Source organism: Ananas comosus, linkage group 6, assembly GCF_001540865.1.
Source record: "Ananas comosus cultivar F153 linkage group 6, ASM154086v1, whole genome shotgun sequence".
NCBI classification, from domain to species: Eukaryota; Viridiplantae; Streptophyta; class Magnoliopsida; order Poales; family Bromeliaceae; genus Ananas; species Ananas comosus.
Window position 1 is genome coordinate 13,213,674 of NC_033626.1, and position 69,991 is coordinate 13,283,664.

Genomic DNA, 69,991 nt, shown 5'->3' on the forward strand with positions numbered 1-69,991 from the left:
ATATAATCCACCAGCACGCAGCCAATTCAGGGAGCCTATGCCTCGTACTCTGTAATCCTTTCTTAACCGTCCACCTATTCCAGATATGAAGTACATCGTCTCCCAGTTCTGTCGCTTGAATACTCTCTACACCCATCACCATGATAAACTTAGTAAGGACACATTGAACGAGCAGATGGTTCACAGTCTCGTCGTATGACCTGCACAGCACGCATGCTGTATCACCAGTCCAACCTCTCTTCGCAAGGTTGTCAGATGTTAATAGCTTCTTCTTGAGGACTAACCAACAGAACACTTTAATCTTAAGGGGTATACATAGGTTCCAAATTCTGGAGCATAACTATTTCAAAAGCAGAAAAAATTATAATTAGTAGAAAATAACCTACAGCAAGGATCTTTCCCAATACAAGACCGCTCATTTTTTATTCACATTTTCAACTTTTCATAGAAGTAGTTCTTAGTTTATAAATTGTAAACAAAGCCTTGTGTTCTTACTCTGTAATCTTCAATTTCATCAAATTAATAAAATTCTTACTGGTCGGCTCATAGTCCAGCCAATTTTCTATATGTTCCAATCTCAAATATTTTTAGAAAATTTCAAACAAATAAGAATCCGGTTGAGTAGATTCTTTCTCAGCCTGTTATTTGAAGCGAAAGGTCAAATCTTCTGAGGATTATAATCACAGCCGAATCACAATCTATTTTGAGTTTGACTTGTTAACCAGCTCTACTGCTTTTCAGCTTGCGAACAATTATGTAATAAAAAAAAGAATTAATTTCATACATATTTCTGTTAATATAGTGAATAATAAATATATCTTAACAAAGTTCAACTTTCATATGTTATTTTTACAAACGTCCTATTATTTTCAAATATATATTCCTCCGATTTGTTACTGTTACAAAACCGTTAGAGTACTATTAATATTTTTAATTTTGTCATCACAAATATATTTCTCCAAAAGCTATAATAGTATAATATAAAAAAATAAAAATAACAAAAACTAATCAGGATTAAGTATTTAATCTATGGTTAACTAAATTTTTCTAACGGATTCTAACGATATAGACATATTTAAAAATATCAGAACTTTTACAGAAACAATAGAGTACGGCTGCTATGCTATTGATAGCACTAAAGACTTGATGCTATCAAGTTTACCGTTAGATTAACCCTTTGATTATTTTTACCCGCTACCCACTCAACCCTAGGGGGCCCATATCATTCTAACCGCACATTTTTTAATTTAAAGACTAAAAAACTAATAGCACGAATAACTTGGTGCTATTAATAGTATTACAGCCTAGTTCGAAACAATATAAAAATTAAACTTTATAGAAATATATTTATTATTTACTATATTTATAAAAATTTGTATGGAATTAATTCTAAAAAATAAAAATAAACCAATGTGATCATATATAGTCCTCGTTTAAAACACTACTACATTCTTCGAAATTTCCCTCATCAAAAGGCATCCCACAGATGAGGCGACGACTTGGGCTTTAGCATTCAATGCATCATCTTTAATGCAAGCAGTTTGCATTGATAGGGGCCACAAAAAAATCTTTAGGGCCTATATTAATTATCATCTTGCGTAGAAATTTATGTAAGTTATTTATTATTATCTCAAACAGATTTAGCAGTTTGAAATAGTTGTTGAATTCAGTTATAAATTATTTTAAAAAAAATTTACAAATAAAATTATCTATAAATAATGCAATAAAACAATATAAATTAAATAAACTGCTCGGTAAACTATCAATTTTGATAGCATTAATAAAATGGATAATCTCCTTTATTTTAATTCTTTTATATATGTTTGAGTTACCAATTGAATTACATTGAAATGTAAAATAATGTGATATGCTAATTTATTTTAGTTATTAAAATTTTGCTGCCTAATTTATCTACTTTTCATGTTTTTAAATTTATATAAAATAATAGAAAGTATAAAGTAATAATTACAATAATTTTGAATGTATAAAAAATAATTGAGCGGGGGCCTTTTCATAAATTAAACTTTGGCACGATGATTTGTGTCCACTAAAAACGCCGAGACTCATTGGGTCAAGTCAACAAAGGCGTCCCCCCTCTAATAATAATAATACAGTGAGGCGGGACCCACGCGGAAATATGGATAAATTATGAGGAGGATATGACAAACCCGTGGCTTACGTTTTGTAAACTTGTTTACATACTTACATTACTTCGTGGTCTTTTCCACAGTAATGTACGCGTAAAACATCATGGAAATGATGATACAGGACTGAAACCAAGGACCCAGAAAAAGATGCTCAAATTTTTATCTGTTAATTTCCTCCCCTTGGATAATCGTTATATTTGTTAGGTGCATATCATTTACCTTTCTATTTTTAAAATAAAAATGCAGCTCCGAGAAATTTAGAGAGATGTCGAACTAAATTATTTGTCTCAAATCTGAATGTTTGAACCATTTTTTTTTTTTTCTTTCAAATGCGAAAACCGTGTTTAAATTTCGATATATTTATGAGATAGCTATTTCAGATAATAATTTTTACGCTATATAATGTACGGCCGTTAAATAAGTCCAAATCAAGGCTAATTTGATCCAATTTACAAAAGAGAGTATATCCAAGGATATATATATATATTTTTTAAAAAAAGCGACTAATATATCCAAATTTACAATAATAATTAACAATAGTAATGGACCTACCAGTATGATTCTTCTAACGCGGTTGTCGGAGATGGACCCCATTCTAAGATGCACCCAGTGCATTCGCACATTTATGCACGGTCCATTCATTGGTGAAAATTAAGAATCAAAGATATAGTAAAAGATGCATACACTGGCGGTGCACAATTGTAGAGATGCACGTAGTGTACACAAGACGTGACCCGGAAGGGACGCACTGATTGGTTACACGTCACCGTTCATTTGCCTATATATGTACACTTTGTTTCCTTTTGCAAAGGAGACATCACACCTTCAACTTAAGTTTCCACTCGTTTCTCTTTTTTTTTCGCCTCTCTCTTTTTCGCCATGTATCAATCCAAGCCAAATTATCCGCCGCCGCACGCGACGGGTTTTCCGATGAGCACCAACAGCGAATACTACGCACCGTCGATGGTGCCCAGTGCTCTCGAAATCCATACCCCGCCGGAATCCGTGGCGTGGTCCACCGGCCTATGCGACTGCTGCGACGACGTCGGCAACTGTATAATATTACATACACCATACATACCAGCCCCCTTCTTTTTCAAATTTATAATTCGCAACAAATACAAAACTAATATACACGATCGAGCTTATTTATGTTTGCTGTTTTTGAAATTTGTTTAGGTTGTATGACTTGCTTCTGTCCGTGTGTTACCTTTGGCAAGATCGCGGAGATCGTCGATAAAGGATCCAGTTGTAAGTTCACAAGTTACAGCTACAAATATGTCCATTTCTTTCTCTTTCTTTTTGATTTTGGAGAATTATATGATTATGCGATGATGATGATGATGATGATGACGACGACGAAAAATTTGGAATTGAAGCATGCGGGACAAGCGGGGCGCTGTACACGCTGATAATGTGCGTGACGGGGTGCCAGTGCTTGTACTCGTGCTTCTACCGGTCGAAGATGAGGGCCCTGTACTCCCTGCAGAAGAGGCCCTGCGGCGACTGCTGCGTCCACTGCTTCTGCGAGCAGTGCGCCCTCTGCCAGGAATACCGAGAGCTCAAGCGCCGCGGCTTCGACATGGAAATTGGTTAGATCTGTCGATCTCCCTCTCTAAACTTATTCTGAAAGACGCGCTAACAATATCTACTTCTATTGTAATTTAGAATACCAATGAAACTTCTAGTACCTCTTGTTTAGAATTCGGTGCCCAGATAGGGCCGTATATATATATATATATATGATCGAAAAGTACTCCGAATTCGTAACACCTATCCAGGGCTTCGAGTTTGGATCCAAACAAAGCAATAAATAACTTATAACGAGGCTTGACTTTTATTTGGTAATTGGTGTATTCTGAGCTGTGAGTTTTGACTCAAATTAAAAAAAGCACTAGCAAACTACATGCCTTTACGTGTGAAGTGATCATCGCTTGACTTTCTCACACTTTCCAAATCCGAGAGATAGGAAGCGATATAACACAAAGTTATGATTCCACCATACCTGTAGAATCTACACAATAGGTTCTAAAAACTTCATTATTGTTTTAGTAGCTCTTGATGGAATTTGATTAATTTGGTGCTTTTTTTTTTTTTTTTTTTTGCCCCTTCAGGATGGCTGGCAAACATGGAGAAGCAAGGGTACGCAGCACCAACCATGCCGATGCCGCCACCGACGCAGCAAGGCATGACCCGATAAACATGATTTAATCCCCAAATAATTAACATCTCTGCGAGTGTATTGAATGTATTAATCATGTATTAGCCATAACAGTAAGCTTAGTTTCAATAAGGTTTGAGCCAAATTTGAAATATTTCTACTTGATAAATACATTCCAAAGATGTTCATGAGAACAGATTGTATAAGTTAATAATATATTTGTAGGGGGTTATTATTTTTCCATCACCCACCAGTTTAATAATCAAGCTAAACATGGCACAAGTTATACATCCGTTTCGCATAAGTTTGGAAAATCAAGCAAACAAGTCATAGCTTAATTTCATGCTTATTCATCGTCACGTAATTTCATGCTTATTCATCGTCATGTATCCGGAATCAGCATCGGATTGCGAATTTAAATTAACGCCTCAATGTCTCCAAGACATACTGGGCATAAAGATCCCTGCAAGCAGAAGCAGCAGAATATAATTAGTGTTAATTATTGAAATAAAATTAAAATTATATTATGAACTCACATGGAGTACTGGATGGCCTGAAAGGCAGCTTCTGCCGGCAAGAAGTCATTGACTGCCACCTCTTTGTTCTCATTCTTTTTATCTGAAATTGGTTAAGATTTGTTGATTAAGTATATAATTATCATCATGGTATCAAATTACGTACGTTAAAAGAAGTAAAATTTCTAAAAGTTGCATACAATCTTCAAAGAAGCGCCGAATCTCTGCGAGGCGATGAGGAGAAAGCTCCTTAAGATCATTGTAATGACGGTATTCAGGATCATCAGCACACACTGCAATGATTTTATCATCTCTCTCCCCCTATTACAAGGTCAACGGCACAATTAATACACGCATGCATTCGTGAACATGAACAATATATACAATTACACATTTTTGTTCAGAGTACTAGAAAAACACCTTACCTGATCAATCAAGGGCATAAGTCCGATGGCTCTGGCTCGAAGAAAACAACCAGAAATGACTGGTTCCTGAGCGTGATAGCATGGAAGAACAGATAGATACCCATTACAGTCAATATTAAGACTTTACACATACATAGCTTCGGCATGCTTAAGATTGTAGGTGTCAAAAAGTGATAAAAAGTTTCTCACCAACCTGCATCAGGACCAGAACATCCATCGGATCGCTATCTTCACAAAGCGTCCGAGGTATGAAACCATAATTATGAGGATAGACGACTGATGAGTACAAGACCCGATCAACCTGGATTCATCGACAAAGTTACATTTCTTAGAAATAACATGAATTTTGCCTGTTAAAAGTGATTTGAGTTCTGATGATACGTATACAACAGGGTGTCCTAATGCAACTTTCTTACTATATGGGGAAAAAGGAAATATTTTGACAACTTAGTAAGGTGGGGGACAGCATGCAATTATTGTTGTATCCTTTGGAATGCAGTAATATGGGAAAGCTTCCTAAAAACTAAAAACTGAACAAAATATAGGGGCTTATATGATCACTAAAGGAAATATTTAAGAGAGTCTACTTTTGAGTTCTAAGCGGCGTGATAAAACTTGTGCATACCTTTATTAACCCGGTTTTCTTGTCGAGTTCATATTTCACTTTGCTTCCTTTTGTTATCTCCACAACCTACATGGGACAAGAAGGAAAGATGAAGTAAATATAACCCTGAAACATTGCTTTTGTTCATTGTAAGCGAAAAGGGCAACTTACAGTAAGAGAAGCACACAAATGTAATGAAGTGCATGCCTGTTCTACTTAGTGATACTTTATGTTTTAAACTAATTTACGATGCATGTGAAGGCAAAAACTGCAATTTACATTCTATGAAGTCCTCATCATTGAAACAGTCGACCGATGCAAATCATACTTCGGCATAGGAAACATTATTAAGTGATTCGGCTAAATTACCGTTCAGCATGTTCTGATATTAAAGTATGTCAATTGCATCTAAATTTTGTTAAATTAGGCTAATTCGCCTCCAGCTTTGAAACTGTAAAACATAAATTTACATTTAGGAACAATAACCATTCATGATGATCGGAAAATTAAGTTCGCTGAAAAAAAGGGGAAATCTTGTTTGGAAAGGGAAGCAATATCACGATGTCAGAGAATATGAATACCCGGAGTGCTAAACGATTAAACGAAAAAAAAGAAAAGAAACTTACAACATTGAAAACAGTAGGAGCTCCGGGACCTGCAATTGTTGTAGCTCACAACTTGTAAGCTGATACCAAGCCACTAAAAATGACCAGTCGCGAGATTGTGTTAAACAAAGTACCTATTTCGAGGTCATGCCAAGGATGTGCAGCTACTGATCTCCTCGACATAGATGACAGAATTCTTTCGTTCAGCCGAGGAACAGACCGATTGCCAATTTCAGCAGTCCCACTTTCGTCGCTCATTTTCTAACACGAGAATCACGTAGCGAAAAATTCATATGTACTTTTATCCAAAAGACTACTTGCTAAACTAAGTCGACAATTAAGAAGCACGGATCTTTGCTAAACAATCGCAATCTTTTGCTATGAGTTCTACAAATACGTATGCCGCATCAATGGCGAAATCAATTTCAAAAGGGACAATAGAGGATAAGAAGAAACAACAGTGATATTGATATCTTAAAGTGGATTCAAGGAATTTTAGTTTCGACATAGTAAAAGCCACTCTGATAATAACAACGAGCGATCACCGGCGTGTTCTATTGGGCTCGACAACGAGTGACCACAAGTGATAGATTGCGTCGATAGGTTAGATTAACCGGAACCTAGCTACAAAAGATGATCGATCAGAATAGCTCCGATCGCAGTCGATTTCGATCAAAGTGTAACATAAAAACTGGATTTTGGATCATTCCGAAGGACATAGAATGTAAAAGTTCCTCAAAACACTGCGTTTCTCGCACAAGGCTGATGAATAAATACTATATTAACTAAAAAAAAACCAAGAAGCGAGTACTGAGAATTTTGCAGTGGAATTAATAAGATCGAAAGCAATTGAAAGATAAAATGAAAACGATTGGGAAAAGAATTCTCACCGAGGACGGAGTTCGAAAAGGTAAGAAGTCGGGGCAAAAGAAAAAGTGGGTAGAGAGCTTCTTCAAGCTGACGAGTGACGAAAGCCCTGCGGCCCACAGTCGCAGGTCGCGTGCGCTAAACTGGATTATTGGCGAGTGGCTCACAGAAGTCTTTAATAAAACAGTCCCACCGTATCATTTATAATCTACTAATTGTATTTTTTTTAAAATAAATATAATAAAAATATTTTTTAAAATTTATAATAGAATAAAATAAAATTTAAGAATATAATTTGATTGGTTAGAGATATCACACTAATAATAATATAACTATCATATATTAGACTTTTTTTTGCTCAATGGATATGTTCCTATGCGGAAAGGTAAATGATCTACACCTTTGCATGTATAGCGCACTGCATTATTAGCTATTATGGTCGATTTCTATTTGCTCCGTTAAATACGATATTCAGCAGTTGGCTTATCTACCGAAAAAAATATAGAATGTAACAATTATATTATTGATGTGGTATTTTTAGCCTATTAGAAATTTTTTTTGAAATTTATCTATTTCAGCATAATTCAAAAATATACTATTATTATTATTATTATTATATTTTTAAAAAATATATATATAATAGACTGAGATAGTTGACGAGGTATAAGTGTGTCATGACGTAGACCTCCTCCACCAACCGGAACCGAATATGCTCTCCCTCATAATCCGTAAACCCCTTGCGCGCCCATAGTTTAAGCATCTCCGCCTCTACTGTACGCTGGGCCTATATGATTAACGATTTTCTACTTTACAGTAAATTGGGCCGAACGTGCACCAAATTATCGGGCCAGCCCAAATGGTTGAATGTAAAAAAGCAAGTGAGCCCAATAGGATCATCATTCGAAGCCGAGGCTCCGAGCTCCATCATCAACCATGGCGATGGCGACGAAGACGAAGCCCGCGATCCAAACCCTAGTCTCCTCCCCTTCCGTCTTCTTCTTCCTCCTCCTCCAACGACGTGGCCTCGCCGTGTGGTCGATGAAGAAGGACCCGGCCCTCGAGGCGGCGCTCTTCCGCAACCGCCGCTGGATCGTCAACAACCAGATCAAGCACCTCCTCCTCCGCCTCCCCTCCCGCGTCGCCCCCGTCCGATCCCTCCAGCGCATGTACAAAACCCTAGACCAGCGCGGCCGCGCCCTCAACTGGCTCCGCAAGTACCCCTCCTGCTTCGACACCTTCCCCGACCCCGGCGGCGGCGGCGGCGGCGGCGATGGCGAGCTCTTCTTCGGCTTCACCAAGCGCATGGCGGCGCTCGTCGCCGAGGAGGAGGCGGCGCTCGACGCGTCCGAGCCCGCCATGGCGCGGCGCCTCGCCAAGCTCCTCATGCTCGCCCGCGACCGCCGCATCCGCGTCGCGAAGCTCGGCGAGCTCAAGCGCGCCCTCGGCCTCCCCGACGACTACCTCCTCCGCCTCCTCCCAAACCACCCCGACCTCTTCCGCCTCGTCAACCCCTACGGCCCCTGCAGCGCCATGGAGATCGAGCTCGCCCGCTGGGCCCCCGACCTCGCCGTATCCGCCGTCGAGGCCGCCGCCGCCGCTAGCGGGGCGGAGGCGCCGCCGCCGCGCTTCGTGTGCTCGCTCCCCCACAGCTGGGTCCGATCGCGCGCGCGCTTCGACGAGTTCAACGAGGGCACCCCCTACGTGTCGCCCTACGCCGAGGATTGGGCGGCATCGCCCGCCATGGCGGATAGTGAGAAGCGCGCGGTCGGAGTCGTCCACGAGCTTCTCTCTCTAACACTGTATAAGAAGCTCTCCATTGTTAAGCTGGAGCACTTCAAGGCGGCGGCAGCTTGCGAATTTGGAGAAGAGGAGGAAGAGAGGGGAGATTGTTTCAAAGCAGGTGAAAGAAGAGGAGGATTGTGACCAAGTGTCGGCGTTGGATACTGTGGAAAAGAGGGAGGAGAGGAAGAGGTTTTATAAAGTTCTCTTCGATGAGAATTGAGAACCGGTGATCAAATTGTGGGGACGAAACGAAGGTACGGTTTTGAATTTGATCATTGAAGTTTCAGCTGAATTTCACCGATTTGCGACGGAGCATCAACCTTGGCTTAAATCAATGTTTAATGGAATCAGAGAAATCAATCTGAACTGTTCACTCTTGGAGCAGATCATGCGCGCCCATGACATTATGCATCTAAACATCCAGAGTGGTTCAACTATGTGATTCGCCTTAGAATTTGCACTCCAAATCTCGCTAGGTGCAGAGTAGGATGATCTATATCAAGTCCTATGGATGCAACATATGACATACAGTATCAGTTTTTGGATGAATTGGGAGAATCCCTCTTTTGGTGAATATCATTATCTATTGCTGGAATTTATAAAAGTGTTGGTTTGGTGAAGAATCAATCTGTAATCAGACAAATTATGTAGGTATGTCCAACATATTTAACCTATTCAATATCTGCTTGTTCTTTTTCTAATTAGGTAATATATGAACGAGTCGTTGATTTGTATAACTCTTGCTTGTAGGGTTCAAGAAGCATGCGGCAAATGGGCTGCTAAAGACTTTAAGCAGAGTGAGTCCGCACTTTGCCGAAAGGTATCACTCACTCAATTCGCATACATTTTGCTTCTTAGGTTTACTCTGCTGGCGTCAGCTACATGCACTTCCGATTACACGTCTTTTTTATTTCTGTTGAATTATGTTTATCAGATTTCGGCACTAACTGAGAGTTTCTTATAGTATTTCTATCTGCTTTGATGCACGAAGTAAATATGACTATTTATGTGACTAGATATAAATGTTTAGTACCTAAACGTCAGTTAGTTAACCATTCTCTCCTATTGTGCCTTCTAAAACGGATCTGATCACCTGAAATCTTATTTTCATCTTTACATGATTGCATCGCAATGTTTGGAATCTCTTAATTCTGTTTTCTTGACCTTAGTCTGTAGTAGAATATTGGTTGTTACTCATGCTGATTTCTTTTTCTCTTCAAACTGTATAACTTTAAAAATACATTTCAGGAAAAAAAAAAAAAACATTTCCTCCTAGTATAAGTTACTTCTTATTCTGGTTGGTATCTTGAACCAGTTAAAGAGGCTGATTCACACACTGCAGATTGTTTCAGAGACATAGATAGGTCTTGTTCATTTATCAGCTGCAGAGTTCAATCTTTCTAAAAAAGCCGATGCACGACAACTACGGGTGGAACTGGGCCAGGTTTGGTTGGATAATACTATGTGCAAGCTCGGCCCAAAAAAAAATATTAGGCTTTGGGTTGGGCTTTTGCCTTTTTTAAAAAAATAAAGGCCCGGCCCAACTCCAGCCCAATGCCGAATATTCATCGGACTTTGTGGAGGCCCATTTTATGCATTTATTATATAATGCATAAATGCTTTTATTGTATAAAATTAAAATAAAATACTTATTTTTATTGGGATTTGATCACATCAAAAAATTTGTATCTAACACCAAATATAATACCATTAATGTCTACCAATAATTATCCACTTATGTAGGATAGGAATTTCTCACGTAAGAATAGAAGTATAAAACATTTAATTAATTAGGGCATATGTGATTTTTTAAACGAGCATTATGGTATTTTAAAATTTTACCTTTATCCTTAAGTTATGTACATAGAATGTCTAATTAATTTTTAAAAAAATTTTAAAATAATATATATTTAGTAAGTGTTATGTAGATAACTAATTAGTTCTATATAATAATATGTACAATATATTTATTTATAGATATGTAGAATTAATTAATTATATATAATAATACTATTTAATATATCCTAATATGGAATTAAATATTTTGTTAATGTATAATATATCCTCATATATATAAATATATATATCATTAATAACAATATATACTATATATGATATACTACATCATTTTTCCCTTATATATATATATATATATATAGAGTCCGGCTACTATACTATTGATAGTACCAAGCCCTTGGTACTATTAAGTTTTCTACCGTTAGATCTAACAGCTTATCATTTCCACCGCGTTAGATTATACTAGTAACAACCACCCTCAACCCTAGGGGACCACTACAATTTAACCGGGGACCACTATCATCCTAACCGCACATCCTTTCATCCAACGGCCGAAAACTCAATAGTACCAAGGGTTTGGTACTATTGATAGTATAATAGCATAATTTATATATATATTATATATATATTATATATATATATATATATATATATATATATATATATATATATATAGTCTGGGCTACTATACTTTTATGAGTATTGGCTCCTTATACTCATAAGTTTCGGCCTTTAGATTTATTCCATGAATCATTTCTACCTGTTAGATCATACTATTCAACCAACTACCCACTCAACCCTAAGGGATCACTATCATTCTAAGTGGGGACCACCATCATCCTAACCACACATCTCATCAATCAACGGTTAAAAATTTATGAGTACAAGGGGTTCTATACTCATAAGAGTATAGTAGCCCTAGCCTATATATATATATATATATATATAATTAAATATTTTATTTTGATAATTAATATATCCTGATTTTTGGTCGGGCTCGGGCAGGGCTTGGATATCTCCAAATAGGCCTAAAATATTTCGGTCCTAAATTTTTAACCTCGGCTGAACTAAAGTTATATTTTTAATATCCAAAGCCCGGCCCAAACATGACTCATCAGGCCAGGCCTTGTTTAGGCCCGGGCCCAGTTCCACCCCTAACGACAACCAATTATGTGGTCTAGGTCAATATTGATGTGAAGTACATCTACCCTATGCCATGAATTGAAGGTGAAGGTTTTTGCTGAAGCTTCTGTCTTAGATAGGTTTCTCCTGAAGCTTAAGTCCAGTGTTAACTATTTATTATATCTAGAAATGAATGTTTCAGCTTAAGAATGAGGGATAAAAGGAAAATGAGTGAGTTAAATTCTTGTAAGAATAGGGGAGTTCGTGTATCATAGATGTCAATGAACAATTGAAAATTCGCATCACTATTGGGCTTTCTTCTTTTTTTTTTGTAGTTTGGACCAGTAAATCTCGGTATGATTTCTATCCTATTAAAAATATTACGAAATTGACAGTAATGTTAATAATGTATGGTGTTACATGAAAAATAAATAAAAATAAAACGATTAACTGGGATCAGGTAGGCACAAAAAAAAAAAGAAGCTGTTTCATACCATTTTTTAGCTGTTTGGTAGGAATGACCATTTATACCATCATTTTTTTTCATGTTAAATTGAAGTGAAAAGCGTTAAGTAGTTAGAAAATTTTAAATTAATTTCATAAAAAGATACACGAAGAAAACGTACTCGTTTTATTGAGATCGGACCTCTTCAATCCAAACCAAACGAAATAAACGAAAAACAAATCAAAGCGAACTGGTAAACAGATGCACACACACGACCAAACCATATACATATAAGGGCAATTTGCGTAAATATCGTAACACCGGGCACCGGAGATTTGGGACACAATTTAAAGCATCTTTTAACGAGTCATGCCCTGCTGCATGCCCGGTGGGTTGACCGCTCCTCCGCCTCCCCTCCGTTCCATGTTGAGATTCCACCCTGTATTATCAAAGTTTTGATCTACTATTAGTATTTGGTTTAGATAGAGCAAAACTAAACCATTCTAAATTGATTAAGGATTTCATAAACACATTACAATTTATACCACCGTTCCAAAAGCTTAAGTCTTTCAATTTATATTTGATAAAATAAAGCATGAGAGCTCAAAAAACCGTCGACTGTTTATGATCCAAAATGTGTTCGTTTGCCTTGCCTAGCTTTGCTCAAACATAGAGAGGCATGAGAGAGGGAGAGAGACCTAAGGCGACGTCGAAACCGCGGTTTGTGAGCTCCCTGTGCTGCTGGCACAATGCGCAGGGCTCGCAGCAGAAGTGGATGCAGCAGTCGCAGCAGGGAGATTCCGGCAGGTTGTACTCCGCCCGCAGCTTCGACCGGTACATACAAGAGTATATCCATTGGCAACCCGTCAGGGACATTATCAGTGCGTAAAGCGCTCCGCTCGTTCCGCATGCTTCATTTAATATAAGAAAAAAAAGAAAAAGAAAAAAAAAAACCATTAACCTTAAGAACTTGATATCTACTAGCTATATCCTTGCATTGAGGAAGCACTTACAGGTGGAGCCTCTATCCACGATCTCTGCAATGCGGCCAAACGTGATGCAGGGGCACCAGCAAGTCAAGCAACCTGTAATAACAACACGTACGAAAATAAATCAAAAAATCATGTTAAAATACAGGATCATTTCACAAAGTTCAAGAAAGAAGAGGCGAAGAGGAGAAGAAATTACAGTTGCCAAAATCTTCGAAGCAATCGCAGAGGCCGGTCGACCACTCCCCGACGGCGCCCTGCACTGGGGGGGCGCTGACGCCGACCGGAGTTCCGGTCACGGGCTCGTCCTCGACCTTCTTTGCCGGGTAAGACATTGTTAAGTATATTAGGCTATATAGTCAGTTAGGGATAAACGAGAGAGAGAGATAGATAGATAAGAGAGATTGAGTCGATGAGTTTGGGTCGGAATTGCTGTATTTATAGGAGTAGTAGTTTGAGATGGAACGCGGAATTAGCCGCACATGGGTGGCTGGAGAGAAGAATTAAGTATTGTTCAATTGATGGGTCCTAGCTTGTTGTGACTAAAATATTTGGCTGTTTGGTTTGGTACAAGTAGGTTGGTGGAGCTCAAGTTTCATCACTTTCACCTAGAGGCCATTTGTTTTGATATAAGTAGGGGATGGAACTTAAGTTTCATTACTTTCAATATTTGTTTTGGTGTAAATAAAAAATATAGCGTCAAGTTACGTTAGACCTCCACTTCATCTATTCTCGATTTCTCTTTCGAAAATACCCAACTCGACTTCTGACATACTCAACTTTTTCTGAAAAATTTATTAAATAGTAAAATCTAAACTCCATTTTCTTTATAATAGGTTAGAATTATCTTATTTATAATAAATTAAAATTATCTTTAAATAATAATAAAAAGCTTAATTATTTAATAAATTAAATTTTATAGGAGTAAGTTTACCATTATATTCAGGAGATAACGGGATCCACTTATTTATATCAAAATAAATAATAGAACTCAAAAAACTAATTTCATCAACACCAAATAAATCAAAACAAACAGAAGAAGTAATTGAATTTAAATTTCAGATGGTACGAGTTACGTCAAAACAAACAATAGAAAATGATTACACTTCAGGAAAACTCAAACACCACTATGCTTGAGTTACGTTGGATCTACAGATTCGTCAATCCAAACGCCCTAGTGTAAGTCAAAAAAATAATATAACTTAAGTTACGTTAGATCTCCATTTCACCTATTCTCGACTTTTTTCTCTAAAGTGTCGAACTCAAATTCTACCACACTCAAGCTTTTTTAAAAATTTAATTAAATACTAAAACCTAAACCCTACTTTTCTCTACAATGAATTAGAATTACCTCCTTTACAATGAGTTAGGATTATCTTCAAATAATAATGTAGAATTTAATTATTTAATGTGTTGAATTTTGTGGGAGTAAATTTACAATTATACTTAGGAGGCAATGAAATTCATTTACTTACAGCAAAACAAACAAGAGAACTCAAAAAATTAGTTACACTAGCATTAAGTTACACCAAAATAAATAAAAATTATTTAAATTTAATTTTCAGAATAAATAAATTATATCAAAATAAATAATAAAAAAATTATACTTCAGAAAAATTTTAATATTATTGTACTTAAATTACGTTGGATCTTAAAATACATGAATCAGAAAGGGACTTGATGTAAGTGTCGGCGTTTGGGGATGGGGCGATGATATCTTAGAAAGGGACTTGGTGGTACATGATTGTAAGTAGCTGTGGAGCATATGCGAAAATTAAGATCGTTATTGTCGACATTATTAATTGGGTTATTTACTATGTTGGTCCCAAAGCGTGACATGCTTCTTTTTTTTTTTTTTTAATATAGTTGTCAAAATTTTTTTTATTATTTATTTCAATTAAAGTTTTTATCAATTCAAATGCGGAGGCATTCCATGCTTAGGCTTCGTTTGCGATTGCTATTAGAGTATATTACATATCGTAAAAAAGTTTGATGAATAAATATTTTATTTGTTGTTGTAAAAATATTATGAAAGGATGATAACACTCAATACTAAATATTGTGTCTTACAGTTAATCATGCAGTGAACTAAGCAAAAAATATTACGTTAGTGCCAACCAATATTTGTCATGTAAATGCCTCGTCAGCGTCAAACCTCACCACGTCCTAAATTCTATTAAAGCTAATGATTTTTTTAAGGACGTGGATTTAGTTAAAACATATATTAAACTAGAGATTTGATCCTAAGAACAAAGGTTTAAAACTAAAATAAAAATTGTGTAGAATTAAGTAGGGGAACTAGTTTTGCAATTAACTTTCACGTTTTTTTTTTCATTCTCTTTTTTAGGTGACACCAACACACTTTTAAACTGACGAGAATCTCTTTTATTAAAAACGACCTTTGGTGATTTTTTTTTTTTCCGTAACAATTTTTCTATACAGAAAAAACTAACAATCTAATCAAATATTATCACTCTGAATCAAAATTTACTAATATTTTTTTATATTTTCCCTTAAATATAATTTTCTGTCGAATTCTTGATGTGATCTCTCATCTTGTTACGTTATATAATAAAATTTGTTTGGTGTTAGACCCAGAAAAATCATTCTTGTATACTAAAAAGGTAGAAGAAGATCTTACGCCTTTCATTTTAAGATGGATATAAATTTAAATAATTTTTAATAAAAATAAAAAATTAATATGTCAAATAATATATTAATAATTTTAAGATAGAGGTTGCGTAACGATCGTAAAGGACAAAAGCGCAGGCCTCGCTTAATTCGATTTGACTACGTAAACCTTAGTTGCCAACACGTTGGTCAAATTTGGACCACAGATATAAACTAATAAATTTATAATTCCGAATACTTAAATTTTTTGTTTTTCTATTACGATTTTAATTGCTTGTTGTGGGTTCGATCTTTCAAACAAAAATCTAATTATAACCTCTTTCTCCTTCAAGTCTTTTTTTTTTTTTTCTTAGTAGATTTGGCAAATATATTTTACAACCAAACCCATTTTGTAATTAATGCTTTCTTTTAAATTTTCAAATATTGTTTAAAATTTAAAAATAGTTTGTATATGCTTATTCTACAATAATTATAAGTTCAAACGACAGTTTAATTACTTTTGTCCTGATTATTATTAGCTTAATATGTACTTAATGGGCGACGCCGCGAATTTTAGTTTAATTTTTAGATCTTTGATTAAGAGGCAAACGATGAGGTTATAATTTGATACATATATGGCAATTCGGTTTTTTCATTTTCAACGTAGATATATAATCAATAAATAAGCAACCAATGCATACTAGAAACAAAAATATATGTTAGATGCAAACCATTAACCCTGCATTAATTATTAAAACGATCCGCTTGAGGTCTAATCAATCCGAGTCGATCATTTTGGACGCTAGAGCGAAGTTCAAAACACTCCGGCCCATTGTCGACAAACGTCACGCTTTCTCGTTGGATGGAATTCTCGCTTTTCCAGAAATACTATGCAAGCTGATTAATTAGCCTATCCACCAAAAAATATACAGTGTGATCTTTTTTTTTTTTTGAGAACTTTTCTAACTCTATATCGTCTCATATTGCTTAAATAAACTTTTACTCTCATGCGATTTTTCTCATAAAAAAAAACAAAGATATATGTACAACAGTAAGTAAGTGGCCTTTTCTTTTTCTTTTTTTTTTGTAACTATTATCCGGCTACATGCAAGTGAGGTAGACTAAGTCTAATTCCCATATGAAAGAGAGAGAGAGAGAGAAAATTTCAAACTTATTTAGACCAATATTATATGAAAGAAGATAAAATGGAATATCCAATACAGCTAAGGGTTAGGGAGGTGGTGAATAATTGAAGGAAAATTGAATACACGTAAATGTGTTGGCATGGTCAATTATATGTGCTAATTGGAAACAAGTTGTATTAATTGTTGTAATAATTTTCTTTTCTAATAGCGCGTCACTACGTGGTGTTAAAATTAATATAGGTAATCTAGTTCATTAAATATCTTTCAAATATTTGCATCCACGTTACTATCATACTTAGTTTTAAATATCAACTAAATTGGTTGCACCAAGGATAAAGTAAACCTTATTTCATAATAAATTTTTGAGAAGTTGGTAACGTGATATTTGTTTTTGATAAGTCAAGATTCGAATGTTACATTCTTAATTAATTATATGAACCCTTACCATGATCATACCCACTTCGGAATGTAGGATTTTTGGAGTTTACGAAACGTACAAATTAAGCTACGTCAAAACAGGGAGAAAAAGAGAGTTTGGGAGGTACTTATGCAAACCTTTGCTTATTTATTTTGGAAGTAAAGTTCAAATTAACCTCCAATTAATCTCGAAATCAGAAAATCATTAAGCTCGTATAACCCGTATAGTAAACATAAAATTCTACAAAAGTTTCGAAATAATGAATTTCATTTTAGTTCAAATTTTACTCTCATCTATATATTCTGAAAACGCATCGTGATCATATCATTTATTTATAGAGCCTTGTGCTCTGCACCGGTCCCTTTTATAAGTCAGCATCCATACTCAAACGATCCATGCTGTGGATGGATAGTGATTGCAACGATGAAATTAATTCGCGGCACCTTTAATCACCCATCCAGGGACGAAGCTAGGATTCAATCTTGAGGGGGGCAAAATATATTTAAATAGAAAATTTAGTAATAAATAATAAACAAAATTTTTCCTATTTAAATTTTTTTTATTAAAAATTATTAATTAAATAAATAATGTATAAGTATGAACTTTATTTTTTTTTATTTTCAGATGTTTAACTTCTAATTATTTTATTTATATTATTACATTAAAATAACTTAGAAATTTTACTAAACTAACACTAATTTTTTAGTTTTTTAGTAAATAAAATTATCATAGCTATTAAATTTAGTACAATTTTTGATTTAGTCAAATAAAAGAGGTTATCTAAGATAAATAAAAGTTTTAAAAAATTATTAAATAAAATTTTTAGAGTAGAGAAATATATTATAAAAGACTCTATAAGCAAGAAGTTTTTATTATATTTTCATCCATAAAAAGAGTATACAGATTAGGAGAAAGAGAGAGAGAGTTATGTCGGCACCATACTATTAAGTAAATATTGAAAAACTAGGGGAGGCAAAGCTATTCATGGTCCACAAAAAAAAAAAACTTTGAAGAACCATTAAGCAAATATTAAAAAGTTGAGGGAGGCCATGGCCACCTTGGGCCTACACATAGCTTCGTCCCTGCACCCATCAATTGTCAAATTGGTTTTGCTTTTAAAGTAATTTCATTTTATTTACTCCAAAAACCATTAGATTTGAATTAGAATATCTAAGATCTTTTAACGTGATAAAAGGTTGAAATATGCGTTCCCCGATAATTATAAGTTTTCGGTTAAAATTTGTACATCTCCTGCAGCAAGAAACTATTCAGAATATCTTAAATTTTTTTTTAAAAAAAAAGAAGAGAAATAATTCTTCTTTAAAAAAGTTTTACTTCGATGGCACTTTTATAGTGACTACACCAACTATACTATCTTCGGTAATTGAGAGAGAGAGAGAGAGCCAAGAAATTTCTGTTCCTGTCACGCAAGCTGCATATACACAATGCAAAACCAAAAATGTCTCTAATTTTGGATTTACGAACCAATTAATTATAGTGGTGCAGCTTATGGGCCTGATGGGCCCTGTCTATTTAGCATTATGTTGGGTCTGGGCCGAGCCCATGACATAATAATAATAATAACAATAATAATAATAATAATAATAATAATAATAATAATGATAATGATAATCCTGGTGGTTCACTTCCAACAATTTTTGTCACACAAATAGGAATTGTTCTGTGCTAATTTGCATAAATAATTATCTAATTTTGCATTTTTACAAAAATAGATTATTTTGAATTTTGCAGATTAGATTAAATTTTTATAAACTAATCAAAATCTCTCATTTCACTCTCGTTCATCTTTCTCCTTTTTTATCTCCCTTTTTCTCGTCTTCCCTTTTTCTCTTTTTCCTTCCACTTTCTCTTCCTCCTTCATCTCCACTTCCTCACGTCGACATCACGCTCCTCTTTCCTATCTCACTCACACCTTTGTTGACATCGACAGCAGTAAAAACAACACAGGCTCAGATATGGCACAGATAACGAAGGTGAGGCTGTGGTAGAAGGTATGGTCGTGAATGAAAACGACGACGAGGATGCCGTAGGATTTGAGAATGACGGAAATAGAGAGAGAGAGAGAGAGAGAGAGATATCGCATCCGGGTGGAAGCGGCTGCTGCAGCAGGGAGTGAGGGAAAAGACAGGGCAGCGGAAAAAAAAGGTACAAAGTATGGAAAAAAAAAAAAAAAGAAGAAGAAAAACTCAACAATTTCACCCAACTCAATGGTAAGATAGCTAATTCCAATCTTTCATATTGAAAACTCTAACAAGCGAGATAAAACAGCTTATTATCTGAAAGCTGAGAGCACAACCATCGCCACAACATAGTAATTAACAAACATAACCATCTTTATGTAGAAAATTTAAGCATTCAGGTTAACTAAACCACCGTAACGGCGATCTTCATTCCGGCGTTGCAGTGGCCGGCGGAGCCGCAGATGAAGCGGTGAGTGCCTTTTCGGAGCCTGATGCGGTCGTTTCCCGACTTGAACACTCTAGCTCCCGCCGGAACCGTGCAGCTTTTGTAGGCCGCGGCGTTTACCGCGACCACGTTGTGTATGTTTGGATTGTACTTGAAAACTGCGAGTTGATAGAAAAGCAGCAACCATTCAGTTAGTCATGTTGTTTAGTCAATGGATCCTAAGTTTCAATACTATATATTAAATACAAGAACTACATGATCAACAAAGGAGCGAAACAAAGCATTGAGCATCAGAAGCAGAAGTTAGGCCAAACAGGCATTCAGAAGCTTAGCCACTTACCGAGCACATCCCCTGCCTTGAAGGTCTTTCCGTTGGTCCAGCCAACGGTATTGAACGGCCAACGGGCCATTAATGAGGATGCAAAGCAGAAGCAAAACCCCAAGAGCTACAATGTGATTTGCACTGCCCCTTCCCTGAGCCATTTTCTCCGCTATAGCCAGTTACAAAAGGTGTGGGGAAAGTAAGGCTTGAATTGTAAGCTAAGGCATGTACATGGACTCCTTTTATAAGTGGAGGAGCCAAATAATTGATGGCCTTGTGCACAACACTGTTTGGTCAAAAGTAGTGGATTAATTTAGTGAAAGTTACTACCACCTCAACCACCCATACAAGGCCACTGCATGCTTTGGAATTTGGATTAAGGATTAGATCGATCACTTAATTTATTCTATCTTTTTTTTATGGTGGAAATTGGTGTAAAGATAAAGATTAGTCATTGGAGGAGGAAAAGAGTAGTTGAATAAAGAATCAAAAGAAGTGCTGTTGTTTTATAATCAGGCACTTAGCCTGAAAAGTTGGTCCAAAGATCTAAGGATCTTACTTTGCTTAATTTAATCTTTCGTGCTGAACATTACATAATATAATATTTTTCAAACAGCTACACTCAAATAGCATTTGCAACCTGTTACGAATGAACCACACTAATCTTGTCCGTCAATTTTGTTTGTAAGCATGTAAACATAACAAAATTTCGACCAGCGAAACTTGGGCCACAGATTCAGGAGAGGGAACAAGAGATATTACATGCATGCTAACCACCGCTGAAATTACGTTCCGCGATTTACGGAGTTTGGAAGATAAAGTTGTAAGAGATTAGTGCATAAGACGAATTCTCTCTTAATTAGCTTTGTCGAAGGCCTTGGAGTGAGGGGTCACAATGGAGCGCTTATGGTGGATGTTTTGAAAAACATAAATGAAATAGAATGAAAAATGAGCTAATTTGTAATCTTATTTACTGGTTTTGATATAAAAAGACCCTCAAATTTCTGAAACTGGGACTCACGTTCACTGAATAAACGCTATTGGAGATTATCTAATATTGTTGGATAAAAAAAAAATTAGAATAAAGGCATATAAACACATACTTTTTTATTTATAACAGTATTCACAGAAATTATATTATAACTTATTCTAGTGGACTATTTGGAAGGCCAGAAACAACCTTATCTTTCGGCACATTCAGTTTGACCCAGTATTTGCGGTGCACAGGCTCCAGCAACTGATTGACTATTGGAAGGATTTTCTTTGACCCTGTTTTAGCAATAAGCAAGCTCTTGCAACTGATTTTTCTTTTTTTTCCCCTCTTGAGGTCTTGGTTGTCTCACTCCTGTAGTCTAATTCATATTTTTAATAAATGAAGTAAGTAGCGTACTACCTATTCTCAAAAAAACTTATTATGATCTAAACAACATAATATAAACACATTAAATATTTTTTTCATCATACCTTTTTTATTTGCTGTAATAATTCTCTGCAATCTCATCATTCGGAGGCATAGTTGGATTAGACGTTACTCTTTAATCGGGCTACAGGTTCAGTGCAGGTTAAAAAAAAGGGAAAACTTCAAAACCCCCCCTGTGGTTTCGTGCATTCTCACTTTGCTACCCTGTGGTTTAAAACGTATCAATTTACCCCCCTGTGGTTTTATTTTTATCTTTTCGGAAGCTTTTTCGTTAATATTTCGTTAAATTATATACAAAAAACTTCAGATAACCATCTATATTTATCGAATAGTCACTTTAGTATCCTTTAATTTTAACTTTGTCACTGATTTTAAAAAATAATAATAATAAAATTGATAATAAAAAGATAAAAACGAAACCACAGGGGGGCAAATTGATACGTTTTAAACCACAGGGTAGCAAAGTGAGAATGCACGAAACCACAGGGGGGTTTTTGAAGTTTTCCCAATATAAGATTCATTTACTTTTCTAGTCTCTTTACAAAAAAAATTTCCTATCTAATCTCTTTTTGAAAAATATTCCAAATCTAGCCTCATTTTTATAGATTAGAAAAAAAAAATGGTAAGATAATAATTTTTATATAGATTAATATGTTAAGTGGGTGAAGATTATTTTTTTTTTCTCTTCTTTTAAATTAAGTGAATGTAAAGTGATTTTATATATGAGCACTTAATAAAAATTTTATTTATTAATAATAATAAATAATAATATTTCTAAATTATAAATTTTTATTAGTACTACTAGTACTTAATTTAATTATACAAGTCAATATAATTTAAAAGTGTTCATATATAAAATCACATTACATTCACTTAATTTAAAAAAAAAGAAAAATAAAATAATCTCCACCCAATTAATATATTAATCTTTATACAAATTATTAACTTATCATTTTTTTTCTAATTTATAAAATTAGTTTCATGAGTACAATTTGTTCTATTATTGGCTCAATCAGTATAGACAATGTCTAACCATGTACCACTCTGAACTATGTAATTTTTGGCTGATTAAGCCGTTGCTATCACGTATTTACTTATTAGAGATTTTAGAGTCCTGCATCTTTTATAGGTATTTTCTCCGTACAAAAAGGGTGATTGTGAGTTTAGTTATCTACGACTGCTTGTTAATTAGATCAAATTTTCCCGAAAACTCTTTTTCTTTTTTTTAGAAAAAGATAATATACTATCCATTTTATTTTTTTTTTAAAAAAAATAAACTTAGCTGAAAATATGAATCAATTAGGATTCGAATTTGGGATCCTCAATACCAACCATCAAGCTTTTTACTATTTACGCTAGGAATAGTCGATCTCACGAACTTACTATTAACTGTATAAGCCTACGGCCTATGGTCTTCATAAAAAAAAAAAAAAAAATCATCAACCGCCTCTACATCCCAATGCATATGTAGAGAGAGAGAGAGAGAGAGAGAGAGGGGGGGAGGAGAGTTTTGAGTTTGTGCTTTTACAAACACAGAAATATACGTGCTTGTAATTTTTTAGCCGTTAAATCGCCGCAAAATTTATATAGTACTATTAATAATATGTCCTGTAAAAGCAGCAAATAGGCCTTACATACTTCATAACATTGGGATTTCAAACCCGTGATTCAACAAGGCTGCGGGTCCCAGTATGCTTTATTAGTCACCTGAAGAACAATTTCAAGTGTATTGTTTTTTTTTTTTTTTAAGAGATAAATAGGATGCTATTCACTTAATTCATTTTATTTATAAATAAATTTAGTTGGAAATGTGAATGAACTAAAATTCGAATTTGGAACCTCGGATACCAACCATTAAAAAATATATATATTTATTATAATAAAATTATTGAACTTTTTTTTTTATTGAACTATTTTAATTGAAACATTATATCAAATCTCATATATTTTAACTAACGGTGGGATGAAATGGTAGCTCTCGAAGAAGAAATTTTAAAATACGGTGGTGACACCGCATCATCCATCCTTAACTAATCAAATTTGCTCCTGTAGTGACATAGTAATTGATTCATCTGTCATGGTATTTCTCTCACTTTTTTTTTTCTTATCCATTCGGCACTGAATTTAAATAATATTTAATAAAATTTAGTTCAGATAAAATTAACTAATTTTTGCGAAAATATATATTTTTTGTTTGAATTAAATAGAAGTAATACTGAATTCTCTTCTGTTTTACTATTTGGTAATAAGTCATAAATTATTTTAATATAATTAATCTTTTCATTGCGTCCTCCAATATTATACATACAATAAAAAAGAAAATGCAACCGATTGGTTTGTTGATAAAGTGTAACTAATAATAAAAAAAATTCTCGCTAAATCTGATTTAAAGTTGTAAGATTTGTATAAGAGTGCGTTTGATTCGCGCTATCTTTTAAAGATTCCTAGTAATTCAATGGGAATAAAAAAATATGACGGTATTTGGCTAAACGCACTAAGTAATCTAGTTCGTAATATTGGATTCACTTGGAAATAAAATCCACTCCAAAATACTAATCTCATTCCCTTGAGGGAAGGTGGATATCCTCATATTAATAGATTGGGGTAATTATAATATGTCTAATCTATTTCTTTCTTTCTACCCGCCGGCTAATTGATATTATTTTTTTTTACACTCTAACCTTGTATCTTTCTCTAAATTTATTTTTCTCTCCAAAATTCAACTTTTTTTTCTCTCTCTAAACTAAGCTTTCTCTCTCTCTCTTTCTAAAATTTCAACTCTCTCACTCCCTCTAATTTCGACTATATTTTTCTTTTTATTTTTTTAATTATGCTCTCTCTCTCTAACTTATACTCTCTCTCCTTTTTTTCTAAAAAAATATTGAAACTTTTGGTAACATTATTTAAAAATAAATAAATAAATAAATAAATAAATAAATTATATATTTTTTGTAATATTAAATAACATGGCTAATAAATATTATCGTGCGAACCAAACACAGAAATTTCACATTCTTAGTAATAGATAAATAGGAATAAGATTCTCGGATGTCTTTTATTCCTAGTAATCTTTCATAATGCGAACCAAACGCACCCTAAGAGTCATTTGCATTGTAAAAAATTTACTAAATTCCTTCAAATGAATTAAGTTTCTATCAACTATTGTATTAAACAACATATTTAAAAAATTAGAATTCTAATTTTTTAGAATTTCAGAAATTGTAATAGTCAAACAGAAATAAATTCTACCTCACCAGTAATATAATGTAATCGTCACTTTCACCTTCATCAAATGCACAGTAAGTCAGTAACTAAATCGAAACACCGATATTATCACTTAGATACGATTTAGCAGCTAAATTAATTATTATACGATAATAAACAAAAATATTCCATCAAAATAAATGTAAAAAAATTATAATTTATTTATGGATAATTAAAGTATAGTTAACCCTCCTTGTTAATGATAATAACAATAATAATAACACCATTCTACCGAAAAAGTCTCTAACCTCTCTTTCCAGTTTGGAGTCAAATCCAACGGAGGGGCGATCTCTTCCCCCGTCAACGCCATTTCAAAAATTAATTTTTTTTTCTCGATGCTTCTACTTCCCCGACTCCTCCCCGCGTAACCCTAAATCCCCAATCCTCACCGCTCCGATAATCACGCGATCGATCCAACGTAGCTTGCGATCCCCCTTGACTCGAATCTCGGCCTCGAGCGATGACTGGGTTCGTTGCTCTCTCTCTCTCTCTCTCTCTCTCTCTCTCTCAATGATCGTCGCCTCTTTGGTGGTGGATTGTTTCGATCTTATCGTGCTTGGATTTGTCTATTTGGGGCTTTAGTGCTTCAATGAGCTTCGGAGATCTTTATGAGGTCGATATTGGTGTTGATGAAATGGTTTAAATGTGTAAAGGTTGTTCTTTTATGTTATTTGCTTTGACGATAATGAAAAGGCGCTTGCTTTGGTCTCGCGTCGTAGTAATTGTGCTCGATTCTCTGTTTATATACTGCGGTTGAATTTGTAGTGTTCGGGGTGACTTTGTTTTTTGAACTTGAGAACAAAGAACTAGTAAAAATTCCATCTTTTCTCTATACCATTTTATGCGTAGGTTTACTTGTGCCATTATATGGTCAAACATTGTTTAGTTGTGTTTAGTTTTTTCACTTGTTGATTTAAGTATTTGGTGAGGAATACGTGTAAGTGAATAAATATCGCAGAAAAAGGTAGTTTAGTGACAATGGTGCACAGGTTTGTTCGAAAATTGATTTAGGTTATAGGAGACGAGGAACTTTATTTACCAGGCTTTCTGAATCACCATGCTTGAACTCATCTTCTTAACTTAATAGGTAATCATTTTTACTGATCTGTTACTATTTATCACAAGAAAAATTGTGATCTTCTGTGGCACGCCTCGCCATGCTAGCAGTACACAGTCAGTTGTCGATTGTTTGTTCTGCTTTAGGTGCCTTTGATTTCTATATTGTATTGTTAGTGCTCTAAAATTATTGAATAACCTGCTTACTACTTTGATGTGAATATGTGGTGCTGATTATATATTTATGCATTTTATGCAGACCATCATGGCTGATTGACAGCAGAAGAATTGCTTCGAAGATAAAAAATGCTTCTGAGCCAGTGGATCCGAATCGATACAAATTGATCAGCAACCCGACTAAAGCTTGTCCTCAATGCAAGCACATTATTGATAATAGTGATGTAAGATATCATTTTGCAAACTTTGTTTTTTTCCTCTGTGGATAGAAAATGTGCTGATCTACGGTCAAAGTTAGTGTGCATTGAAGTTTAAATGGTATATTCATCAGTAAAATATTTCTTTATTTCTAGTGTAGTGTATTTAGATTGGTCTTGGGCTCTTGGCGACGTGGTAAGGTTGCTCCATCCAAGGTGTTATTGGTTTTAAACTATTCAGATTGTTTTTTTGTTTTGTTCTGGGATGGAGGTATGTACATTTTACACATCCCTAGAGGTCGCATTAGCAGTAGCTTCTTGCTTCATGCTACTTTTTGTTTGTCCGTTATTGAGTATAAGTCATGCTAACACTGTTGCATAGAAAGTATTTTGTATATTGCAGGTTTTTTTTGTGCACTTAGTCAGCAAGAGGCTATTGAAATGACAGAATTTCCTTCTTTGTAGTGTATGGCTAGTTTGACGTCCCTAATATCTCAAAAGGGCTCTAAGTTGAAATGTCTCGTCAGCTAAAGTGCGTATATAACAATTATGTCATGAGGTGTAACATAAGCATTTTTAATATTCTTGGTTGAAAAGAGATTAAGAGGCTGGGCTCACTATTTTCCAATCACCATAAGCAGGAAGTGTGAGTGGAGAAAGAGTTGCCTGTTAACTGTGACTTGCTGATGTTAGTTATTGTGTTTCAGGTTGTCCACGAGTGGCCTGGCTTACCTAAAGGTGTGAAATTTGATCCATCTGATCAAGAGCTGCTCTATCATTTGATTGCGAAAGTTGGGAATGGGAACGCAAAATCTCATCCCTTCATTAATGAATTCATCCCCACTGTTGAGGAAGTCGAGGGCATCTGCTATACGCATCCTCGCAGACTACCAGGTAGTGCAAGAAAAAGGCTTTTTTTCTTCTTTTTTTTTTTTCTACTTTTGTACTCTACTTTCTTTCACCAGATCGACTTTTCATTGCGAAAATTTTCTTTTATTAGGAGTTAAGCAGGATGGAAGTGTATCTCATTTTTTCCATAGAACTTTCAAAGCATATAATACCGGGACAAGGAAGCGTCGAAAGATAAACAGCGATGAACTTGGTGATGTCCGCTGGCACAAGACCGGCAAGACAAAACCGGTAATTATTGATGGAAAACACGTCGGCTGTAAGAAAATAATGGTACTTTATATGAGCACTGTGAAGGGGGGGAAGGCTGAAAAGACCAATTGGGTGATGCACCAACACCACCTTGGTATTGAGGAGGATGAGAAGGACGGCGAATATGTCGTCTCAAAGTTATTCTATCAGCAGCAGTCAAAACCAGGCGAGAGGAGTGCTCAGGACTTGAGAGCTTTAGATACTTTGGAAGCAGTTGTTAATGAAGTAGAGCCCATGGGTATTCCAGCCTTGCTTCCTGAAGGGCACGATGATGGTAGACAAGATATTGTTCACAGCCCTGTACACGACTCTAATCAGGGTATTCCAGACTTGCTCCCCGAAGAGCATGATGATAATACACAAGATATTGTTCGCGGTCCAGTGGACGACTCTAATCAGGTATTATTTGGCCTTCATATTGGCTTTGGATTCAGCTTCTTATAGCTGCTAAAACCGTTAGATTCATTTGGTTGAGCTGTCATTGTGCCTACTGACTCTAGAGGACTGTAAAACCTAATATTTGCCAAGTCCTTACGAAAGAAATATTGGAGGGCATATATGAAAGCTTAGATTTATTCTAGATGCATCTGTAAAAATCAATTTTCTTTTCCTATTTTTAAGAAAAGTTGTAATGCTATGTAAAAAATACAGGTTAGTGTATATCAGGGAGCGCAAGAAGAGCACGGACAAACTGAAAAGCCTGATGACCAAGATAATAATCCACCGGAAGAAGCAAAATGGTGGGAGGGCGAGTCGCAATTTTTATTAGATTCTCAGCAGCTGGCAGAGGGCATTGCAATTTGTGACGAGTTTTTGCTGAGTCAGACTTCGTGTGGTGGTGATGAGCCTAAAAAGAGCAGACCTCACTTATCTGATTATGCCCACATGGCGGTAGAGGACTTGAAGAAGGATCTAGAAGAATGCCAAAAGCTGAGCAACTTAGAAAATCTGGGGAACTTAGACCACACGAATGTCGAGCTTGATACACCTTCAGACTTTCGACTAAGCCAGCTTGTATGATCCTCAGACTTGTTCTGCAAAAACTTAGTTTGGTAGCATTCCCTGCTGATTTTTATGCAATTCTAACTTTGTTATCTCTTCCTGCAGGAGTTTGGATCGCAAGACACTTTCTGATATGGGCCGGAAGCAAAGTTGCTGATTGATCATTGTAGCTTCTGGAAGAAGCAGCTCTTACTTTTTGGAATTAATTTCAGAAATTAACTGGCTTGTGTGCTTTGTGAAAGCAATGCAGTGATTGATTTTGTAAGAGCACCTCTCAATGTATTTTGTCTTATGTCCTACGAATTGTAGAATATCTGAAGATCGTGTATTTAATATATACTTATGAGCACGTTTTGTGAAGAAAAACCTTAATACGAAGGCAAAGGTAATGTAAAACATATGTGCTTTGTTTTTACGGAATTCGTATTATTCGTTCTATGTCTGGGTGACATCTATAGCTTATTATTCATTACATGTTGTGGTATTACGTCTGAATGACATTTAGCTTCTCATTCATTAACGCGTTCTTGTATTAGATGGAGTCAGAGTCGGGAGTTCGCCACATACCGCGAGGTGAGGTCGCAAGCTTCAGTGAGCTCGGAGTTCACGACTTCGCCTCCCACCCGCCCGATGTCGAGATCAAGATATGGTTGGACACTGCAGAACCAAACACATGCTCTAACCTTTTTCTTCTTTTGTTAACTTTGAATCAGAAAGTATGCCGCCATTCGTTCCAAATGTAAAGCACGCCTTCTTCGACCTTCTCGCACGGCCCTTCTCAACCTGATTGTGCTTATTTTGGATATAGATCTCTAAGGTAGCTGCAGCCTTTTAGTTTGTGTCTCACCAACTTCTGCTAATTAAAGTGGAAGCTTTAATCCGGAACTTTTGGCTTAACCCTGCAATACTTCAAATTCTGTTTAACTAAGATAAGTTTTCACTACAGGTTTCATATCTTAGTAAGTGCTCTCGAAAAATGTCCATGTAGTAGGACATGTACTGTACATGACTTAAAAGGGGTAGCAATAAAAGGGAGAAAAGATGTGTCATAAAATGACCAACGTGAGAATCGAATTCAAGATCTCTTCGGAAGGAGGTGGAGTTAGAACAGACTCCGACTTTCAAAGATGGAAAATCGGTCTAGTTAAAAATAGTTCGGAATTGCTTTAATAAAATACAGTTTCCTATGGAGCTAGTAAGTGGTGGCAGAGATTTAATGGTTGATTTGGGGTTAACGTTCGAGCATGCTTTTCAAAACGACCATCTTCTTATGTTTCTCTTTAATCTCCATTTAACCAAGCATCTAAACATTGCGAGGTAAAGAAAAAAGAGAAAACTCTTGAGTCTAAACAGAAAATAATAGAATCTTGACACAAATTTCCGTTCGAAAATCAGGTCCAAATATTATTATTATATTTCGGGAAAACTAATGAGAATGTTCCTCCTTTGTTTATTTATTTTGGGAGAAACTTGAAAGCAAATAGCTCGTAACGAGTATCTAAAAGTTGAACGCGGTTCGTGGAGGACCGTTAACTTGCCCTGTAACGTTAGAATTTCGGAACAACTTGTATTTATTCAAACTCACATATTTTATAATTATCTTATGCGCAACGGGGTGAACAAGTATTTTTTTCTCAACATATAATTATATCAAATACATGTATTAATTGAACCTTTCTTATGTAAAATGAAGAAAAAAGAACCCACCCGAGGGTTCGTTGGGTCGTAATTGATTATGAATCTATAAATACAACAAGACAGAAACGATCAATTGACTGTAAAACGTTACCTTATTATTGTATCGGTTATTGATGAGCTCAATTCACGTCTTTCTAAAAACTCTATATAGTTTTGTATTATTACGTACATTATAAAGATAATACATAATTTAATTTAATTAGATTTTTTTTTTTTTTTTGCTTCCTCTCGATTTGTTGTTTCCTATGATTGATTTGTATGTGGTAAGGTTTCGCTACTAAGACCCTATAAATTTCTANTATAAAACCGGGTCGGGTTCAGGTCGATTGGCTCCTTGGTCGGTTATTGCGTCCGCATACACATCTCAGCTACCGACCGAGCGCACCCGATTCCCGACGCGCGTGTCACGCACGTGCCTATCGAGGTAAATCCTTCCTCAGCTCCGAGCTCGCCCAAAACTTTAAACTCGGCCCCACCCCCTCATTCCCCGATTCTTCGCGTATAAATATACAACATCGAAAAGGGTAAAGGAGATGGAATCGACGCTTGTGAGGAGCTTCGTCCGAAACCTTCCTATCCTCACACGCACGCTTCCTCCGCCTCCGCCGCCGCCGCCGCATGGCCTGCGCCTCCAACTTCGTCGTTTCGATCGGAGAGCGCCATCGTTGATCTGAGGAAACCCTAGAGCGAGAGCGAGGAGGGAGAGAGGAGCCATGGGTTTCCCTTGGGGCTTCTCCGGGAACAACCTCGTCAAGCGGCTTTGTAAGTCCCTCCTGAAGAAGAAATTGGGGGATTTGATCCTCGGCGACATCGATCTCGACCAGCTCGATGTGCAGATCTCTAAAGGCACCTTCCACCTCTCCGATCTCGCGCTCAACGCCGAGTTCATCAATTGGAAGGTGCGTTTCTTGGTGTATTCTCGCTCTTTTTGCCGTTTTCTAGGGTTCTTGTGATTGATTCTTTGTTACGGGTTTCGGATTGGAGTTGGAGGGTTTTGATTGTTAGACAGTAGGTAGAATTAGAAGCATCATCTCGCTCTAGGTTATGTTCCAGGGAAAGATTCTTCTTGAAAGGAGTATAACTTGTATAATTGATTTGTTGCAATGAGAAAAGGATCAACTTAGGCCATCTTCATTAGAATTTTGAAGGAAAGTTGGATTTGGGAGCTCCTGTCTATCAAGAACGAAGACGTATATAATGATGTCATTAGGTTCACTCTAGAATTTGAATTTGATTGCAAGAAGGTGGCAAATATTTGTTGAGCTGTTTATTATTGATTTAATGGACTCTCCCTTTTTGTCTTTATACGCTCGTTGATTGGGTAAACGTTATCGAAGAGATATTTGTGAGAGAAAAATGTTGTTTCCCAGCAGTTTTCTAAATGATTACCAGGTACAGATACTGTTAAAGCAATTGGGAAACATTGCCTCCGGTTGAGTCAAATCTCTTGCTTATTTCACTAACCTTCTACCCCATAAACATGAATCATCTGCTTCCTATGAAGTCAAGTTGTAATCGTAACTGTGATAAATTTAAGCTCTCAACATCTCTAGAATTTAATAAAAGTTGACTTCTTTTTGAGAGGCATTACAAGGATGTCTACAATTGAGGTAGCGCCAGACATAAGCGGTTTTGAATTTTGATCATCTTAAGAAATAGAAGGAAGTACATCGAAGAGTTTCATATTGCACTATTGAACTTTGAACCAAGTTTATGTAGAAGAAAATCCATGGGGAACAGATGTATTAAACTCTATCTATGTTAGTCTAGTATCATGTTTAAGCTTATTTTGTTTATCTCTTCTTTTTTTTTTTTCCAGTTGGTTGGATCTGGTATCATGATAAAAGAAGGATCAATGAAATCCCTATCAATAAGAATTCCTTTGAAGTTAAAGAGTTGTGAGATAGAAGTGGAAGAGCTTGAACTTGTTCTTGCTCCATGTGCTCTAAGTGAAATTCCTCCTTCAGATGCTGATTGTTTGATGTCTGGGAATGATGGTCAAGAGCATAAAGTGATCGATGCCCAAAAGATAGGTCAAGAAACACCCAACTACATTTCTAGTGCTATTCCTCGTGATGTTGACGAAGGAGTCAAGAAAATTGCCAATGTTGTTAAATGGTTTCTTACAAGCTTTCATATCAGGATAAAGGATATTTGTGTAGTTTTTGATCCCCAGACCAATTTGGAAGTAGACAAATCAGTCTGTAATAGATCCTTGGTTCTTCGAATTAAAGAAACAAATTTTGGAACTTGTCTCTCTGAAGATGCGGTGGTTAAGTTAAATAACTTCATAAAGTTTGAAGAAGCAGTCATTGAGTTTCTTCAGATGGATGATGTTGATAGGCAGCTTCACAGTGATTTAGAAGCGAGCACAATTGAAAAATGTTCAGGGAAAGGCACCACTGCAATCTTGACTGGACCAATAGGAGGATTCTCAGGGACATTGAATTTGAGCATACCATGGAAAAATGGTTCTTTAAATCTTCAAAAAATTGATGCCGATGTCAGTATTGATTCCTTAGAATTAAGGGTCCAACCTAGCAGTATTCAATGGGCTATAGACATATGGAATTCACTCAAGAATACCACAACAAATCAACTAAATCATGTATATAAGGCTGCAGATGCATCTAACTGTGGCTCCAAACTTAATCCATGTTCATATTCGGGAGGTTCAAGCAAATTAGGTGCAGGTGTAGTGCCAGCCAGCAGAGAGGATATATCAAAAAGCATATTTGCGACAAACAGTCAAGATAAAATTCAAGACACATTTTTCACAAGGACAAATGTAATTCAAAACTGGATACCAGAATCATTTGGCTGGGAAGACCAGACTGATCAAGATTCAGATTATGATGCAAGGTTTGTTTATAACCCTTAGCTGCAAATTTGATCCCTTCTGATATTCACATCCACTTGGTGTAGACAAATTAACTGTGTCGAAAATGTATTTATTTTGTTTGAAATTTTTGTTCCTTTACTTGTTGCAGGTTATCAGTTTGTTTTTCTTATCTGCATGAAATGTTTAGTGTCTAGTTAGTATCACATTTTATACTGAAGCTTGAATTTTGAAGTAAACTGAAGTTTTACAAAGCACGTGGAACCAGTTTATCTCATAGTTGTTAAATTCTGAAATTTATTTGAAGTTCTGTTTTTATGTCCAATTATCCGGCTTTGCTTTAGAGCAGGAGGATATTAAAGATAGTACACTACTCAGATTCATTGTCGCCTATGTGAAATAATAAGTACCATTTTTCTTTGTGTTTTTGCCATTTCTATCAATCAAGCCCTTCTTGCCTTTTTCTATTTGAGGTGTAGACGTGATACAACTTCCAGGTCTCTCGGTTTTTCTTTCAATATTCAGATCATCCAACATAAAGTGATCTTTTTTCACTACAAAGTATATGACCTGCCTAAGTCATTTCATCATTTGCTGCAGTGTCAAACCTCTTTTTTCGTTCATAGCTTCTTGACTTACTGATTGATGTTTCCCTCTTTCTTGATTTACATTGTAATTATGTGCAACTCTTGATACCCTCTCTTGTTGGTAGTTTGGTCGACATGCTCCAGTAGCGCGATGGCATGAGAATTTGCATTGTTATATTAAAGACGTCCTCAACTTGAAGTTGTACTTTTTAATTTTTCTTCATCCTTTTTTGTCTAACTTATCAAAAAGGAAGCCTGTTGTGTCCTGTTTCTTTTCACCTCTTATTTCATTTTGTTCTGTTGTTAGCTAACTGTAATGAACTAGCTCTCAAGAAGAAAGGTTATTTTATTTAATGTAGGTTTAATGTCACAAGTTTTACCATAAATTACTGTGCTATTGACCTTTCTCAATTGATACTGATTTATATTTACTTTTTTTGTTCTGTGATATTCTTTGCAGCATTGATCAGTTTTTTGAGTGTTTTGAGGAAATGAGAAGCTCCCAAATGAATTCAGGAAATAGTGGCATATGGAACTGGACTTGTTCTGTTTTCAATGCAATAACATTTGCATCCAGTCTTGCTTCTGGATCAGATCAGATTCCTGGAGGTATATTCATTTATGTAAATCAATGTCTTTGATTTTGAATTTTCTAAAGAATTGCCTTTTCTGTTGAAACAACGAACCAATATCTGGTTTACTTTTGTAAGTATTAAATTATGCTAAATAACCATTGTTCTCCATACTAGAAACGGCGTTTTTAATATTTATATTCAACACTCCCAATCACGTCTAGGCTCTAGACTTTTTGATGGGTACAAGATATGGATTTGAATTAAATGGGAGAAACTTAAATGAAGCTAGGAGCCTGACGGGACTTGAACTCAAAACCTCATGCTCAGATATCATATTAAATTATGTAAAATAATCAATTTTCTCCTATAGCTTAAATTACTAGAGAACGGGGTTTTTGATATTTATATTCAACTGTAAAGGTATGTAGTAAATCATTTTTGGTGACAATCTTGGTATCACTAAAATCTTACCTCAATGTTTGAGATCTGTAATGGCTGTAGATAGATAAAGATTTATAAACTTTAATTTCTATATGCTGCATCAGCTACAATCTCTTAGGTCTCCTTGGCTCTTACATATAGCTACTTGACCATCTTTATGCAGAACAACTCGTCGAGAAAACCTTACGAGCTGCTATCGCTGAGATTTGTGTTGTTATTTCCTTTGGTGATGAAGAAAAGAACCATCTTGACTTTTCCAACAATGTTCTCAATTCATTTTTATTTGGGAAAAGCTCTGATTCTTTTCTTAGCTGCCTTTCATCAATGCACGTTGAGCAGTCAACCTTGAATGAAGTTAGTACTGACAATCTAAATATGAACCATTTGGAAGCGAGGTTTCAGAATGTATTTATTGATTTGGAGGTATGGTTTATGTGTTCATTCCTTCCATTTTCTCTTCAGTTATTCATTGTAGGTTTTTTTAATGCTTTTTTCATATAATTATACTTCTACCTAACTCTATCATTTGACGAAGTAAGCAGACATATCCTCAAAATATGAAGTTTGAAGCATCAGTCGGGCATATAAAGCTTGATGAATATTATGATGATGGAAAGCATGCTGCAGAGTCTGGCTATCATTTCAGGAACCCTTCCTATGACCAAGTGGTTATAAATCAGCATTTGAAGAAGGGAATTCAAGCTGTGCTTCCACCATTTCTTTTTCCCGGGCCAGATCATAATTTACAATCTTATATCAATGACAGTGCAGAAACTGCAGAATATACTTTAAATCCTCAGGATGGGCTGATCAAGGTTAGATTGTTCGAATCTTTTGACAAATGCAATTGTCAATATGCTGTCAGTTCTAAAGAGATAGATGGCAAGCCAGTGATGTCAACCTCCATAAATGTCCTTGTCCCACCAATCATTTTCTGGATTCATTTCCACTTAGTGTATGTGCTGCTGGATCTCTTCAAGCTAGTTGAAAGTTCAATGAAGAGAAGCAACACCGAGGAGTTCCAATCTGGTGGGTTGTCTGGGAGTCATTCTTCCTCACATGGTGGTGCTGAAAGAAGCAATTTGACTTGCATAGAAACTGTATCTGCAGAAGCAAGCCTAAAGGGGAATATAGTCTTCTCACGTGCAAGAGCCATAGTATGTTTTCCTTCTAGTTTCGATGGAGACTTCAGTCGTCCATCCTCTTTTGATAAGTTTATAATTTTTGACCATACTTCGTCACTGAGCTCTGAAGAAGTTTCAGGGATTTCCTCACTTCCGGCAGCAAGATCTTTCAGGGATTATCCTTGTGCAAATTCCACTTCTATCCATCTAGATCTGAAAAATTTTGACATTTATTTGGTGGAATCCATGTGCCATGATAATTTAGAGGATAGATTTTGTTCAGTAGATAGGCAAACATTCTCCATAGCAAACATTCTCTCTGTTACTAACAGAGCCAGGGACCATCATTCTGGAGTCACTATGGTCTGGCAGAAGGGTCCCGTGACTGGTACTTGGATGGCTAGTAGAGCTTGGAGTTTGTCCACATCACACAATAAGAAGGATACCAAGAAAGTTTTTGGTGAAGGGACTGGATTTTCATCTGCGGCAACTTCGAAGGATCTGCAGGAAATGAGTTCTACTATTCGTAGGGAGCTGATTCTGAGTTCTGAATTTCTATTGCATGTGCAATTTAGTCATGCTTCAGTTCATCTTGGTAAGAAAGACTATATGCTGCTGAACCGTCTGCTAAATTATGTTTTTGATGGGTTCTCCAATAGAGGTGCTACTACCTGTGAGAACAGTAAGGCTGGGGAGTCAACTCCAGGTGACCAAATTGCTCCTCAAACTTCCATCTTTTTGGAATGTGGAAGCTTGGATATTTGCGCTAAACTGGATGAAGTTTTTGAGGTTAGTCACTTGTTACAGAGGGAGCTAGAAGGTTTGTGGAAGTCCTTTAAGTTGAGTATAGAGAAGTTTGAATTGCTATCTGTTTCAAATATTGGTGGGGTTAGTAATGCGAAGTATTTATGGGTAAACCATGGAGAGGGAGAACTTTGGGGCTCTGTTTACGGTGGAAATGAGAGAACGGATGAAGTGGCTAAAGATTTTCTCCTGATCGTCTGTAGGAACTCTGCTATGGGACGTGGTGATGGTGAAGGCACAAATGCATTGTCTTTTGGGGCTGCTGGCACTTCTGTTACACACATGTGGAATCCAAAGTTATCCGAGTCTTATCTTTCTGTTATCGTCCGTAGTGGGACAATTGTTGCACCTGGTGGCCGTTTAGATTGGATTAGTGGGATATGCTTATTTTTCAGTTCACCTTCAAAAGAAAAAGAACAATCAGGAAAAGATGACGAGGAAAGTAGAGATTCCAAAAGTGGCATGGTTTGTAAAACATCTTTCTTTCTTGATTTGGTGGATATTGCTTTGAGTTATGAACCCCATATTAAAAACACAATAATTGGAGGTGATGCTGCAGACATGGAACCTGAGTATGTTGTTGAACCTGAGGAAGAGATGGACAAGCAATCTGTGGCGTGCCTTTTAGCTGCAGCATCACTTGGCCTCTTTAATCATACTGAAGTGAACTCTACAAGTACTGAGTATCGTATCGGACTACACGATGTAGGGTTTCTTATTTGTCAGTCAACTGGATCAAAAAATGTGAACTGTGGCTATCATGTAGGCTATCTTCGTGAAACTGGCTATGTCAAGATTGCTCAGAACACACTTGTGGAAGCTCTTTTGAGATTTAATAAAGATTCCTTTTGGGAGCTCGAGATATCAGAATCACAATTTAACCTTGACACCTGCAGCGATACGACGGGTGGCCTTATCTGTCTAATTGCCCAACTTCAGCAGCTGTATGCACCTGATGTGCAGGATGCTATAATACATCTACAATCTAGATGGAATAGTTTCCAACAAACCAAGGAGGAGAGCATTTCGAGTGACGAGGTTGATAAGTTTGAGAACAGCAGCATGAAGAGCTTGCCAGCAAGTGATGAAGGCAGTAGGTCAGTCGGATTACTAGATGAGATACTCGAGAATGCTTTTTACATAGATGGAGGAGAACCTGTATTTTCTGATGACTCTACAGAGCTTGGTGATGCATATGCTTCAAACGTTCAGGTTGGGAATTCAATGGCTGGTTCTGAAGAGCGCGTTCAGATATCACCGGAGGTTAATTCTTGCTTGTCTCAAATTATTGACAGCTACTATGTTCCCACCTTTCTATCATCGTCACCTAATGAAGTACGCAAGTATGAAACATGTGATCGTGTTCCCAGAGACGTCGAAGGGGGAAAGAGCAGGTGGTATGACGATTCATCCTTGATGATAGTGGACAATCATATGTCAGAAACCAACAGTCAACTTGGAGAACTGGTGAACCGAGAAGATACGGTTGGTTCCGGTAGTTCTGATCCTACTGAGTCCTCCATTTTAAAAGGAAAGGTTCTCCTTCAAAACATTGATGTGAGGTGGAGAATGCATGCTGGGGTTGACTGGTCTACACCGGGAAGTTCTGTTGGCAGTTTGAGCTCAAGTGGAAGAGATGGAAGTTCATGTTTAGAGCTTTACATTTTAGGGTTAAATCTTCAATATGATATGTACCCTGATGGAGAAGTTTGTGTTTCAAATATTTCCCTTTCTGCTCAGGATGTTAATCTTTATGATAGAAGCCGGGAGGCCCCATGGAAAATGGTAAGTTCATAGCTACTTTTGTATATGATGATGTTGTTATTGATTGTTACATAGATGATTATTGATATTTATATTTTTGAAGGTTCTGGGATGTTACGATTCAAAAGATTATCCAAGAGAATCCTGTTCTAAGGCATTCAGATTAGAATTAGAAGCTGTACGGCCAGAGCCACTGATTCCTTTAGAGGACTACAGGTAAATTATCTGTTAGCTTCACTTTTCTCATGGATATTTATTCATCTTCCAGTTGTAATTGACATTTAAGTAAGAAGTGTACACCTATTGTCTTTCTTTTACTTGGTTTTTCTTTGCCAAAGTTCCTGCACGCCAAATTAGAGTTCTATATAAGAGGACATTCTTTATCATTTTCAAAGTACTATCAGCGTCTTGTTGATTATCAAAGAATTTCTACAAAAATTTCTACAAAACTAATAACTTTTTATCTTTTTGCTATTCTTGTTGTTATGCTAGGAATCAGGGTGACGAATAGTTATTCCTTGTATAACATGTAGCTTTGCACTATTTCCCTTGAACAGTTGTTTAACTCAGATTTCTGAATTGTTCTTATCTTTTGTTTGCTCATATTATGCACATTCAACTTGCATTCGAAATTAAGATGGTAAATATTATGGCAATTGCTTTTTTTGGAGTTATCTGGTAACTTGAGGTTATTCGTTCCTATTAAAAGATATTGGGTAGTTTTTTTTTTTTCTCACAAAAGATAACAATTCTTCTCAGGTTGCATCTTGAGTTTCTGCCATTGAGATTGCATCTTGATCAAGGCCAACTCAACTTTCTCATCCAATTCTTTAGCAAGGACTCGAGTTCCGATAAATCTCAGAGTCTAGCTCATGATTTAGATGATTCTGAGAATACAGGGAAAGAGAGGATAAGCTTCGGGTGCCAAACAATTGTGGAGGAGGCATTGCTTCCCTTCTTTCAGGTCTTCATGTTCTATTCTTCTTGCCAATCCCTTTTAATGCATTGTTCTCATATTACAATAAAGTGCTTAACTCTTTTTCTTAAAACATTTCACTTTCTTAATTTATTTTAAATAAATTATTATTAAGAGATGTTGTCCCGGTTCTTAAACATATATGTTCCCCTGATGGTGAACAACAAAGAAACGTTCCACTACATATTAAACTGTAGACAAATATCATGTTCTAATTTTATGATCTAACTGTTACCGACCTTCCTCATGCCAGAAATTTGATATAAGGCCTCTGGTTGTTCGTATTGATTATATTCCTCGTCATTTTGATCCAGTCGCACTAAGCAAGGGGAATTATGCAGAACTTCTCAACTTAGTTCCATGGAAGGTAACACATGGACCTCTCGAGAGCTTTCCTGTATCCCCCTTTTTTTGTGCTATTCAGTATCAAATGTCAGTAGATCTGTTTCATTGCTGGTCACCATCTTTAAGCATTTGATTGGGCGATTTCTTATTTGTGAAATTTAAAGTTACAAACATTTACCATTATTTTCTGCAGGGAATTGATTTACAGCTAAAACAAGTGTCTGCTGTTGGTATTTATGGGTGGAGCAGTATCTGTGAAACAGTACTTGGGGAGTGGTTGGAAGATATTTCTCACAACCAGGTTGTCTTTACTTCTACTTAATCACATCCATTCTGGGCAGCAAACAACAGTTATTATTTCACTAGATTAGCTGAATATTATTTTTATCCTGACTCACAATTATATGTCAAATTGAAGGTTCATAAATTACTGAAAGGGCTAGCTCCTATAAGGTCATTATTTGCTGTTGGTTCTGGCACTTCCAAGTTGATTTCTTCACCAGTCAAAAGTTACAAGGAGGATCGCAAGTTGTTAAAGGGAATGCAGAGAGGTAAGAGAAACCATCTAAATTGGCAACAAATTAGCTATTTGCACTATCTTAAGTTGGTGTCTTTTCACCAATTATTTCCATCTGTGAGACTTGCTTCCCCATATTTATAGCGAAAACAAAAGTTTGATGTGAAGTGTGTTTGGTGTGTTATGCAACATTTACACTGGATATTTGAGCATGTTGTTCACAGTGTTAGACATGTTTTGACTGTTCTAACATATTCAGTTCAATCAAAATTTTATAAAAGCATGTTTTGTCCTTTAAGCAACTTTTCATAAGCACAAGTTATATCAAATCTTTTTTGAGTTCTCTTACATTTTTATGATGCACTTATTCAATGCGCTCTAGACTACCAAGTGTTTTAAACAGTGTTTTAAATAACAGGCGCTACCCTGTCATAGCGTCCACTATAGCGGATTTACTACGCTATCGCTACGCCATAATGTTCAGAGAGCAATTTAGCGTAGTGAGTTTGTACTGGCCGCTTTAGTGGTACCAGGCTGCTAAAGCGTCCGCTATAAAGCAGGGTCGAAGCGGGCGCTGTGGGCCAAAAAGCTTGGAACTTGAAATGGGTTAAAAGGTCTTATTGGGTAATGTTATGAAGTTAAATAAAATGATTAAAACTCTGTAAATAGATTACAGTTCTTCAAGCTTTTTGTCCTTTTGTTTTGTTAGGTCATAATATTTTGTAGTTAGTTTTATAGATAATGACGTTAAATATGTATAGGCTTGCAACGCTAGAAAAATGTAATGATTTATTATAAAGGATATAGATATATTAAGTAGTTTTTTGTGTAACCCGCTATGGGATTGTAGTGCCCACTATGGCACCCCGTACACACTTTCCGCTATGAGAACTCTCAAACGTTATGTGCCCGCTATCTGCTATTTATAACCTTCGTTTTAAACACAGAGTTTGTTTTATTCTATAGCAATGGTTAATTCAATGGGAAAAAAAAAATCAAAGCTCCTTTTTATTGCGCCTCTCATCTCAAGCGAACTCTAATGCATTATACATTATATCATGTACTCTGTTCATAAGCATTAAACGTTCAATAATTAGTCAGTACTTGTCTGGCAGGTGCTGTAGCTTTTATCCGAAGCGTTTCAATCGAAGCTGTTGGACTAGGAGTGCACTTGGCGGCTGGTGCCCATGAGATATTGCTCAAAACAGAATGCATCCTCACAACTATTCCACCGCATCTTCCCTCATCTCACCTAAGCAGAAGAAAAGCAAACATAAGATCTAATCAGCCGGAAGACACACAACAAGGGATCCAACAAGTACAAATTCTTACCTCATATTACTGTTACTTTATCGGCATTAGTCAAAACCTCCTATATAAATAGTTGCCTTACCTTCACAACTTTGGAAACAGCTGTTGCTAACCGAACTCACACTTGTTTAAATAGCAGGCTTATGAGAGTTTAAGCGATGGCCTTGGTAGGAGTGCCTCGGCTCTTTTTGGTACTCCTCTGAAGGTCTACCAGCGCGGAGCAGGTGCGAGGTCAGCTCTAGCTTCTGCTTTCCGAGCAGCTCCTGCTGCTGCGATAGCTCCCGTCTCTGCTTCTGCTCGTGCCGTTCACTGTGCACTTCTTGGACTGCGAAACAGGTATATTTATTTCTTCATTTAGTTAATAAAAAATGTTTGTGTAATTTAAATTACTATACACCTTTTGAGAGGACGTTTTAAGGATATATTTGATGCGTTGAATCAAATCCGTAAGGCAGAATGTTGTATCTTGTTTCATTGTCAGGTAGTCCTTGAAATTGAAATCTACAATTACATATACTTTACTAATTCATGCTTGGGACTGCAGCTTAGATCCTGAACACAAAAAGGAGTCCATGGACAAATATTTGGGACCTTCACGATCATAGGATTGTGAAGAAAAGGTGAGGGCCTGGCCTTATTTTTCATTCATTTATCTGGTATTGAATATTAATGTTAGCATATCATGCAATTATAACTCTTTTGCAGGGCAGGTTAGTCGGAAAAGATAGATTGACACGATTTCAGCAAAATGCTGATTTGTACAGGGTAAGCCAGTCATCTCTCTCTCTCTCTCTCTCACTCTGTGCACGCTCGCTTTGCGATCCATGTTCACATATTAATTCTTCGTTGTGAATGGTGCAGGTGTATAGTTATTCAATCAGATTCTTTGTGGGACAGTATAGGATGGCAACCTTTGTACATATGTAAATTACCATAATATTTCTGCGACCGTCTGCTATGCCATTGTAATATACCAGCAATCATTTTGGATTTATAGTTTAGCTGTTGCTTACTTCCCTTGGTGAAATTTTTTGTCGACCTCACTGGCGAAAATAGTTTAGCTTGAGGAAACATGGTTTTCATGTATATAGCTAATTCTTTCAGAAGTTTTATGATTGCATATTTGCTTCTCGGTTGCTGCGGCAGTGTAATTGTAAATTACCATATTTGTTTATTTTTTGAGAAACTCAGAAAGAACTATCTATCTACCATTATGGATAGTTCTTTTGAGAAAAATGCAGTATACTATTCGTTTTGTTTATTTTTTCTAAAAAAAATAAATTTAGTTAAAAATATGAAATAATTAAATTTTAAATTTGAGATATTGCGTACTAATCATTCAATTTTTTTATCGTCTTAGCGTGTCGGTTACCGTTATAAAAAGTTAAAACTAGAAGCTTGTTAACCAAAAGTAAAAAACAAAAAGAAGGATATTGCCGTAGGTCAATGCGCCCAAGTGTACTCCTGTAGACAAAGAAAACCTATCTAGCGCACTCTAATTAAAAATAAAAAATAATAATAATTTTATCTGTCTACCTGTCTAAACACCACCGATCCACGTAGCTCTCTCTCTCTCTCTCTCTCTCTCTATATATATATATATAGAGTTGATCTAGAATACTTTTACAAGTATTATCTCCATGTTGCTATCACGTTTTTAGCCATTGGATTTACTTTTTGATTACAAATAGCCCTTGAATCAAACACTATTCCACCTACCACCACCTACCACCAGCTACCACCATCATCTCAACCTCACATCTCTCCATCCAAGAACTAAAAACACCAAAGTGATCTCTCTATCTAAGGACTAAAAACACACAAATATCACTTGGGTGATACTTGTAAAAGTATTCTAGCCCTATATATATATATATATATATATATATATATATATATATATATATCCGTAACCCACGTACGTACGGCCGTGTCGGCCAGAATGTCGTCGGGGGTGCCGATTACCGGGCCGGCTCGGGATCACGGCCGGTCGAAACACCGACGTGCCAAAAAAAGGCCGGCACGTGTTCAGAACGATCAAATTTGAAAAGATTCTCTTATAAAAATAGAAAAGGTCTAAAAAACACACAAGCCAGGGGAGTAGGGAAACAAAGCTTCGTTTTGGCTTTCCCCAACCCCGTCCGTACAGCAAACACGTTGCTCCCCGAAACCAAGCGGAGCCTCCGCCATACCTCCGTTTCCTCAACCGCTCTCGGTTTCGCTGTACCCGCGGGATTCCTCGTTTTCTGTCTCATCGTCTCATCTCATATATATTTTGCTTCTTCGAATTCTGTTACTTTTTTTTTTTTATAATTTTTTTGTGATATTTATTTGTTTTTCCATGAAAATTAGAAACTGTACACCTGTCTCTATAAATCTAATCTATAAAACTATCGTAAATACCCTCACTCTAGGTGTTAGTTTTACTTAATTAGAGAATGGTTTAATATGATGAGTTAATTAACTTGCTAATCGACAACATTACCCTCTAATTAGCACAGTCCGTCTCAAACTATAGTAAAAGAGTACGTAGGAGGCTATCTTGGGCAGTCACCAAATCCATTGTCCCAACTCCCCACTTTCCTGATTCTTGCACCATTTTTCATTTTATTTCTTCTGCCAATTTTTACATACTATATATCCTAACATGCTCTCTATGTGATTGGTGCTGTGTGCTTCTTAACCACACTTGCTATTTGGAGCTTCTATTCGACCGGATTCTTCCTCATCGACGACGATGACGACGGCGACAATGCACTACTCCTTTGCAAGCTTTTTGGTGTCGCCCTTTATTAGCTAATTTTTCTTGTTGAGCATATTATTTATTTGTGAGAAAAATATTTGTTTGTGAGCAAATTATATATATAATCATATGTGTTTAGAAGTTTTTTCTTTTAAAATTCTTTTTTCTCAACCAGCGGAAAGAAAGAGGGAGATGAAAGGGCTTTTTTGCAAATAGTCTATTGACAATTTTTTTTTTTTTTAAATTAGTCCTGTCAAAAATTTATTTGCAAAAATGATCCTGACTTTGCCACGCAAGCGCTATGTGGACGGGACTGGGGCCAGATATTTAAGTTGAATACGGTGAACCATTCACCGTGTTCAAACACGGTAAATGATTCGCCGTGTCCAATGCGTATATCCGGACCTTAGCTATTTTTTGGCTAAGTCCCAGGTATTTATATTGGACACGGTAAATGATTCACCGTGTCCAATAAAAATATCTCGGACTTGGCAAAGTTTAGGTATTTATATTGGACACGGTGAATGATTTACCGTGTCCAATATAAAAATCCGGATTTAGCCATTTTAGACATGGCGAATCATTCACCGTGTTTGAACACGGTGAATGGTTCACCGTATTCAATTTAAACACCTGGTTCAGTCCCGCCCGTGTGGCGCTTGCGTGGCAGGGTTAGGATTATTTTTGCAAATAAATTTTTAATAGGATGAATTTTAAAAGTGGGCTATTTGTAAAAAAAGTCCGAAATGAAATGTTTCTCTTTGAAGCAGTACTTCTCTTGCTAATTCTAACTTACCGGTCAATTTTCATTAGATTCTCAGCCGGGACTGCCATTAACGTACTGTTTACTCAAGTCACAAGACCGTTTAGCCAGGAGAACGACTAATGTTTTATATTTCTTTTTTAAATTATTTTTTTATTTTAGGATATTTTTTCTCGCTTAAATTTACTTTATTATCATAAAAGGGTAAAATAAAAATTTTCGGTGATCATTTTTTTTTACGCCAGTTATAATAAAAGGCGTTTAAAGTTTTATAAGAATATCGATGAAATTAAATTGGTCACTAATAAAATGTCTAACAAATTGTCCCTTTTTGTTAAAATAAAAAAAACCTTATAAATTTACAACAGGCCAACGTTAACACATTATAAAAGTAAAATAAAATAAAAAATAAAAAATTAAGATTAAAAAGAGCGGCATTGTAACGGACAATAAATATAATTCCGCAGGGACAACATAACGGCGTAACGCTGTTCCCCCGTTTCCGTCCCACCCACTTTCGACTTTTCCCTTCTTTCCGACCTCTCTGCGCCCAAAATTATTATTATTATTATACTAATTTAAAATTTAAAATTACGGAGGGGCGACGTGGACGGAGATGAGCCGCTCCTCCTCGTCCTCTTTTTTTTTTTCTTTTTTTTTTTTTAAAAAAAATTCACCTCCTCGGTTTCACTCCACGATATCTAGGTTTTCACCTCGTCTCCTCTCCTCCATAATAATATCTCTCGCTTTTTTGTTCACATTTCTCCGTTAATCGTGAGTTCATTTTCTCGCATTTATCTTTTTCGTTTTCGACCCACGGATCAGATCCAGATCCGTGCTTTGTTTGTTGTTTCCCTCCTCCTCCCTCTCGATCCTGCTCCAAAAAATGTCGTATAATTATAAGTTTTTACCAAAACGACGGGGAGAGGTCACGTACATGAGCTCTTGTTTTCTCTGTATAAATGTTGGTGAGATGAGGTGATCATTTTTTATTGTTGTGGGTTTTGATGTGATGCTCTTCTGTGGTTTTCTTCGAGAAATGGAGAAGCGGGTGGTTAGGGTTTGGGTTAGGGTTCTTGAAGTGGAGCCGCGACTCGGAAGGGAGTCTCGGGTAAGAAGATCGTCTTGCAAGAATTTGGTTTAGAGAGTGTCGATTATCATTTTAATTATTATTTGATCAGTCTAAATCATCATTTTGATAGTTTCTTTGAGCTTAAATTTGTTTTTATGCGGATTTGCTTTGAATTATCCTGAGAAGTTTAATCTCCACATATTTCCTGTGCTCATAGTGTTTTTCAAAAGCGGATCGTTGTTATGGGATTTGAACTGTATGAATTGGTAGCATGCGTGTTGAAGCTTCTGAGAATCGCTTGATTGCGAGGATCGAATTCGCCATCGGAAACTTTACTCCATTATGCGAGTTTTAACACGTGGTGGTTGCTATTTTTAGGGCTCTTGGTGGAGATCTTTCAAGAAGTGCTCATTTTATAGTTACTATAATATATTTTAGGAATAGGACTTCACATTGGTACCAAATTCTTTGATTCTAAGGAGAATTTTGCTGACCTTGTTCCAGTTTCTGTAGTTCTATGTGTATCTGCTTTGAAGGAGTATGTTCTACCAATACTCGTTCACTGAATATGGATGATACTTGTAACATAGGAAATTCTAGTTAGCTCATTTGTTTGTATATTGGTATTTTTAGTTCTTTACTTCTTGCATAAAGTATGTCTGTTGATCCACGGATGCTCATATGACATGCAAAATTGATACATCGCAGATAATTGATAAGGGGGATTTTTTAGAAATAAGGATTTAGTTATACATGTGTGCACATACATGCTCACATATACAGGTAAGTGTGGAATGGATAGAGAGAGTGATAGAGATACAAACATACAAATTGCTCGCACACACACATTTGTGACTTCACACGATCTCAAAAGGCATGTAGGGGAGAAGAAAACTTGTCAATGTATTCTTCTGTTTTATTTAGTTGAGAAGTTTTCGCAAAAATGAAATGTAATGTTCTACTTAAGAATGAGGCTGCTACTCATTTAGCTTGAATGGTTTTTCTTTTCTTTTAAGATCTATTTATTTTTGTATTGCTCTAAAGTGTGGACCAGTTACCTATTTACAGTCACAATTTCAGATTAAATTGCTAGATTCGTTTTACAGTAACTTAAAATATAGATTATGGTCACATGTTCAAATTATGTCGCCGTAGGGTAGTTTGAGATTTGAAGAAAGTCTTAGCGTCTGTTTTATTTGGTCATAAGTGGTTTTCGGGTTGAAAATGACTTTTAGCTGAACTGAAGTTCATGTGAAATTTTTTTGCCATCGCTGTTTGTTTGACAGGAAATCAATGGCTTTTGATTTGTAATTAATCTATTTTTTAAATTTATTTTACTGAAAATTTTCACCCTAGTACATACGAGAATTGAAAAAAAAAGTTAGAGCAGTTGATTTTTTATGAATTTTTTCTCTCTCTTTCTCTCTTGTAATTGACTTTGGCACCACTCCGGGAGAAGTTGAGTATGGCGTTTGGGAAAATGGAGTTGCAGGCGAATTTAATTTACAGCGAGCCATACAATGAAAGTGCACATTTACGGCCAAAAACAACTTCACCTCTTTCCACTTTTAGTGAAACAAACATGCCCTTTATGAATGTTATTAAACTACATTTGTTTAAATTTTAGTATTGTTAAATTTGACTTGTTGAATATTATTGCGAGTGCAAGTCCATCATATAATTTTGAGAACAACGTAGCACTAGGAACAACTAATATGGATTATAGTTATCAAACAGCACAGAAATCCCTTGCTGACAAACCTTCAAACAACCTAATCAATAACCCAAGTGACTAGGCGGTTCCCTAGGCAATAATATGCAGATATTGTATTTCAGTTATTCCAATGAAAATAGAAAAGCTGATTACATAGATGTGCATATAGAATTAAATCTTATATTGTTTGTTGCTATTGAATCATCAGCCTTATGTCAACACAGAATTCATTCTGTTCGAAACTAGTTATAGTTCCAATAGCTATATATATTTTTATTTACTTTAATCAAGTGTGCGTATTTTTGGAGCTGACCTGCATATAACATGCCTTCAACTTGCATTCGAAGTGCCTTTAAACAGTATGTTCCTACTCATGATCATGAATTCTCGAAGTTCTATTTCCCTGTTGTAGTTTACCAGTAAACATTGTCTATTTTTGCCAATTTAGATTCCAGGAAGTATTAATGACTTGCTATATTTGGCCGAAAGAAAATTCTTATGTTTCATTTCAATAAATATCACTCTCAATTGATGCACACACTTGTTGGTCCTATTTTATTATCTTCTCTCTTTATTCGAGCTGAATTTTTTATTGTTTTGTCTAGTTGTTGCACGTGGTGGCAGAAAGCTCGAGGCGACAACTGCATATCATGCAAGAGGTTTGTATATAAATTCTATCTAGCCTCAAATTGATCAGATATCATGCTGCACTCACTATACATTGGTTTTTCACCGAAAGTTGTCTCATGATTTATATGTTAGTGATATTCGATGTGAAAGTAACCTTGGAAAATAGTATGTTTACCTAGCGAGGCTGCACTTACAGGCCCAGGTATTATAATAGGTTATGAAGGTCCATGAAATTGTATGGAGGGGACACAAAAGGCTTGCAATATAGAGCCCATATTGGTTGCTCATTTCTTTCAAAATGATACTTATGATGAATCTTTCACTTGTTGGGTTGATGTAAAGGTCATATGAAATATAGAATAGCCGCATTTACTACTTTAAATGATGTGCAAGTAACAATTGACCATTCAACTGGATTGCCTGATCTGAATTTATTTGTTATTCAAGTTTTATGGTCTGAGTAATCCAGATGATTGAGTTTACTCCTTATAATCTGATTTGTTAATTACTAAACCAGCTGTTTGCTTGCATACTAATTACTTTATGCTATTTTAAAAAATACAATATAAACACCATTCTTTTAGTTCTGTTGGTACACAACTCTTCATTATATGCTTCTAATAGTGTATGTTGCCCTAAAGGGTGTTGATGTGTTGACATACCTATGTGGCACTCTTGCAATATATGCCTGAACCAATAAAAAGCCTCCACATCGTGGCTGCCACCACATCAACAACATATAAGAGCAACGTGTAGGTTACCTGTAGTAGTGCTTCTAGAGACATCTTTCTACGGGAAATCCCTGTCCTGCTTATCTCAAATTTGTTGTTGTATGTAGAATCAACTTGATGTGGGGTTCTTTATTATCCATCCAGTACTTTGTCTGCAAGTGCTATAATATTCGGTCGGTATATTTTATTCTTCGTTGGCCTGAGGGAAAACTGCCCGGCCTTCTGACCAGGTAGGTCTGACAGCATGGTTCACCAGGCTGGGCTCGGTCTTAAAAATTGAGGCCCAGGAAATTATGAGCTGTGTTTGGGTTTCTGATACTTATGGTTGACATGCCGGGCTTGGTAATTTTGGAGTTGGCCCAGGCTTAAACTACCTATATAAGTACTAGATTGGATGGGTTCAGATCACCCAAATTTAAAATGGCCAAAAGCTTTCCCTGACCCAGACTTTGCTCTGGCCTATTTCTTCCTGATACTAGAGCAACTTGCACCAGATGTGTTTTTGTGGAACTTGCCATTATCATTTTATATAATCTTTAGAAATACAAGGCAAGTGCATCTGAAATGCTGAATTTTCGTCTGGAACTCTTACTTTTGGATGACAGAAAGTGCTACTTGCAAAAATTTTTGGATGCTATATTTGCTCAGCATGGTGTATTTTTTTGTAACTTTTACTGCACCGGTAAATTGCATCTCTTCTGTCATGGAAAATAAAATGCTCTTCGTTTGTGCTCCCAACAGTGGAGACTAAATAATTAGTTTTTGTGGTTCATTATGTGCTGTGTGTTGTTGTTGTTTTTAATTGTGCTTCCGCGTTGTTTATCTATATTATTATTCAGATGTTTGATAGAATATCATGTGCTTCACAGCTGCTGAATTAGTTCCCCTGATAGTGGTCTTCTTAAACTCATTTGTGTTTCCAGTAGATGATGAGTAATAGTTTTTACAGAAGTTGATTTTGTCCTCTTTGCTTTTATTTGCCTTTCCATTTGATCATCAACTTCCTATTTATACTGATGATTGAATACTTATATCCTGTAGAATTGCAAATCCAAAGTAACATGTTGATCACAAAGTTCTTAACTGAAATGCCTGAACAAGAAAATCTGACATTAATTCTTAATAACTTTACAGACCAATTTGATCCTCATGTTCCCCCGCATATATAAGATTTTGTGGGGCACTGAATTTGCCTGTAAGTATCCAGAAAATATTTCGACTTGTAACACATTATTGCATTTTTTAAGATAACATCAGTTGAAGATCATGTGTTGCCAACCTTGAGTCATGGGCCTTCATTAAGCAGTTGAAGTCTGCTGCATATTGAGTTGAAGAATTTGTGCTTAGGTTTGTAAATAGAAATATTCATCTTGTAAGTTTTGAATAAAGATTACCGTAGATTTGGAGCTCCAGATTGCACCCCGTCTGCTTGTTGCTGTGGTTGGCTTAATTCTAGATATAAAGGAGCATTTGTATAGTCTGTCATATGAAAAGTATATGAAACAACAGTGCCTCTATTGTCATCATTCTCCCCGCTTGTTTCGTGAACCTGAGAAGTAATTCATGCTTAGTTTTTGATGGGTTGAAATATTCTGTTTGTGAATTTCTTTCTTGTATTTTGCTATCTGTTTTCGCTGTAATTCGATACCTTCCTGTGTAATTCCATGTTTTCTTGACACATGATGTTTACTTCCTTATATAGTTCCATGTTTTCTTGATGAATAAGACTTCCCTGCAAATAGAACTAGTGACAAATTAAGCAGCCGAGATGTGTGACAATAGATATAAAGTAAGGAATGGTTGCTAAATATGTCCAGGAACCTTGCGGTTTAGCTCTTGAATTTGGTTTGCCAAAATTTGGTCCTGCAAAGTGAAAAATAATGGCATCAAGAATTTAGAAAACATATAGAACAACTTGAAATCATTGAGTCAAGAAGAGTTAAAGTTGACCTTCTGCACACGTACACCTCGCAGACTCATTTCTAGCTGGTTTTCCAGAACTTGTAGATCCTTCACACCTAGGCCAGAAAGTTCTTCTCCTAGCAACTGTCTGCAATATTTACAACTAGTCCTCAAAGTGCACATCGAGCTCTTTTGGTAATTCATCAATATAGCCACTAAATGCTTTGTAGGTTGCAGCGATTGTTAGTTCTGTTCTTACTATATTTTCCATTTTTAAAATTTCGCATAAACAACTATTAAAGTTGATCTCTGTTTAGAAATGTGCTTTGTGATGTACTTCTGCTAAAAGGTTGAGTTGCATTTATTGCCCTCATTTTCTCTTTTGTCTGCTTTCTTTTGTTAAGAAAGGGAAGTGTTGGTATGACGGCTATGTTCGCTAGTTGCTTAGAACATTAAATAGCTAAACCATCCTATACTTCTGATGCCATATGGACTACTACTAAACTGCTGCTGTTATGTTCTATTGTGACTTTCACGCTCATTGCGTGTATTTTTCTGTTCATTTCACTCTTGTCTTTGTGCTTTAAAATTGTGTTCTGTAGGTGAACACTGTTAGTGGGTTTGTTCAATACAAATAATCTTAAGTAGGATCTCAACTGATATAGTTGGTTGCATCTGTATAGTGCATCACTTATCCTGCATGTGTGTGTTGTGGTCTAGATGAGATTATATGTTACTACTAATTTGTTGGAATGTTGACATCAGAAGATGTGATTTTTTTTTTTGCCTTTGTAATCCAAAAAAGGAAACTTTGAAGAAATTTGACTACAAAAATAAGACTACTATCTTTGAGACCCGTGTTCCATATTCAGTACATATTTTGATTGTGTGGATTTTACAAGAGAAAACTCATCGTGAGTTCCTTGTAGGGTTGAGTGAGGAGCTTACCGATGGCTCTCTTGCAAGTTGTGCAGTTGCTGCCTCAAGCTTCCTGCCTCCCCTCGCCAGAACTAGTGAGTAACATTCCAAAGTTCAATGCTTTTTATTGTTTTACACTGCTGGATGTTTGATAAAACGACTCGAATACAGTAATTAGCTTGGGAGGAAAAAAAAAAAGAAACAAAAATTAAACAAAATGCAATTTGAAAAAGGTGATATATATAAATGCGTAACAATATGTCAAGTATATCACAGGAATAACAAATTAGCAGCATATGTATCTTATAAAATTGCTCAATATCTGCTGTTGTTGTAGCTTTAATGTCTGGTGGTGAATATTGTACTGCCTAGAAAACTTTTGTTGTTTGATATGTTTCGAAGGGACAAGCGTTATGCCTGCCTTGGTGAAAAGAGAATAAATTAATGTTGTACTCATGGATTAATTTCCTCACTATAATTAGTTTTGGCTTGAGTATAATGTGTGAAATCATTTGTGTTATTCACCATCTGCTTGCAAGTCTTCTATCCATACTTGTGTTTTGGAGTCATGGATTGCTATCTACTACTAGACAGCTGATATCATTATGAGTGTTTTTCCTGGTGGTATGTTGAACCATTTTTCTGTGGTAAATTGTCATTTACATATCAAACGAAGTGATTTTAAGAAATATCTGCAGTTTTGCCACGTCAAATCTACATTCAATGATTCTGGGAACCTAAGCATCCATAGCAATTAAATGGTGGATAGAGTTTATTAATTATTTTTCAGCTTCGCTTAAGAATTTGTTTGAGAGATTAATTTCAATGTGTTTTCAATAAATATGCTAGTGTAACATCTTAAATGATTGATTAATTAAATTGTGCTTGTCACTCTGTGATGTTAACTGATACTCTGGTTGTTGGCAGCTTATTAGCTATATGAGTTCCAACAGTCTTAATGTGCCCTTTCAAATTTAAATAATGTGTCGCATGGTTTGAAGTTTGGCTGTACCTTCGGAAACAAAACTGAAATGTTTCGGTGTCAGGGAGTGCCCATCCAAACTAGTGCGTCGAAACATTTGGGTTTTGGTCATAATGAGTCCAAGTGAAAAGAAGGCTTGTAGCTAAATAGAAAAGCACATTCTAGCAAGGAAAAACCAAGTGACACTGGATTTAGTACAAAGTTGAATGATAAGCTACTCCAGCTAGACACGTTACTAATTCAGTGGAAAGCAATCACAAGGTAACATCCATGCTTACACGGTCAACTTCTGTTCGCGAGGAGCTTTTTCAGTAATGTGGTTTGGAGGCCTTTGTCAATTGGAATTTGTGTTTTTCTTTCTCTTTTGTTTTCTTGTTGATACCTTTTATTTTAATGATCACATCGTGCTATCCAACTCGTTGCAAATAGACGATCTTATGTTGTGTGGCAGAAGGCACCCTGTTTTTAATTGTTGACAGCCGGAATGTTATGGTCAGGTGAAAATTCCTTATGCTATTTGTGGTGTTTCCTCTTTGTTAAGAATACAAAGACTTGGTTTGTGCTGTGATCCATCGTTACATGCTGCTGTGTATGAGGAAAACCAGAAAACAAATGAGAATTTCGAAGTGGAAGTGGCAGGTGGAAAGATCAGTGTTGTATACTAAGATGCAGAGAATAAGTGTGATATAAGTTCCCAAACAGAGTTAAAATAGTAACAGAAAGGTTGTAGAAGACCGACCGTCCCTAGAGCAAGTGACAAAGGATTTGATGGTTGGTATCCGAGATCTAAATTTGAATTTTAGTTGATTCACATTTCTAGCTAAGTTTATTTCTAAATGAAATAAATGAAGCGCTGTACCTATCTCTTTCAAAAAAAAAAAGAAGACAGGTTGTAGAAGCAAAATACAACGGTCGATGGTTCAGAACTTTAATTGTTGGAGCGGGAAGGTTGATGATCTACGAGCCTTGAAGAATAAGCTACTATTTGGAGCTATTGCTGACCGGGGTGACAGTGGAAAAGCTTCCAGTACTTTTTCAAACAGCCTTACTTTGAATGATACATACCCCTATGTAAAAGCTGCTTTTGGGAGGGAGATGACCATAATCCTTTTGTGGACTACAAAATGAAGATGTTAATGAGTGGATTGTTAATGGATGGATTGTGTGTGTACGCTTCTGTGCAGGATGGTGATGATGTTTGGGTGGGTATTCTTATTTATTGATTGAATACTCGTTGCAGAGGAATCCGGGGTAGTACAGCGACTAGGTTTTTTTTTGAGATAAGTTACTAGTTGTACATTGTACCCTTTTTCTTATATGTACTGTTTCCCTGCCATGTTAGTTAATTTTGTCTAGATTTTAAGTTTAGTTTAATTTTGACCTATTGCTTAATGAATTTTTTTTAAGATTGAATTTTAATATCGTGTTATATCCTGTTTAAAGCATAGCAGGCATCTCAAACAGGACTATTAAGTGAGGACTTTAGCTACCTGTAAATCTTAAACTCTTAGCCGATAGAGGCATAAATCTCGTCAACTGTATTTTTAATAATATGAAAAGTTATAAAGAGTTTATAGATTTTGGAATGAGAAGTGTGTGTGTGTGTGTGTATATATATATATATATATATATATATATATATATATATATATATATATATATATATATATATATATATATATATATATAGAGTTGAGCTAGAATATTATCGATAGCAAACGAACTTCGTTGCCATCCATTTGTTCTCGATGATAAAGCTTGCAAATCGACGATCGGCACCGTTGAACATGATCTATACCACTTGAAGTGTTTAGAAATCAATTTTCAAATTTTTTCGACATCGTTTGCCTAATGATCAAAGAGTTTCAAAATTTGTAATTTTAATGGTCGATATGAGGCGTTTTTTCGTTTAACGGTGTAAAAATATCCAAATCAATTGAATTTTCGTTAGAAAATTTTTTAAATTATTTAAAATAAGATTTATACTCTTGATCTTGATTATAATAGTATAGTAGCCACGGCCTATATATATATAGAGAGTTGAGCTAGCATGCTATCGATAGCAAACGGGCTCCGTTGCCACCCAAGTGGTAACGGAGCCGATCATGTTCAACGGTGCCGATCGTCGATTCGGAGGCTCCATCATCGAAAACAAATGGGTGGCAACGGAGCCGGTTTGCGATCGATAGTATTCTAGCTCAACTCTCTCTCTCTCTCTCTCTCTCTCTCTCTCTCTCTCTATATATATATATATATATATATATATATATACTATTGGTAGTACGGAAGTTTTTTGGCTATCAAGTTGTTTTTAATGATGCGGGTTTTAAATTAACGATCAACTTCGTTAGATTTGATCTACACTATTGAAAATATTTGAAACGGTTGAAAATAAAGGCTTGAATTTATTTATCAAACGAGTAGTCTAAAAATAAACGGTTGAAAATAAAAATCTCATAAAAAAAAATGATAAAAGACTTGAATTTAAGATCAGAAGTATTGATTTTACTTTAAATAGTGAAAAAAAAATTTTGTAAAAATTTTATCAGATTTGAATTATTTTACACCGTTAAATTTACAAACGCATCACAACTATCATTAAAATTGTCAATTTTGAGATTTTTTGATTACTAGCCAAATGTTGCCGAAAAATTAGTCGGATCGTGATTTAATCTATAAAGCGGTTTGGTTTAATCCATTGAACAATTAGTCCAAATCTAGAATTATTTATTGCAAACTGCAGTCACACTGCATCACAAAAAAACAACTCCATAATGAGCCGCCTATGCGGCGGGAGGTTGCACTACAACTGAAAAGTCACGCGTTGAATGGAGAAAGCTTAATAGCCTCGCGTTGAATGGAGAAAGCTTAATAGCCTAGCTACAAAATCTCCAATTCTAGAATTATCTGTTACAAACTACGATGGCAGGCAGCCATATGGCATCACAAAAAGCAACTCCATAATGAGCCGCGTATGTAGTGGGCTGCCGCACTTAGGGGTGTTATGTGGGCCGTGCTGGCCCACATTCACCCGGGCCAAACCGGGTCAGAGCTCAGCGCCGCTCGGCCCAAATAAAATTCAGGCCGTGCCGGGTCAGGCCAAATTTTACTGATGCTCGGCCTGCAGCGCCCTCAGGCCCAAATGGCACGGGCGTGCCGGGCCGGGCCGGGCCAGGCTCCCTGCTAGCCCTTTTTAATTTTTTTAATACATTTAAAATGTTTAAAAATTATAGAAATAAAATGATACTCTTTTACCTAATATATTAGATAAAAAAAATTATTAAAATATTTATAAAGTAATATATTTTTAAAATAATTTTATAAAATATATAGACTTTGAATTTTTTTTTAATTTTTTTTTTTTTAAAGACGTGAAAACTTTTTGAGCCTTCTCGGAATAAGGGCCCTAGGCCCTACTTTTTCTTCCCCTTGGGAGTTGGGGAGCCAGGTTGGCTCCCCAAGTCCCAAGGTCTTGGGAAATTGGGGTTGGGTGGCTCCCCAACTCCCCCAATCTTCACTGCTGGCCCGGCAGGCACGGCCCATCGTTCAGGGCCACACACTAAATGTCTGCCCGGTACGGTCTAGGCCCGTAAATGGCCGTACCATACCGGGCTGACGNCCCAGCACGACCCATATTATCGGATCGGATCGGGCCGGTCCGGTACGGACTCTACAGTATCCGTGTCGAGCCTAGGCCGCCCGGCCCATTTTTACATCCCTAGCTGCACTACAGCTGAAAAGCCACACGTGAATGGAGTAATAAACTTAATAGACTTGTCCACATCATAGAGAAAATATCTTGACTCTTGAGATAGGCTAAATCCATTACTTAATGATAACCTCCGCTAACACATCTTCTTTCCCATATTATAAGAACTATACTATGATTTTATGCTCCAGTTAGGATCCCTCACAAACCGTACTTAACTAAGGCATGATGGACACTGTTTGAAGTAAAACGTTTGAAATACTTTGGCAGTTATATATCAATCATATTTATGTACAATGAAACATAGGAGACAAGTTACTATATAAATAAATCAGTTGATCATTTCCATGTTACTATGAATCTAAAACCCACAAGCAAAAATTGAACAAGATGCATCAGCTGGTGAATTCCACAAGACTGATATCTATCGACAAATAGAAAATTCAGCAATGAAATTGTATTTAGTCTTGGTCATTCTAGTTGTAGGCATCAGCTACTAATCACCTCGTAATATGTATTATATGATTAATTGAAAACAATAAATCAACAAATTCCCGTAAATTTAACTTCAAACACCATATAAAATTTGCTAGGTAAGTAAAAAATATATATAGTGCAGTATTAACTAGTAGCTGGAAGGAAAAGTCGAGATTTCGTACCTTAACTTCTGAAATCGCATTCATGACTAGACAGCTCTCCTCTTTTGTCTTGTGGTATCTCTCTATAACCGACTTCAAGCTGAAAATGAAACATACGTCAATCTTGTTTCAATATATGAAGTAACAGTTTCTTATAGCCAATTTTGAAAGTAGGATCACATATTGGAACACAAATGATTATTTTAGTGACATACACTAAACGAACACAAGAGAAAGAAGAAGAACAACAGCTTATCCAACAAGCAATGTGTTCAATAGAGTTAAGCGTCAAGAATACTTTAATATAAACTACACCAATGTACCTGAAATGGGAAACACTGAGGTACACGGTATGATACAAAACTGTCGTACGTTAGTTTCTTAGGAACAAGTACCAGGTGTGTAAGATTAGTAGGAATGTTACTTCGAAATGTGGTCAATAAATTACTTTTGTTACTGTATATATATATATATATATATATATATTTTTTTTTTTTTCATATTAGCCAGATTGGATATTCTCTCTTCTAATCAAATCCGGCTCTCTTCTTTCCTATGTGCCTCTTTGATATTATTTTATCTAGTCAAACACCTTTCTTTTAGCAGATAATCTAATAAATTAGATCTAGAAATTAAAGTGCTTCTCCGCTATCTTGGCTCGTCACGTTTTATGATCAGGATCAAGAACCCATCGCAAATTTGTAGGCACGACATGGATCGCAGTTTGGATGAACGTCTGTTGTCCCGGTAACTTTCAACTGCACCATATCTTATAGATTTTGCATGTTCGATTACTAATAATCATGTTGCATTATTTTTCGCACAAATACTAGGTGTACCACAGGCTAGCTCTTATTGTTCAAATTAAATATTTCCTAATTGAGCCTCTTATACCAGGTTTATACTTCTCATCAAGAATTAAGTAATTAATCATATCTCTAATCAACACCTGCACAATCTTAAATGACGATGATGCAGTGCGCGCCCCATGACTCTTAAAATTTCCACATGATGCACAAAGCGGATATGATGCTATTCGATATGTAAAAGGATTGTAACTCACGAGCCCTCTTCTTCTAGAGAGAGACGGAGTGTGAGAGGGGATCCTTATACTAATTATGTTACTGGAGATATCTTTTCATACAAACATTCGATCCCAGGAATAAGGACGTCTCTTCTCGCCATGCGATTAAGAAGAGATCTCTTTACGCCTTCCTCTGATTTGAGGTGGCGGGGGCGATAAAGCTTTTACGGAATAAACCCTAATCTTTTTTGAGACAGATAGTAAACCCTAATCTTGAAAACAACACCATGGAATCCACGGCCATGCTCCAAAAACTTTGTCGAATCTCATCGATCAATTCAAAACTCTCGATTCTTGTCTCCTCTCCTAATATGGTCTCCTTCAATAGCATCGAATGAGAGAGAAGGGGAGAGAGATGAGGAGGAAGAGGAGGAGAACCTGGAGCTAGCGAAGTCGTAGAGGCGACCGGTGCTGGAGAAGACGATGAGGCCGACCTCGGCGTCGCAAAGGATGGCGAGCTCCTTCGCCTTCTTCAACAACCCGTTCCGACGTTTCGAGAACGTCACCTGCCTACTCGCCGCGTCGTCGATCCTCCGAATCGCGATCTTTCCCCTCCCCATCCTCCCCCTTCTTTGCCACCCCGCACCACCTCAGATCTCTTTCTCTTTACACACACAACCCTAATAATGGCGGCATTGAATCGTAAGGAGAAGAGCGAGAGAATCAGATTAGGGTTTAAAGGATGAGGGGGAAAAAAAAGAGAGAGAGAGAGGGGAGATTCATACGTGGAGAGAATGAGACTGGGTTGCCTCGTTTCTCCGATCGAGCGCCGCTGCTCTGAGAATCGGATTAGGGTTTTAAAGATCGAAGAAGCCCACAAGATAAGAAAAAACGAAAAAAAAAATAAAGAGGAGAAATCAAAGAGAGGAGAGGAAAGGAGTGGAGATTTTGAAACCCTGTAATGCGATCGCAGGAGAGATTTGAGCTGAGCTGCGACTCAGTTACTCGCTTTCTCTCTCTCTTTCGCGAATGGCCATATGTCTTTACCAGCGCCGCCGACCTATAAAAAGCTGACGCGTGGCGCGACGGGGACATGTTTCGGAGATTCCGCTTTTCTTGGTCGTAGCGTTAACCCCCTCCGTTTCCAATAATGACCAATTTATCCCCAAAAAGTTATGCACAACTATTTTGCCTTTTTAAAAAAATTTTATGAAGATTTATTGTTAAATAAAAAGAATGTGTGTGTGTGTGTGTGTGTGTGTGTGTCTATATATATATATATATATATATATATATATATATATATATATATACACTAATAAATTATTAAATTAACAATATATTTATAAAATATATCATTTTGCTATTATTTTTTTGAAAGAAAAGTAACATGTTATTAGTTTCGTTCATTTTTTAAAATCTCGGATATCAAATACTAATTTTTATGTCACTTGCATTAGGAACAATTATTATTTTGTTATTATTGTTGTATACTATTTTACTATTATTCAGTGCTAAATTTATTACAAAATAAAAAAATAAAAATATAGAGTTTCAAACTACAGTAGTTGGGTAAATTCAAACTCTCCAGTGTTTCTCTAGGATTCGGTAGTTGTCGTCCGGTCTCTGGACTTGCTTGATGCAAGTTTTAAAAAAAAAGTGGGGTTTTTTTTTGTCTTTTCAAAATAAGCTCAACTGGCCGACCGTTCCTAGAGCAAGTGGCAGAGGGCTTAGTGATTGGTACCCGAGATCCAAATTCGAATCCTAATTGATTCACATTTCTAGCTAAGTTTATTTCTAAATGAAATAAACGAAGGTGGTAGCGTGCTACCTATCTCTCTCAAAAAAAAAAAAAAAAAAAAAAAACGCTCAACTGTAAAAGTAGTTCTGAGCTCCACTTAAAATGAACTATGATTGAGAGAGTCTCCAGACTCTCCACACGCACTTCTACTATTCTTTAACAATTTACAAACAGACGAGTGCTTGTGATGCATATATTATTTTATCTTTCCTATCAATGTCATCAATCCATAGTTCCATAAGAAGAATCCTCACCTTTGATGAACTGTACGTATGTAATTAGCCACCTCAAAAGAAGATGATGTGACCAGTTTAGAGATAAGCTAAATAATTCCAAACAACATTATCACTTGTTACCTTTCACACTCATCAAGATTCAAGATTCTCGGAGAGATGAATAAAATACATTGGGTAGGTATGCTTGTGGAGAGAAGCATTAATTTGCTTCCAAGTAATCCCCGCGTCCAACATCTGGGGATAAGCTTTCTTAGTTAAATAAGTGAAATGGGATGGTTACTTTGGCATATACCATGCACGAATCCTTTCTTAATTTGGTGAGAGTAAATTGATCCACATGTAAGCGTAGTAACCTTTGCTTTATTAGCTTACTTTTTTTGGGCTTCGCCATTTTCTTGGATGCTTATAAAAATTAAAGCATGATCAGGAACATGAGAGGATGTCCTTTTCACTTGGCTTTTTATGAATTTTGTGCAACGAAGTAGTAAAAAAAAGAAGAAAGAGTTTCAGGATGCAATCAAATTGCAACAAATTGCATTTAATACTATTGACAGTGTGCTTTGGTGATGGAGCTTTGACAGAAGATTCACAGTGAAATCAACTTATTCAGCACCGAGTGATGGGGGGATGAGGGTTGATGCCCTTGCAAGCAAGATCTGGAATCTTCGAATACCCCTAAGGGTGCGTTTGGTTCGCATTATGAAAGATTACTATGAATAAAAAATATTCGAAAATCTTATTCCTATTTATCCTATTACTAAAAATATAGAATTCCTGTGTTTAGTTTGGACGATAATATTAATTAGCCATATTATTTAATATTACAAAAAATATACAATTTATTTATTTATTTATTTATTTAATTTTAGATAATATTACCAAAAGTTTCAACATATTTTTAGAAAAAAGGAAGAGAGAGTATAAGTTAGAGAGAGAGAACATAATTAAAAAAAAAGAAAGAAAAATATAGTCGAAATTAGAGGGAGTCAGAGAGTTGAAATTTTAGAAAGAGAGAGAAAGAGAAAGCTTAGTTTAGAGAGAGAAAAAAAGTTGAATTTTAGAGAGAAAAATAAGTTTAGAGAGAGATATAAGCTTAGAGTGTAAAGAAAAATAATATCAATTCGCTGGCGGGTAGGAAGAAAGAAAGAGATTAGATATATTTATGATTACCCCAATCCATTAATATGAGGATACCCACCCTCTCTTAAGGGAATGAGATTAGTACTTTGGGGTGAATCTTATTCCCAAGTGAATCCAATATTATCAACTAGGTTACTTAGTGCGTTTAGCCAAACACCGTCATATTTTTTTATTCCCATTGGATTACTAGGAATCTTTAAAAGATAGCGCGAACCAAACGCACCCTAAAAGTGAAAGCATTTTATTGGCCTGTTCTCAAGAAGAGGCCATTTACAGTAGATAACTTGATAAAAAGAAGTTGGATCAGAAACACAGTTTGTATGTTGTGTGAGGTTGAAGAAGAAACAACGGACCACTTATTTCCTCATTGCGTTTTTACTAGATACTTAGTGGTTATGGCCTTGGAGGGTGTCCAATTTAGGAATTTGGGAGACGACATGAATTTGGTTTGGGATAGATGGATGCCAAGAAACGGATCGCAGACAATGTGAACTAGGTTGACTGGACGAATAGCCTGCCGGTGGGTGGGAGAACAAGAACGGTGCGATCTTTAGAAAGGCTCAGTCAGATCCCCTGCTAGCAGTCTATAAAATCAAGCAGTTGACGAACCTGTGGAAGCAACTTTTCTTAGCAAAATAGCATTACTGTAAATTGCAGTAGTCCTTTTTTTTATCGCCCGCCCTATTCGAGGCCTACTATTGTCCCACCTTGTAGCCTAATTCATTCTTTTAATGAATGAAGCGGGGAGCATGCTATTTTTTTCTTAAAAAAAAAAAATTATTGGCAAAGAGATTTGTTGAACTAAATCCTTATTCAAGGACTAGCTTGATCAGATATGATAAGCCAAACAAGTATATATTTGTAATTGCAAGGGCATGGACCACGACAGAGAGTTCATAAAAGCATATTATAAGGACTGGCAAAAGGATGCAATCTATATTGCAACTTTCTCCTTAATTTCTGACTCCTTCCAAAGTTTCGAGTTACGTGTTGTTACTATATTGTACAAAAAAGAAAGAAAAAATCATCCTAGGAGAAATTAGCAAGCTACTAAAACTATGAAGCAATTCGGCTAAAAATTTAGGACATCAGATATTAATTATTAAATCTTTAGTCAATTATACAAAATGCAATCAATTAAGGGAGTTAGGCTCATTCGCTTTCGAAAGTATTGAGACCTCCATATTTATAAGTTATTTTTAATGATGAGACATCTAATTCAACGATCGGTTCGGTTAAACATAATATACGCTATTATAATAATTTAAAAATTAAATTTTATAATTTTTTATTTTCATTTGTCTAGTGAACGAGTAGTTTCAAAATGAACAGCTGAAAATAAAAATTTCATAAAAAATAGTGATAACGGGCTCAAAATTTGAATCCGAAGTATTGATCTCATTCTTAATGTTAAGGAGAATTTTTTTATTAAAATTTCATGTAATTTGAATTATTCTATACTGTTTAACTTACAAACGTGTCGCATCGGTCATTAAAATAGTTATTTTTAAAATTTTTTGATCACTCTATAAATGATGTCGAAAAATTATAAAATTTTGTTATAAATAGTTTTAATAACGTAAATCATGTTTAACGAAATTGTTCGTTAAATCGGATATGCTATCATAAAAAATAACTTATAAATATAAAATTCCCCATATTTTCGAAAGTATAGTTAAGGTCCTAGAATTAGAATATTTTGTTCATTGTAAATCTAGCATCTCTCTGCTGCCTTCTCATCGGGCTTTGGAACCGTCACGAACGATTTTTAAAGCAATCAAAGGGAAACAGTTTGAAGTGGTTGACTCTGATTGACCAAACACTTTTTGCATCTTGGGAACTACGCCTATGATGTGTATGGATAAATACATGGTTTGGAAAAGTAGTGCAATTATGATGTGTGCCAATCATCGCCGTATTATGGGGTCGGCACAGGTCAAGATCAAGAAGCTTAAGTTGGGACTTGGGAGTGGGATTCGAAATCCGATCGCCAACTATGGATTCATGGTACAATTGTGAAAATATTTTAGTTTTATACTTCAATATATGTCGACATGTGCGGTTTGGGGATTTCACGTCCTCATACCAAGCTATTGGATTATTGGAGGCTTTAATTTGAGAGATTTTTAGGGTTCACAATAAAAATTTAATATATATCAGTGGACTTAGATTTAATAAATTTAAATTTTTAGTTTGAATAAATTTTATTAGATATATTATATTTTTGAACTCATGTGAGTTTGGACTGCATCCAGAACTTATTAACAAGAAAATAAGAAGACAATCGGCGAAATCTCACTCTGTTCTAATTAGGTAGGCCAAACTAGGCAGCCCAACTCCTGAATAAATCTAGAAATATATACATTTGCGCTTTGCTTTGTAATGAATATAAATTTTTCTCACCGTCCGTATTTGATCTGATTCAAACTATTATTCCTGGTCTAAAGCCGAGGCCAAATCTGCAGCCCAATCCATGAACAAGTTTACATATGCATTTGTGGTTTGCATCCTATTCTGTATTCATTCTTCAATAATTCAATAATGTGCGATCTTTAGATTTACTAGTTAGCCATGAGGATAAGTTTTTTTTTTTAAAGAGAAAGATAACACGCTATCTGTTTCATTTAAGATTGTTATTTAACATTAGATGCAAGCTTGTTTGGGTATTGTAGTGATAGCACTGATCAAGCTCACCTAATAAGTCAATATATAAAACTTTTTGTTCCATTATTAAAATCACTATCCATCGTAACAGCTAAATATTATTATTTCTATTATTAAAATTATTTTCTATCTTAATAATTATTTTTTAAAATAATGATAGCATGCTCTTCGTTTTATATATTTTGTTAAAAAAAATTAGCTAAAAATATGAAGCGACTAGTTTTCCAACTTGGCACCTTAAATACCAATAATCAGACACTTTCTTAATTGCAAAACAAACAGCCCGTACATTCCATCTTAGTAGTTTAATGTTTCTACTTCAAACTTCATACCATTTTAATACAGCAGTAACACTATTGACGTCACTTCTCTAATTTTGCCGAGAAAACGATGGCACCGTTAAAGTCCTTTGATGGTACGTAACCACGGGCTTGCAAGTAATTAACACTGTTGTCTAATCCGTATATTCACAGGAATCTCAAGCTGCAAGTAAAGAGGGTCAATGATTTCATGTACCGCATATTCATTGGAATCTCGTATTAAGAGTTTGAAACGTAACGAAAAGTCTAAATCAAAACTTTAAAATGTTAAGCAATTGTTTAGCATGTATTTAGTTTGGAATTCAGGATTAGATTGGACCTCATAAAATTTGAAATCTAACATTGAATTCGAAAAATCGACTGTCCTTAGCGCAAGCGGTAAAATTTGAAATCTAAAATTTTGTAGAAATATATTTGATGTTATTGAATGGGTAAGACTAAAATTTTTTTTTTTTTAGAGAGATAGATAGTATGCTGCCCGCTTTGTTTATTTTATTTAATAGTAACTTATTAAAAATATAAATCAACTAGAATTCGAACTCAAGATCTCAGGTATCAACTATCAAATTTTTTACCACTTACGCTAGGGACGGTCGGTTATTAAGATTTTTTTCTAGATTGATAGATAACATGCTACCTGTTTTGTTCATTTTATTTAGAAGTAACTTAGGTAAAATTATAAATCAATTAAAATTAAAATTCAAAATCTTAGATATCAAACATCAAATTCTTTACAACTTACGCTAGGGATAGTCAATTACTAAGATTTATACTCAACCTGCTATTTCCGGCTGTACAAGGTCGGATTGCTCGTCTGCCGCCGGCGGGGGACCCTCGGTGGGTCCCTGGAAATCTCTCCTGCGGTCTGTCTGTGGTTTTAGAAGGCCCAGCCAAAAGACCTCCCTCCTCGTCAGCCGCCTTTTTCTTTTTTCTTTTTTTTATGTATATATATATTTTCTCCTCCTATTAATTAATTAATTAATTAATAACGAAATGGGGGAGGAGAAGACAAGGAAAGAAAGAGATGGCGCGGGGGATCGAAGAAGGTGATATGAGCCTCCGGCGGAGGCCGATGACGGCGCACGCGCACGCGCTCGCCGCGCACGCCCTCCTCCTCTGCTTCTCCCTCCTCCTCGCTCTCAAACTCGACCGTCGATTCTCCCACTCTTGGTGGTGCGTTCTCGTTTCTTCTTTTCTTTCATGTTTTTTTTTTTTTTTTTTTCCTAGTGTTTTCTAGTTTTTTAAGTAAATGAATGAGAAAGATTAAAAAGAAAAAAAAAAAGAACGATGGAAAAGATGTAACGCGACAACTACACGAAGTCGTATTATATCCGACCCTGGAACAACACGAAGTCATACATTGATGTTTCGTTGTCGCACTCGATTGACATTTAGATGAAGGATTCAGACTCGGATTTTGTGTTCTTACTGAATAAAATTAGACTCCAAAGTTTCGGATGCTTGAATGTTACGCATAAACACTAAACACTCGATATTACGCTAATCCAAAGGGATAAGGTTTGATGATAAATTCCCGCAATTTGGAATCTGAATATATATGGAAGAGCATTTGCATTGGAAACTTTTATTGTTCCTTTTTTTTTTTTTTTCTGTAAGTTGCTTCCCGATCATGCAGGATTGTTTTCATTCCCCTGTGGTTGTTCCACGCTGTTGTTTCTCGCAGTAGATTCTCTTTACCTGCTCCGTTATCGCCTCACAACCACCATGTAAGTTTGGCGACTATTGTAGTAGATTAGGCTTTTGATTTCTTAGTAGTCATTTTATATCGATGGTAATATTTAGATTTAATCACTCTTTTGCCGTGCAGTGGGCGCCTTGTCATTCTATTGTTGCTACACCATTGCTTGTGGCATTCGAGCTACTTCTGTGTGTTTATCTTCAGAGCGTCGATGGTAAATGTCAAGAATATTTTGAAGTCTCTGTAATTATGTTTCGATATTGGACTTTCTATAGTTAATTCTTTAATTACACTTCATATATGCAGATCATGGAGAACCTGTTGTGAGCTTGAAACTTGTGTTTCTTCCACTGTTGGCATTTGAATTAACAATTTTTATTGATAATATCAGGTAGTATGTTTTTTGGGAGATAAGAGTTAAAATGTGCGCTTCAACGTGCACTTTGGTTAGCTATTGTTCATTGCCATTGGGTACGTTCTGTTTTAACTTTATTCTTTTACCATCTAGGATGTGTAGTGCTTTGATGCCTGTAAATGACGAAACTGCAAGTGACAGGGCTATTTGGAAGAGACTTCCTGTAAGCTTGTTTCTTCCTTATTTACTTTTTGTCTCATTATTAACATTCTCTTGTTCGTGTTTATTTATGTTAATTGCGACATTGCTTTCCCTTGATGCACGTTATGTTACAGTAGTTAACTTTTTTCTCGAGATTTTGATGATATTGGAGCCCTTCCAGATGCGGCGGTGGGGCGTCATCTAAGTTTTAGCCCGTGCATTCATCCTTACATCCACTTGCTGTTGTTTATTGTGAGGTGATACCATGGCCAATAGATAGAACTCTGCTTGAATAGTACCGTGCAATGACTTAACAACTGCTCAATGGATAGCACTTTGCTTCAGATTTTCTGGTGATTGCAGAATCGGATTCTAGCATTTCCCAGGACTTTGCCTTCGCATTGGGGTCTTTCTTTCTTATGTATTATCTTTTACTTAACGAAATATGTACCCTTCAACTGCAGACGAAAAATAATCATTTTAGTTGGCAGGAGTCAACCCTCTCCCACTGAATGGATTTGGAGCAAAACTGTAGGAGAAGGCTTTTTTTTTTTTCTATGGTTTCTCTTTGAAGTTTTTATTGATCCTCTAGTATAGAAATGTAAAGCAACATTGCCTTCTTTGCTTGGATATCTCAGCATTTTTTTTAATTTTGTTATGTTATCTTTTTCTGTTAGTTTGCTTTACTGCTGAATGAAAGTATTATGTATGTTAAGAAGGAACATTGAAAGCTACTAGAAAATTGTGATTTATTAATAAGGTCGCTAAACTTATGCTGCATGAAGCATTATCTAAGTTGTTAGTCAAACTATCTTTTTACTCCTGAAAAAAAGTGCAACCAGAAAATATTCGTTCTACAGTACATCATGAAGGAATTTTAATGTGCATATACAATCCTCTTTTAATAATTGTCTCTTGGGACTTATAAATTTCCAATAATTCTTTGTTAGCACTTCTGGGTTGCAATCTCCATGGTGTTTCTTGTAGCAGCTACCTTGTTCACACTCCTCAAGTTGAGCGGTAAACCTTGACCTCAATCTAGTTTATTATTATTAGTTTTCCTTTACTGTAGCATTAAGAACTTCTTTCGGAACAACTCTGATCTTTACCTTCTCATAAATAAATCTTCTTTGTTCTTATTAAAGTTCTTCTCATAGTACTGAGTTTTGTAGTTATCTGCTGGAGATAACCGAGTGGATAGTTCAATAACTTAACTATTTAAGTGAACAAGGAAAAATCTTGATGGTGCTCATACTATTGAAGGGAAATTATACAGAGACATAAATGACATGAACATTCTCTACGGTACATGCTAACTTGTCTGTTTATAATTTGTACAACTTATTTCAATATTTTAAAATCTGTAGTAACTATGTACTAGCCAACCTACTAGTATTGGTTACTTCACAGTGCAAATATGGGCCTTAAATGCTCAGACGCAAATTTTCTACTGATATAACATACTATGTAATCCTGATTCTTTCGTACTATTTTGCTGCTTAATTATTACCTATAAAATCTCAGAGGCTTAGGCACAAAGAGATGGTTCCTGATATCTTGGACTCTGTGTAGTTGATGACTGTGACTATTTATCTTATATATTAATTTCATACATCAAGAGCTAGCTTTTAGTTGCACTAGAACAACATCACTTATCTAGTATGAACTGAGTTTACTAATAAAAGTTTCTAATATGATGCAGGAGATATAGGTGGCTTAAGCTGGTGGGATTTATTTATAAATTTTGGGTAATATTTCTTCTTTTTTTTAAAAAAAAAAAGGAATCTTCTGTCGTTTTGATCCTACTAATTTTATGTAACAATATTTTGGTACTTCTTTTCTATGTTTTGACAGAATTGCAGAATGTTTTGCGTTTCTTGTCTGTACAAAGTGGTCTAACCCTCTGATCGGTAGACAACCATCTCATTTTGCAACGACTTCATTTACACTTCCCAGATATAGTAGGTGGTACTGTGGCTCATCATCTTCCTCTTTGGAGGATTATGATGAGGATAGATTTTGTGGTCTGCAGGATATTGGAAGCTATGTTATGAAAGTTCCTCTTCTAATTTTTCAGGTTCTCTTATGTATGCGCTTAGAGGTACGGGTGTTTTGGAATACTTATATTTAAATGTTTATGCCCCAAATGTATGCAAGTATTTATTGTCTCATCTACTGCTTTTTTCCTTTTCTTCAGCGGACACCTCCTGGTGCACAATTCATCCCAATTTTTGCTCTTTATTTGCCGATATTTCTTCTGCAAGTAACTGGTATCTTTGTTGCTCTCTGGAGATTACTTGAGAAGCTTGTTCTCTTAGTACGTAGTGGACCAATCAACGAAAGATATGTTGCAATCTCATCAAAAATTTATGATTTCTTTACATTGGTGCATCATGGTTCAAGGTTGTAATTTGAATACATCATCATATACTGTTCGTGTACTCTCTATTTATACTTTCAATTTTGAGAATCATCATAATAATTCCCTTCCTTTTCTTTGGCACAATTCAACAGACTTCTCAGTTGGTGGTCTATTGATGAAAGAAGTAATGAGGAAAAAGCTCGCCTGTATCATGCTGGAACTACCGGGTACAGCACTTTCAGTGGCTTGTATCGTCTCTTAGAAATAGAAAAAAGACAAGTTATCTCAATTTCGTTTTTATTGATTGTGCAATATCATCTATAGATACAATACTTTCAGTGGCTATGCACCAGAAATGCTAAAGAAGATGCCTAAGAAAGTTCTAATAAAAGAGGTGCACTTCTACGACTATTTTACTAATTTGACCACAAATCTCCATAATGTTCCTCAGCATATTGTCAACATTAATTGTCTGCGCCCCGTGATGTATTATTCATCGCAGTATTTTTTTTTTTTACTCTGTGTTTTTTTTAATGTTAGGTTTCAAGACTGCAAGTTGTTCTGGGAGAACAAACTGAAATTGCCAAGAATACCCAAGAAGAGTATGAAAGACTTCAAAATGTAAGATACTTCTGGTTTAATTACAAAATTATGACAATAGAATAGTTTGTACAGGGTGCATTACAAAGTATCTGAAGTCATACGATCCTATTAGTGTTTAATTGAAGCATGTAGCACTAGTTGTTCT

At 35.9% G+C, this 69,991-nt stretch overlaps 8 protein-coding genes, 1 long non-coding RNA gene and 1 pseudogene across 15 annotated transcripts in view; 6 read left to right on the forward strand and 4 right to left on the reverse strand.

Annotated features, from left to right (window-relative positions):
• LOC109711605 (cell number regulator 2-like) lies at window positions 2,946-4,554 on the forward strand. The gene is made up of 4 exons (XM_020234745.1): window positions 2,946-3,201; window positions 3,327-3,398; window positions 3,527-3,739; window positions 4,262-4,554. The coding sequence occupies exons 1-4, from the start codon at window positions 3,027-3,029 to the stop codon at window positions 4,345-4,347; spliced, it is 546 nt and encodes a 181-aa protein (XP_020090334.1). The 5' UTR covers window positions 2,946-3,026; the 3' UTR covers window positions 4,348-4,554.
• Window positions 4,493-7,505, reverse strand: LOC109711604 (soluble inorganic pyrophosphatase 1-like). The gene is made up of 9 exons (XM_020234744.1): window positions 7,348-7,505; window positions 6,592-6,718; window positions 6,479-6,507; window positions 5,874-5,939; window positions 5,442-5,549; window positions 5,249-5,314; window positions 5,024-5,144; window positions 4,845-4,926; window positions 4,493-4,771 (listed from the first exon to the last, which is right to left on the reverse strand). Exons 2-9 carry the CDS (start codon window positions 6,713-6,715, stop codon window positions 4,729-4,731), a joined length of 639 nt encoding a protein of 212 aa, XP_020090333.1. The 5' UTR covers window positions 6,716-6,718; window positions 7,348-7,505; the 3' UTR covers window positions 4,493-4,728.
• On the forward strand, window positions 7,979-14,171 carry LOC109711900 (protein ROOT PRIMORDIUM DEFECTIVE 1). The gene is given in 4 exon segments (XM_020235254.1): window positions 7,979-9,161; window positions 9,163-9,757; window positions 9,857-9,926; window positions 13,128-14,171. Coding segments are annotated over 2 exon segments (1,068 nt in total). The 5' UTR covers window positions 7,979-8,257; the 3' UTR covers window positions 9,327-9,757; window positions 9,857-9,926; window positions 13,128-14,171.
• Window positions 12,632-13,824, reverse strand: LOC109711899 (cell number regulator 10-like). Its single transcript, XM_020235253.1, has 4 exons — window positions 13,659-13,824; window positions 13,484-13,555; window positions 13,169-13,381; window positions 12,632-12,909 (listed from the first exon to the last, which is right to left on the reverse strand). The coding sequence occupies exons 1-4, from the start codon at window positions 13,792-13,794 to the stop codon at window positions 12,830-12,832; spliced, it is 501 nt and encodes a 166-aa protein (XP_020090842.1). The 5' UTR covers window positions 13,795-13,824; the 3' UTR covers window positions 12,632-12,829.
• Window positions 19,847-20,678, reverse strand: LOC109711404 (annotated as a pseudogene).
• Window positions 25,310-29,078, forward strand: LOC109711173 (SUPPRESSOR OF GAMMA RESPONSE 1). Its single transcript, XM_020234098.1, has 6 exons — window positions 25,310-25,533; window positions 26,381-26,522; window positions 27,203-27,389; window positions 27,496-28,055; window positions 28,308-28,670; window positions 28,764-29,078. Exons 1-6 carry the CDS (start codon window positions 25,526-25,528, stop codon window positions 28,788-28,790), a joined length of 1,287 nt encoding a protein of 428 aa, XP_020089687.1. The 5' UTR covers window positions 25,310-25,525; the 3' UTR covers window positions 28,791-29,078.
• On the forward strand, window positions 30,877-42,875 carry LOC109712176 (autophagy-related protein 2). 5 transcript variants are annotated; one of them, XM_020235597.1, is made up of 15 exons: window positions 30,881-31,255; window positions 32,176-33,218; window positions 34,243-34,391; window positions 34,962-35,221; window positions 35,341-38,511; window positions 38,594-38,706; window positions 39,250-39,454; window positions 39,720-39,833; window positions 40,005-40,112; window positions 40,230-40,362; window positions 41,444-41,646; window positions 41,776-41,975; window positions 42,184-42,259; window positions 42,345-42,404; window positions 42,501-42,875. In XM_020235597.1, the coding sequence occupies exons 1-13, from the start codon at window positions 31,070-31,072 to the stop codon at window positions 42,242-42,244; spliced, it is 5,946 nt and encodes a 1,981-aa protein (XP_020091186.1). In that variant the 5' UTR covers window positions 30,881-31,069; the 3' UTR covers window positions 42,245-42,259; window positions 42,345-42,404; window positions 42,501-42,875. The 5 variants fall into 5 exon arrangements, with proteins under 5 accessions (XP_020091190.1, XP_020091189.1, XP_020091186.1 ...); XM_020235598.1 differs by having other exon boundaries at window positions 42,350-42,404; XM_020235599.1 differs by having other exon boundaries at window positions 41,779-41,975.
• Window positions 45,783-54,513, forward strand: LOC109711576. Of its 2 annotated transcripts, XR_002216646.1 has the most exons (4): window positions 45,783-46,256; window positions 48,537-48,590; window positions 52,124-52,207; window positions 52,811-54,513. It is a non-coding gene; the product is annotated as an uncharacterized LOC109711576 (long non-coding RNA). The 2 variants fall into 2 exon arrangements; XR_002216645.1 differs by having other exon boundaries at window positions 45,794-46,256; window positions 52,124-54,476.
• Window positions 50,494-59,085, reverse strand: LOC109711574 (MADS-box transcription factor 23-like). Its single transcript, XM_020234711.1, has 8 exons — window positions 58,904-59,085; window positions 57,463-57,541; window positions 52,143-52,204; window positions 51,243-51,342; window positions 51,114-51,155; window positions 50,941-51,024; window positions 50,687-50,841; window positions 50,494-50,608 (listed from the first exon to the last, which is right to left on the reverse strand). The coding sequence occupies exons 1-8, from the start codon at window positions 59,083-59,085 to the stop codon at window positions 50,578-50,580; spliced, it is 735 nt and encodes a 244-aa protein (XP_020090300.1). The 3' UTR covers window positions 50,494-50,577.
• The window catches only part of LOC109711415, a 5,709-nt gene continuing 1,207 nt past the window's right edge, over window positions 65,490-69,991 (forward strand). The window contains exons 1-12 of one of the 2 annotated variants that reach the window (XR_002216597.1): window positions 65,490-65,799; window positions 66,263-66,353; window positions 66,455-66,539; window positions 66,632-66,716; window positions 66,834-66,903; window positions 67,832-67,901; window positions 68,584-68,629; window positions 68,736-68,982; window positions 69,079-69,284; window positions 69,396-69,470; window positions 69,568-69,637; window positions 69,784-69,864. Coding sequence is in view for 1 of the 2 variants with exons in the window: in XM_020234430.1 (XP_020090019.1) it covers window positions 65,651-65,799; window positions 66,263-66,353; window positions 66,455-66,539; window positions 66,632-66,716; window positions 66,834-66,903; window positions 67,832-67,901; window positions 68,584-68,629; window positions 68,736-68,982; window positions 69,079-69,284; window positions 69,396-69,470; window positions 69,568-69,637; window positions 69,784-69,864 (1,275 nt within the window). In the remaining variant the exon portion in view is untranslated. The remainder of the gene's footprint in view (window positions 65,800-66,262; window positions 66,354-66,454; window positions 66,540-66,631; window positions 66,717-66,833; window positions 66,904-67,831; window positions 67,902-68,583; window positions 68,630-68,735; window positions 68,983-69,078; window positions 69,285-69,395; window positions 69,471-69,567; window positions 69,638-69,783; window positions 69,865-69,991) is intronic. The other variant, XM_020234430.1, reaches the window with a different exon arrangement.

Coding starts and splice junctions, on each gene's coding strand:
- LOC109711173 (XM_020234098.1), top strand. Junction 26,523..27,202: donor ACATTATTGATAATAGTGAT/GTAAGATATCAT, acceptor ATTGTGTTTCAG/GTTGTCCACGAGTGGCCTGG. Junction 28,671..28,763: donor ACTTTCGACTAAGCCAGCTT/GTATGATCCTCA, acceptor CTCTTCCTGCAG/GAGTTTGGATCGCAAGACAC.
- LOC109711899 (XM_020235253.1), bottom strand. CDS start 13,794: ATGTCTTACCCGGCAAAGAAGGTCGAGGACGAGCCCGTGACCGGAACT. Junction 13,382..13,483: donor CGTGGATAGAGGCTCCACCT/GTAAGTGCTTCC, acceptor TATTAAATGAAG/CATGCGGAACGAGCGGAGCG. Junction 12,910..13,168: donor CGGTTTCGACGTCGCCTTAG/GTCTCTCTCCCT, acceptor TTGATAATACAG/GGTGGAATCTCAACATGGAA.
- LOC109711605 (XM_020234745.1), top strand. CDS start 3,027: ATGTATCAATCCAAGCCAAATTATCCGCCGCCGCACGCGACGGGTTTT. Junction 3,202..3,326: donor CTGCGACGACGTCGGCAACT/GTATAATATTAC, acceptor AAATTTGTTTAG/GTTGTATGACTTGCTTCTGT. Junction 3,399..3,526: donor CGTCGATAAAGGATCCAGTT/GTAAGTTCACAA, acceptor TTGGAATTGAAG/CATGCGGGACAAGCGGGGCG.
- LOC109711574 (XM_020234711.1), bottom strand. CDS start 59,085: ATGGGGAGGGGAAAGATCGCGATTCGGAGGATCGACGACGCGGCGAGT. Junction 51,156..51,242: donor GAGGTGTACGTGTGCAGAAG/GTCAACTTTAAC, acceptor TTCACTTTGCAG/GACCAAATTTTGGCAAACCA. Junction 50,609..50,686: donor TCTGGAGCTCCAAATCTACG/GTAATCTTTATT, acceptor CTCAATATGCAG/CAGACTTCAACTGCTTAATG.
- LOC109712176 (XM_020235597.1), top strand. CDS start 31,070: ATGGGTTTCCCTTGGGGCTTCTCCGGGAACAACCTCGTCAAGCGGCTT. Junction 31,256..32,175: donor CCGAGTTCATCAATTGGAAG/GTGCGTTTCTTG, acceptor TTTTTTTTCCAG/TTGGTTGGATCTGGTATCAT. Junction 41,647..41,775: donor CACAACAAGGGATCCAACAA/GTACAAATTCTT, acceptor TTGTTTAAATAG/CAGGCTTATGAGAGTTTAAG.
- LOC109711604 (XM_020234744.1), bottom strand. CDS start 6,715: ATGAGCGACGAAAGTGGGACTGCTGAAATTGGCAATCGGTCTGTTCCT. Junction 5,145..5,248: donor TTATGCCCTTGATTGATCAG/GTAAGGTGTTTT, acceptor ACCTTGTAATAG/GGGGAGAGAGATGATAAAAT. Junction 4,772..4,844: donor CAGGCCATCCAGTACTCCAT/GTGAGTTCATAA, acceptor TTCTGCTTGCAG/GGATCTTTATGCCCAGTATG.